Source organism: Heterodontus francisci, chromosome 3 (assembly GCF_036365525.1).
Source record: "Heterodontus francisci isolate sHetFra1 chromosome 3, sHetFra1.hap1, whole genome shotgun sequence".
Lineage (NCBI taxonomy): Eukaryota > Metazoa > Chordata > Chondrichthyes > Heterodontiformes > Heterodontidae > Heterodontus > Heterodontus francisci.
Window position 1 is genome coordinate 24,610,301 of NC_090373.1, and position 62,469 is coordinate 24,672,769.

Genomic DNA, 62,469 nt, shown 5'->3' on the forward strand with positions numbered 1-62,469 from the left:
AAACTTACTTTCAGAAATCCATTTTGGCTGTGTTGAATTATTTTCGTTTATCTAGATATTTAGTAATTCTATCTTTAATTAAAGATTCCAAAACATTTCTTACCAAAGATATTAACTGGTGTGTAATTTTTGTGTTAATTTTTGTCCGATTACGCTACTGTGAAGTACCTTGGACCTTTTACTATATCTAAGGTGCTATATAAATGCAAACTGCTATTGTAATTACCTAAATTAACTCTTTATCTGACATTTGTATTCCTTCACTTAAGTAACATCTCTAATACTTTGCTTTTATATTTATTACATCTCATCTCATTTTTAACTATTGTCACGAAAACCTACTTTATGTCAAATGATGATTTTTAATCCACTGGCTGGAAACCTGAATTGAATTAAAAAAGAATAGAGACTAAAGGTGATGTGAGCTCTCAGCTAAAGATGGTTACCCTAATTTGCATTACAGTACCTTCCACATTCCAATCCATTGAGATAGAGACACCATGTCTGCAAAGACCCATCAAGGATAATGACCTGGGGAAAGTGAGTGAACCACATGTCCTGTCCTGTTAGCAAGGCATCAAGGCAATCAAATGAGATATTCAACTGGCGGAGACGAACCACTAAACCTAATCACTTGAACAATGTGACCCTAGCTGTGAGAAGGAGATTCCCAGATATGACCTAATTAAGTTGCAAGGGGGAATATTCTAGTAACAACCATGTTAGAATCACTGGGTGGCTGTCATGTGACAAACACACGAAGGGTGGGCCTATGCTTCTGCTTTCTCTGCAGTAAAGACACAAGCAGCTGAGATGCTGATGAGAGTAGACCGGAGTGGGGTCCCTCCTTCCTCTCTCTCTCCAACCCACCTTGCAAGCTTCAAACCCTGTTTGCTGACTGTGACCACCCAGGGATGCCACTGCTGCAGACAGAGAATCCTTGAAGGAAATCAACCCCGTACTACTGTCTCTAGGAGGACAGACAAATCAGCTGTCTACATCTTTAAATTGGAAGCATTAGCACCACCGAGGGAAAGTCGCACGAACACCGAATTTAGCCTGAAGCCAGCCGAGTCACCAATCTCCACAGACTGTATACTCCTTTTATTTCTCTGGACTCTAATTTGACCATTCTATCCTTCCCACTCTGTAACCTATTTGTGTGTTAATTTTGAATGTGTAAGTCAGAGTGTATTTTATTATTTTACTTAGATCGGTTTAAGTATAATAAAGCTAATCTCTTTGTTTGTTAAACTCAAGAAGCCTTGTCTAATTGGTTCTTTTACGATCACAGCATGTAAATAGTTAAACACTCACAGAATTGACAAGTATGTCCTTTTCAAAAAAGAAGTAAACATATTGCAGTCAATAAGGAGAGGGACAGAGGGGAACCATTCAACCCCTCCTCACCTGATTGTAACACAATTTTAAAATTTACCTCCTTCACCAATATTCTTCTCTTAATTATGTCAAGAAAACACTATATCCCAAATGAGAGATATTAATTCATCAGTTGGAAACTTACATTAGACTTTTAATGAGGAAAATCCTACCATTAACTTTTTAAAAACTGGTAGCCAAGATGGCCACCGCAATTTGCATCTGAAACACCTTTGCACAGTCCAAGGCCCAACTGGAATCAAACATCTGAGAAGCCCTGGACCCAGAGCAATGGCTTTCTCTAAGTAATTGAATTACCTAAGATTGCTTCACTAGCACGGCAGTCAAGGCAATCCTGACACATTGACTTTGAAAGAGCAAACCCCTCTGAGTGTAAATATTGGCATCCTGGGGCCTGTGGAGCCTATTCTGAACCTTGTATCTCATTAGAAGGTTCCAAAGAATCCCCTGAGACAGTGTGACCATCTGCCCATCTCTGAAAAACTGGGAGTTTTGTTACACAGACAGGAGACAAGCAGTAACTGAGTGTGCAGCAGCAGAAGTCTGTGGGCTTCCCTTTCTCTCTCTCCAGAAAACACCAAGTATGAAAACCATCTGAGACTGTGGACCCTCCAAGCCTCCAGACTGCTACAGCCAGAGACCAGGGGAAGAGAGTCAACTACAATTCTGCCTCCACAAAAACCCTAAGCAAAGCGGGCCAGCACAAAGTGTACTTTGACCAGCCAAAGACTTCAAGAATGTAACTCCAGCTGGAAGACCACCGAATCCAACCTCCGACTGTGTATTTAACTTTTATTTATTCTAGACTTTAATCCAACTAAAAACCTACTTTCCACTCTGTAATCTATTTGTGTGTGTGTGATCCTCATGTAAATGTGTGCGTGAATGTGTAGCCTTTTTAAAATTATTTTAGATAGGATTTAGCTTGTTAAGTATAATAAACTTACCTCTTTCTTGTTTAAACTCAAGAAAATCTGTCTGATTGGTTCTTTCCCGATCACATTAAAGGTAAAAGTTAAAAACACTCACTGAGGTGGTCAGCACAACTATTATTTTTTAAAAGGAATAAACCCTGTTGCAGTCAAATAAGAGGAAGGACAAGAGGGGAGCCTGGGACCCCCTCCTCACCTGGCCATGACAATCAAAAATACTTGTTAAGTATCTCTGCCAGTTTCCATTTATCCACTATGAACTCACTATTTTTCTTAATGGTCCCATCTCAAACTTAACAATTCCATTATTATTGATGTATTTGTCGAATACCTTACTGTTCTTCTTAATACCTTTTGAGCTCTGACTCCTGCACTCTTTGTTTACAAGACTCTTCACTTCCCTATTTTTCCATTTTGCCAGTACATTAGCTCCCTCCCTGTTCAGATGTAGCCCATCCTTGCAAAATATCTGCCGTGTTTCCCAGAACCAATGTTAGCGTTATATTGTCTGCAAATGTAGCTATTGTGCTTGTGACTCCAGATCATTTATAATGACATTAAACAAAAGAGGTTCCAAATAGACCCCTGTGGGATCAGACTAGTAATATACCCCCAGACTTATGATAATCCTGTACCATCAGCCTCTGAGTTATATTAGTCAACTCACTATGTAGCCATTGTAAAATAATTTCATCTTTTTCCACTGATTCCCACTTGCTTTATTTTCAGTCCCAGCCTTTCCAGAGAAACTGTATCAAAAACCTTACTGAAATCCAAGCACATTCCATCTACTGCCTTACCCATATCAAGCTACTTTGTCACACCCTCAAAGAAAACCGGTAAGTTAAATTGACAATGCCTTCCCTTCATGTTATGGTTTTAATACTATCCTCATGCTCTTTGGTCTTATTTTTGACAAGGATTTCCATAATTTTATCCATAATTGCTTTCAAATTCACTGGTCTGTAGTTTCCTGTGTCCCTTTTTCTACCTTTTTTAAAATATAGAAGTAACATCTGGTAGTTCCCAGACACCTCTCCAGTATTCAGTGACTTCTGGAAGATTTATGCCACAGTTCCTGCAAATTGCTCCATCATTTTCTTAAAGATCCTTGGATGCACCTTGTGATTTATTTACCTTCAGGTTGCACAGCTGTTCAGCAATTTGTTCTTCCCTTTTCTGGTGTATGGGGTACATTTCTTAGTTCTCCTCTGCGAGATGTCCTTTCATACAGTGGCTCTTTCATTTGTTATTCACTTCTATTTGTAGCCATTCTGTCCCATCTGTTTGTTCCACTCATCTGGCTCCCATTGTTTCACAAGTCCACATGTAACCCCCCACTATTCAAGGTGCTACCTCAAAGTAGGAGAGCGTTCTTCACACTTTTAAAAGTTCAGCTTATTCAGCTTGTGTGTGGTATGTTTCCACTGAGTTCATTCTTCTGACAATAGCCAACTGATATTCAACGTCTTACCAGCATTAAAATTTATACAATCAGCTATTCCAAACATCAACATCTAATTTATACAATCAACAGTTTCAAGCAACCATTGTTTAAGTCTTGTATATTCAGCATTTCCATCATATGTATCATTTTATGAAAGTTAATGTATATGTTGTACTATTCCTATTTAAAGACGAAGAAAAAGAAAGACCAAAGGAGGGCTGGCTGTTATTGAATTGTTAGAACCAGAGCTGGTTTAAGTTCTTAATTGCCATGGCCTTTGCTATAGAGAAGTCTCAGTGAATAGTTTATCAGCTGTAATGCCTGGGGTAACTAGAGCCTGCTGCATGTTTAATACCTGAACAAGCTTGTTGTACCCAAGGTGTCATTTATTCCAACAATATCAGAACCATTACTGAATCACGTTTAAATGCAGAGATTTCTTTTTAAAACATTTTTGTAAAGCATGAAAGAACTTACATTTATAATAGTTCCTTTCACAACCTCAGGCTATCCAAGGTGCTTTACAGCAAATTAAATACTTTTGAAATGTAGCCACTGTTGTAATATAGGAAAACGCAATAGCCAATTTGTGCACAGACAGGTCTCACCAACAGCAATATGGTAATGCCCAAATATCTTCAAGTGATGTTGGTTGAGTGATAAATACTGGCCAAGGTGCTGGGGAGAAGTCCCCTGCTTATCTTTAAAATAGTGTCATTAAATGTTTTATGTCCACCTGAGAGGGCAGACAGGGCCACAGTTTACCTTTTCATCTGAAGGGAATTACCTCTGACAGTGCAGGACTCCCTCAGTACTGCAGTTTCAGCCTGAATTTTGTGCTCAAGTCTCTGGAGTGGGACTTCAACCTTCTGGACTCAGAGGTGAGAGTGCTCCCTACTGAGCCACAGCTGACACCTTGAATTACAACCATTGGTAGGTGTTCACTGTGCACCAAATAGTTATGTTGATGTATATGAAGTTATATAAGGAAGATCTTGCATAAATGAATTGGTAGGGTATGTTCAGAACAAATGGAAATTCTTGAAGGCACAACGTTGAATGTGCAGCATAAATAGATACTTAGGAAAAGCATGTGTAGACTAAGCAAGCATAAATCCAAATGGATTAATAAATTAATAAGAAATTAAAATGGGGTGATTAGTATGGAGGTGATACAACAAGAGTGCTGAAAGGGCCAATGAGTCTTACAGGGAAGAAAGGTAATAATACTGGGATGAATATAGGATCTGCAGACAACATATGAAAAGAGTTCTGAAAGGAGCAAAGAGGAAAGACCACAGCTACAGATACAGACCATAAAAGTAAGGATTTATTTCAGTACTATAATAGTAAGAGGGTCATCAGAGAAGTAATTATAAATTTCTACAAGGCAACTGTTAGAATACCGTGTGCAGTTTTGGGCACCTGATTATGGAAAGGATGTTGATTTGCTGAGTTTGCATTTGCGTGAGGTTTATTTCATTTATTCATAAACCCAATCGGAAATTTGTAGCCTGAGATATACGATCGGTCAGAACATCACTTTTCAGTCAATCTCAGAGAGAGCAGGATTTTGCAGTGGCATGTTTTCCAGTGAGTACCTCAGCAGTAAAATGGTTCAGTCATTTGATCAGCAATGATCATTTTGAATGGCGGAGCAGACTCAATGGGCCATATGGTCCTATTTCTTGTGTTCTTCTGTTCAGTTCTCACCCTGCATTCCATTATCCTAGATTACATGGCACAATTCATGTGTTAGTTCAGGGGGAGCCTTTGGAAGTGGTCCTTTGGTTGAGCACGAGAAAAAGTATGTGGAATGCACTCAAATTGTAACTGATACCATAGAATGATCAAGTTTGACATGATCTGGGGTTCAGCAACCAAGTATATGTAATTTCAATAAAGCTAACCTCAAGAAAGTAAGGGAACAGTTCAAGTAAATTATTTGGTGGGTTATGTTCAACATCACTTCAGTAGAAAATAAGTGGAAATCCTTAAAGGCATAATGTTGAGCATGCAGGATAAATACATACTAGGGATTAGCAAATCTAGACTAAACAAGCATAACCCCAAATGGATTACCAAATTAAAAAAACAACTGCTACGCAGTCCCACAGGGAGAAAGGGAAGCTGGTTCACTGGGATGAATTTGGAGATGTGAACAAACATACTGAAAGTGTGCTGAGAGTGGAAAACAGGAACCTGGGCAACAGCATAGCTACAGACACAGAAGATAACCGTAAGGATTTATTTCAGTACTATAACGAAACAGAGATATTAATTATTAGGAAAGACTGTACATGCTGGGGCTCTTTTCTCTAGAAAAGGGAAGGCTGAGGGATGACCTAATAGAGATCTTTAAAATTATGAAGGGGCTTGATAAGGCATATAGAGATGTTTTCACTTGTGGCGAGTCCACATCGACTTGCCAAAGATATAAGTTAGTCACTAATAAATCCAATAAGAAATTCAGGAGAAAATTCTTTATCCAGAGAGTGGTAAGATTGTGGAACTTGCTACCACAAGGAGGAGTTAAGGCGAATAGCATACATGTATTTAAGGGGAGGCTCAATAAGTACCTGAGGGAGAAAGGAATAGAAGGGTATGCAGACAGTTTTAGATAATGTAGGGGAGACTCATATAGAGCATAAACACCAGCACAAACCAGTTGGACTGAACTGCCTGTTTCTGTGCTGTAAATTCTATGTAATTCTATGTAACAGTAAGAGGGCAATCAGACAATGATGAAAAATTTATATAAGGAAATGGCTAAAGTACTGTTTTCCCATTGTAAAAAGGATATTGAAGCCACAGAAAGTGTACCATGTAGATTCACTAGGATGTTACCAGGGAGGAGAGGCTTTAGATACTAGGAGTATTTTCATTGGAGTTGAGAAAGCTAAGAGGTGATTTAACAAAGATTTTCTAAAATTATGAATTGTTTTGAAAGCATCAATATGGAAGAACTGTTTCCTTTGGTTGAGTAATCAGTGACCAGGGATTATCAAATTAAAATCCTTGCGGAGAATGAGGAGAGGTTAGGAAAAGTTTCCTTTGACACAGGCAATAGTTGTGTCATACACTACTGAATCCTTTAAGACAAGATCAGATAAATGTTTGAAGTAGAGGACTGTGAGGACTATGGAGAGAGAAAGAGAAAAAGAGACAGCTAAGCGCTAGAATGAGAGTTCTAGCAAAAGTCCAACACACACATGATGGGCTAAATGGCCTCCTTCTGCAGTGTAAATGTCTATGTTCCTAAAAGGTGATAATCCTAAAGATGCCACTGAGGCCAAAAAATGAGAATAATCGTAATATAGTTAATACAGTAACTGATGACTTTATCCAAATATTCATCAGTGAAAATCTGAGATGTGCCCAAATTGATATTTGTACTAGAGAATAGTAAGTTATTAGGTGGGGTCAGAGTAAGGGAGAAAGTAATAAAGTTTAAATCAGGGTTAATGTGCATGTATGTGAATACACAGAGTGTTGTGAATAAGACTGGTGAGGTACAGGCACAGATTGCCATGTGGAAATATGATGTTGTGGCTATAACAGAGACCTGGCTCAAAGAAGGGCAGAACTGAGTATTAAATATTGCTGGATACATGGTTTTCAGGGAAGATAGGAAAGGGAAAAAAGAGGGAGGGGTGGCGGTATTGATTCAGGAGAGCATTGCAATGCTGGAGAAAAATGGCGTCACAGAGGGGTCGAGGACAGAGTCGATTTGGCTAGAACTAAGGAATGAAAAAGATGCTGTTATTTTGCTCATTGTTGTCTATAGGCCACCAACTAGTGGGAAGGATGTAGAGGAACAAATGTGCAACGAAATTACAGTGAGGTGCAAAAATTATAGGGTGGTTATAATGGGGGACTTTAATTATCCAAACATAGACTGAGCTAGTAGTAGTATAAAGGGCAGAGAGGGGCAAGCGTTCCTAGAGTGTGTTCAGGAAAATTTTCTACAGCAGTGTATTTCTAGTCCAATGAGAAAGGAGGCACTGCTAGACCTGGTTCTTGGGAATGAGGTGGGCCAAGTGGATCAAGTGTCAGTAGGACAGCATTTAGGGGACAGTGATCATTGTATCATAAGTCTTAGGCTGACTATGGAAAAGGACAAAGAATCCAGAGTAAGAATAATTAACTGGGGGAAAGCCAACTTCAATGGGCGAAGAAATGATCTGGGACAAATAAATTAGAGTGAAAAGTTGGCAGGAAAAACGGTACCTGAACAATGGGCTACCCCCAGAGAAGAGATAGTTTGGGCACAGTCGAAGTACGTTCCCTCAAAGGGGAAAGGTAGGGTAAACAAATCCAGAGCTCCCTGGATGACCAAAGTGTTAGAGATTAAGATTAAGAAGAAAAAGTGTGCTTACGACAGATGCCAGGTAGAGAATACTATTGAGAACTGGACTGAATATAGGAGGTCCAGAGGGGAAGTGAAAAAGCAAATAAGAGAAGCAAAGAGAGAGCATGAAAAGAGACTGGCAGCTAACACAAAAGGGAATCTCAAAGTTTTCTATAGACAGATAAATAGTAAAAGGGTGGTCAAAGGAGGAGTGGGGCCTATTAGGGACCAATAAGGGGATTTGCACATGGAAGCAAAGGGCATAGCTGAGGTATTAAATGAAAACCTTGCATCGGTCTTTACCAAGGAAGAAGATGCAACCCAGACGATGGTGAAAGAGGAAATTCAGACACCAGAAGGGTTTAACATTGATAAGGAGGAGGTGTTGGATAAGCTGTCTGTACTTAAAGTGGATAAGGCACCAGGACCAGATGAATGCATCCAAAGATACTGAGAGAACTGAGAGTAGAAATTGAAGAGGCACTGGCCATAATTTTTCAGCCTTCCTGGGTTGTGCCAGAGGACTGGAGATTTGCAAACTTTACACCCTTGTTCAAAAATTGGTGTAATGATAAGCCCAGCAACTACAGGCCAGTCAGTTTAAATTCGGTGGTGGGAAAACTCTCCGCTGGTTGGAGTTGTACCTAGCGCAATGGAAGATGGTTGTAGTTGTTGGAGGTCAATCATCTCAGCTCCAGGACATCATTGCAGGAGTTCCTCAGGGTAGTGTCCTAGGCCGAACCATCTTCAGCTGCTTCATCAATAACCTTCCTTCAATCATAAGGTCTGAAGTTGAGATGTTTGCTGATGATTTTCAGAAGGCTTCAGATAAGGTTCCACATAAGAGGTTAGTGTGCAAAATTAAAGCACATGGGATTGGGGGTAATATACTGGCATGGATTGAGAATTGGTTGACAGACAGGAAACAGAGAGTAGGAATAAACGAGTCTTCTTCCAGGTGGCAGGTAGTGACTAGTGGGGTACCGCAGGGATCAGTGCTTGGGCCCCAGCTATTCACAATATATGTTAATGGTTTGGGTGAGGGAACTAAATGTAACATTTCCAAGTTTGCAGAAGACACAAAGCTGGGGAGAATGTGAGCTGTGAGGAGGATGCAAAGAGGCTCCAATGTGATTTGAACAGGTTGGGTGAGTGGGCAAATGCATGGCAGATGCAGTATAACGTGGATAAATGTGAAGTTATCCACTTTTGTTGTAAAAACAGAAAGGCAGATTATTATCTGAATGGTGATAGATTGGGAAAGGGGGAGGTGCAGTGAGACCAGGGTGTCATTGTACACCAGTCGCTGAAAGCAAACATTCGGGTGCAACAAGCAATTAGGAAGGTGAATAGTATGTTGGCCTTCATTGCAAGAGGATTTGAGTACAAGTGCAAGGATGTCGTACTGCAGTTATACAGGGCCTTGGTGAGACCACACCTGGAATATTGTGTGCAGTTTTGGGCTCCTTATCTGAGGAAGGATGTTCTTGCCATGGAGGGAGTGCAAAGAAAATTTACTAAACTGATTCCTGGGATGGCAGGATTGATGCATGAGGAGAGATTGGGTTGACTAAGCCTATATTCACTAGAGTTTAGAAGAATGAGAAGGGATCTCATAGAAACCTGTAAAATTCTAACAGGACTAGACAGGCTAGATGCAGGGAGGATGTTCCTGATTGCTGGGGAGTCCAGAGCCAGGGGTTAGAATCTCAGGATATGGGGTATGCCATTTAGAACCGAGATGAGGGGAAATTTCTTCACTCAGAGGGGGGTGAACCTGTGGAATTCTCTACCACAGAAGGCAGTGGAGGACAAGTCATTAAATATATTCAAGAAGGAGAAAGATATATTTCTTAATTCCAAAGTGATCAAGGGATATGGGGAGAAAGCAGGAACAGGGTACTGAATTAGACGATCAGCCATGATCTTTTTTGTGTTTCTATGTTTCTATGATTGCACAATGTTCAGCACCATTCGTGACTCCTCAGATACTGAAGCAGTCTGTGTAGAGATGCAGTAAGACCTGGACAATATCCAGACTTGGCTGATAAGTGGCAAGTAATATTCATGCCATACAAGTGCCAGGCAATGACCATCTCCAACAAAAGAGAATCCAACCATTTCCTCTTGACATTCAATGGCATTACACTCGCTGAATCCCCCACTATCAACATCCTGGGGGGTTACTATTGACCATAAACTGAACTGGAGTAGCCATATAAATACCGTGGCGACAAGAGCAGGTCAGAGGCTAGGAATCCCTGTGGCGAGTAACTCACCTCCTGACTCCCCAAAGCCTGTCCACCATCTACAAGGCACAAGTCAGGAGTGTGATGGAATACTCTACACTTGCCTGGATGGGTGCAGCTCCAACAACACTCAAGAAGCTCGACACCATCCAGGACAAAGCAGTCCGCTTGATTGGCACCCCATCCACAAACATTCACTCCCTTTACCACTGACGCACAGTGGCAGCAATGTGTACCATCTACAAGTTGCACTGCAGCAACTCACCAAGGCTCCTTAGACAGTACCTTCCAGACCCACGACCTCTACCAACTAGAAGGACAAGGGCAGCAGTTGCATGGGACCACCACCACCTGCAAGTTCCCCTCCAAGTCACACACCATCCTGACTCAGAACTAAATCGCTCTTCCTTCACTGTCACTTGGTCAAAATCCTGGAACTCCCTTCCTAACAGCACTGTGGGTGTACCTACCCCAAATGGACTGCAGCGGTTCAAGAAGGCAGCTCACCACCACCTTCTGAAGGGCAATTAGGGATGGGCAATAAATGCTGGCCTAGCCAGCAATGCCCACATCCCACAAATGAACATAAAACATTGTACAAAGATTTATTCGGGAAGAAAATTAATTGTCACATGTACAAATGTAGGTTAATTAAAGAAAGCCAGCATGGATTTCTTAAGGGAAAATCATGTTTAAATAACTTGCTGGAGCTTTTTGAAGAGGTAACAGAGAGGGTTGATAAGAGCAATGCTGTTGATGTGGTGAACATGGAGTTTCAAAAGGTGTTTGATACAGTGCCACACAACAGACCTGTGAGCAAAGTTATAGCTCATGGAATAAAAGGGAAAATAGCAACATGGTTATGGAATTGACTGAGTGACAGGAAACAGAGAGTAAGTGGTTAATGGATGTTCTTTGAACTGGAGGAAGGTTTGTAGTGCAGTTCCCCACGGGTCAGTGTTGGGACCCTTGCTCTGTTTGATATATATTAATGACCAAGACCTTGGTGTACAGGGCACAATTTCAAAGTTTGCGGATGATACAAAACTTGGAAGCATTGTGAACTGTGAGGAAGAGAGTGTAGAACTGCAAAAAGACAGACAAGTTGGTGGAATGGGTGGACAGGTGGCAGATGAAGTTCAATACAGAGAAATGTGAAGTGATTCATTTTGGTAGGAAGAACATGGAGAGACAGTATAGAATAAAGGGTACAATTCTAAAGGGGGTGCAGGAGCAGAGGGACCTTGGGGTATATGTGCATAAGTCATTGAAGGTGACAGGACAGGTTGAGAGAGCGGTTAATAAAGCATACATTATCCTGGGCTTTATTAATAGGGGCATAGAGTACAAGAGCAAGGAGGTTATGTTGAACTTGTAAAAGACACTAGTTCAGCCTCAGCTGGAGTATTGCATCCAGTTCTGGGCACCACACTTTAGGAAGGATGTGAAGGTGTCAGAGAGGGTGCAGAAAAGATTCACGAAAATGGTTCCAGGGATGAGGAAATTCATTTACAAAGATAGATTGGAGAAGTTGGGACTGTTTTCCTTGGAGAAGAGAAGACAGAGAGGAGATTTGATTGAGGTATTCAAAATCATGAGGGGTCTGGACAGAGTAGAAAGAAAGAAACTGTTCCCACTCATGAAAGGATCGAGAACGAGAGGGCACAGATTTAAAGCAATTGTGAAAAGAAGCAAAAGTGACATGAGGAAAAGCTTTTTCATGCAGCAAATGGATAAGGTCTGGAATGCACTGCTGCCTGAGTGTGGTGGAGGCAGGTTCAATTGAAGCAGTCAAAAGGGAATTAGACTGTTATATGAAAGGGAAGAATGTGCAGGGTTACAGGGAGAAGGCGCGGAATGGCATTAGGTGAATTGCTCTTTCGAAGAACTGGTGCAGACATGATGAGCCGAATGGTCTCCTTCTTCACTGTAACAATTCTGTGATTCTGTCTGTCTGCAACCCAACATGGTAGGGACTAAGCCAGTGACTATATGAATGCATGTTCTCAAATCTAGCATCTAGATAATGTCTTCAAGCAACTGTTGCTTCACATTTTCATCAGTTTTATTGGCAAGGTGGAAGAGATTATTCAGGGCAGCTTAATGTTCTGCGGGGCAGGGTGGGGGGAGGTGCATTCAGAACCATGGACCATAAACTTTTAGGGTTGCCAATTTTGGGTGGATTTTTAAAATTCTTTCACAGGATGTGGGCATCGCTGGCTAGGCCGGCATTTATTGCCCATCCCTAATTGCCCTTGAGAAGGTGGTGGTGAGCTGCCTTCTTGAACCGCTGCAGTCCATACAGTGTAGGTAACCCACAGTGCTGTTAGGAAGGGAGTTCCAGGATTTTGACTCAGCGACAGTGAAGGTACAGCAATGTAGCTCCAAGTCAGGATGGTGTGTGGCTTGGAGGGGGACTTGCACGTGGTGGCGTTCCCATGCAACTGCTGCCCTTGTCCTTCTAGGTGGTACAGGTCGTGGGTTTGGAAGGTGCTGTCTAAGGAGCCTTGGTGAGTTGCTGCAGTGCATCTTGTAGATGGTACACACTGGTGCCACTGTGTGTCGGTGATGGAGGGAGTGAATATTTGTGCATGGTGTGCCAATCAAGTGAGCTGCTTTGTTCTGGATGGTATCGAGCTTCTTGATTCTTGTTGGTGCTGCACCTATCCAGGCAAGTGGAGAGTATTCCATCACACTCCTGACTTGTGCCTTGTAGATGGTGAACAGGCTTTGGGGAGTCAGGAGGTGACTTACTTGCTGCAGAATTCCCAGCCTCTGACCTACTCTTGTAGCCACAGTACTTATATGGCCTAGCCCAGTTCAGTTTCTGGTTAATGGCAACCCCCAGAATGTTGATGGTGGGGGATTGCCGTTGAATGTCAAGGGGAGATGGTTGGATTCTTTTTTATTGGAGATGGTCATTGCCTGTCACTTGTGTGGTGCAAATGTAACTCACCACTTATCAGCCCAAGCCTGAATGTTGTTCAGCTCTTGCTGCATATGGACATGGACTGCTTCAGTATCTGAGGAGTGGTGAATGGTGCTGAATAATGTACTGTCATCAGCAAAAATCCCCACTTTTGACCTTATGATGATGGGAAGGTCTTCGATGAACCAGCTGAAGATTGTTGGGCCTAGGACACTATCCTGAGGAAGTCCTGCAGTGATGTCCTGGGTCTGTGATGATTGACCTCCAACAACCACAACAATCTTCCTTTGAGCTAGGTGTGACTCCAACCTGTGGAGAATTTCCCCCTGATTCCCATTGACTCCACTTTTGCTAGGGCTCTTTGATGCCAAACTTGGTCAAATGCTGCCTTGATGTCAAGAGCAGTCACTTTCACCTCACCACTTGGGTTCAGCTCTTTTTACCATTTTTGTACCAAGGCTGTAATGAGGTCAGGAGCTGAGTGGCCCTGGCGGAACCCAAAACTGAGCGCAGTAAGAAGGTTATTGCTGAGTAAGTACCACTTGATAGCACTGTCGGCAATACCTTCCATCACTTTGCTGATGGTCGAGAGTAGACTGATGAGACAGTAATTGGCCGGGTTGGATTTGTCCTGCTTTTTGTGGACAGGGCGTACCTGGGCAATTTTCCATTGTCGGGTAGATGCCAGTGTTGTAGCTGTACTGGAACAGCTTGTCTAGGGGCCCGGCCAGTTCTGGAGCACAAGCCTTCGGTACTATTGCTGGAATGTTGTCAGTGCCTGTAGCCTTTGTTGTATCCAGTGCCTTCAGCCGTTTCTTGGTATCAAGTGGAATGAATCGAATTGACTGAAGACTGACATCTTTGATGTTGGGGACCTCAGGAGGAGGCCGAGATGGATCATTCACTCGGCACTTCTGGCTGAAGAGAGTTGCAAATGCTTCAGCCTTGTCTTTCGCACTGATGTGCTGGGCTCCACCTTCATTGATGGGGATATTTGTGGCGCCTCCTCCTCCTATCAGTTGTTTAATTGTCCACCACCATTCACGACTGGATGTGGCAGGACTGCAGAGCTTAGATCTGATCCATTGGTGTGGGATCGCTTAGCTCTTTCTTTCGCATGCTGCTTCTGCTGTTTGGCCTGCATGTAGTCCTGTGTTGCAGGTTCACCATGTGGATACCTTATTTTTAGGTATGCCTGCTTCTGGCATGCCTTGCTGCACTCTTCATTGAACCAGGGTAGATCCCCCAGCTTGATGGTAATGTAGAGTGGGGGATATGAAGGCCATGAGGTTACAGATTGTGGTTGAATATAATTCTGCTGCTGCTGATGGCCCACAGCAAAGGCCTGCTACCCGACCCGAACCCGACGACATGTGTTGGGTTCAGGTCGGGTCAGTCCCCTCTTCCAGGTCTGGCTTTTGGGCTCGGGTCGGGTCGGGCTGAGTCCGGGTCGTGCTCGGTTCAGGTTGGGCCGGACACACACAGTAAGTACTCTGCCGGTATTAAAAATACAAAACTTAGCTGAGCTGGGAGTCCGGGACGAAACTGAGTCTGAGCAGTGAGCAAGTGACGTCACTATGAAGTCATCATGCATGCGCTGCAGCTTCGTGGAGCTTCCCAGTCAGAAGGTAAGTAAAGGCATGGTCGGGTCGGGTTGAGTGGGGTCGGGCTCGGGGCGAAATTGGAGGGACTCGGGCCAGGTTGGGCTCGGGTCCACTGTGGATCAGTCAGATTCGGGTCGCGTTCTTTTTCCTGACCTAAGCAGGCCTTTAGCCCACAGCGCCTCATGGATGCACAATTTTGAGTTGCTGGATCTGTTCTGAATCTATCCCATTTAGCATGTGTTACGAAAGTGCTTCTGATTTTTGTTAAAAATATTTTTTGAGGAATTCAGAGTCAAATTGAAGAAATGTTGGACCTTTTTTTTTCAAGAGGGTCTGAAGAGGACACTGAAAGAACTGGTTTGGCAACAATGTTTACTGGTTGTCACATGACTCACATTACAAATGCAACAGAAACCCTGGTAACTGGGGAAAATGTGTGCAGAGAAGTGACAGTCTGACATCCCTTGACAGGACAAGCCTGGGAACAGCAGCACACACCTGAGAGAGCAGCAAACTCACAAGGTTTTGATTGTCATGTCAGTGTTTACCTTCTGGAATGAGATAAAGTTAGCTCCAGCTGCTGAAGAAGTGTCATGGAGGAAGAGACCAGATTCTTGCTGAATATTTAAAGAGTCAAGCATGCAGAAAAAGAGATTCCTAAGGACAGAGTGAAAACTACAACCCAGCTCAGCTTCCCAACACCTCTCTAAAAGACCCTGAGAAGTCCACTGTGCCAACTCATCTCATTTCCTGTCTTTGAAGAAAAGCCTGCTAAATTAATTCTCAACGCTGCTGAACAGAACTGTACTAAAAGATCACCGTGACCCGTATATATATCTCATCTGCTGTTTTCTTCAAGAATGAGCAAGGATTCAGCCCGTGGTTTTTTTGTCTGCAACAGAGCTCTGAACAAAAATCCCTTTTATTTTTCCAGTTAACCAGTATATGTGTGTGTATGTTTAGGGTTGAGGGAACTTTAAAATTTCAATCTGTGTGTTTATGCTTTACTGCATTACTGGTTAAGACTTGTTTTAAAATGAACTGATAATTTTGTTGTTCATTAAAGAAACCTGGTTAGTGTGTTTTATTCTGGAAAAAATAGAGTATATGATTGACGATTTCAGTAAGTGGGAAAATTTAAATATACGTTGTAACCTATGGAGAAGTGGAACTAGAACAAACAGTGCACTCCTCCCACCTCCGTCGTAACAAACAGTGATGGAGTGTATCCTCAATGTGAAAATGGAACTTCGTCTCCATAAGGACTGTGCAGTGGCCACTCCTACCGACAGTGTCATAGAAACATAGAAAATAGGAGCAGGAGTAGGCTATTCGGCCCTTTGAGCCTGCTCCGCCATTCATTATGATCATGGCTGATCATCCAACTCAGTAACCTGTTCCCGCTTTCCCCCCATATCCTTTGATCCCTTTCGCCCCAAGAGCTATATCTAACTCCTTCTTACAATGTTTTGGCCTCAACTGCTTTCTGTGGTAGCAAATTCCACTGGCTCACCACTCTCTGGGTGAAGTAATTTCTCCTCATCTAAGTCCTGAAAGGTTTACCCCGTATCCTTAGACTATGACCCCTGGTTCTGGATTCCCCCACCATTGGGAACATCCTTCCTGCATCTACCCTGTCAAGTCCTGTTAGAATTTTATAGGTTTCTATGAGATCCCCCCTCACTCTTCTGAACTCCAGCGAATATAATCCTAACCGACTCAATCTCTCCTCATACGTCAGTCCCGCCATCCCAGTAATCAGTCTGGTAAACCTTCGCTGCACTCCCTCTATAGCAAAAACATCCTTTCTCAGATAAGGAGACCAAAACTGCACACAATATTCTAGGTGTGGCCTCACCTCATCAAGGTGATTGCAGCAAGACATCCCTGCTCCTGTATTCGAATCCTCTCGCTATGAAGGGCAACATATCATTTGCCTTTTTACCCGCCTGTTGCACCTGCATGCTTACCTTCAGCAACTTGTGTACGAGAACACCCAGGACTCAATGCATATTCCTCTTTCTGTTTATAGCTGTTCAGATAATAATCTGCCTTCCTGTTTTTGCTACCAGTGGATAATCTCACATTTATCCACATTATACTGCATCTGCCATGCATTTGCCCACTCACTCAACTTGTCCAAATCACCCTGAAGCCTCTTTGCATTCTCCTCACAACTCACCCTCCCACCCAGTTTTGTGTCATCATGGACCGATGCATCTGTGACAAGTAGATTGGTGAGGACGAGTAGGTTTTTCCCTCACCACCTGCCACAGAACCATTCTAGCAGCTATGTCCTTTAGGACTCAGGCAACTCAGTCAGTAGTGGTGTTACCGAGCCACTCTTGGTGATGGACACCCATGCAGAGTCATTCTGTGCCTTTGCCACCCTCAGTACTTCTTGTAAGTGGTGTTCAAAATGGAGGAGTACCTATTCATCAGCTGGGGGGGGGGGGGCAGCATAGTGTGGCAGTAGATGGTAGGCAGGGTGTTTCCTTGCCCATGTTTGACCTGATGCCATGAGACTTCATGGGATCCGGTGTCAATGTTGAGGACTCCCAGCAAAACTCTCTCCCGACTGTATACCACTGTGCCCCCACCACTGATGGATCTGTCCTGTCGGTGGGAAGGTTATGGTGGTGTCTGGGACATTGTCTATTGCTTGACTAGTCTGTGGGTCAGCTCTCCCAATTTTGGCACAAGTCCTCAGATGTTAGTAAGGAGGACTTTGGGTGTTTTCAGTGCCTAGGCCAATGCTGGGTAGTCCGTCTGGTTTCATTCCTTTTAGATTTTTATGTTGGTCTGGAGTCACATGTAGGCCAGGCCAGGTGTGGGCGGCAGATTTCCTTCTCTCAAGATGGGCTTTCATGACAATCAACAGTGGTTCATTATTGAGACTAGCTTTTTGTAAATTCCAGATTTATTAATTGAATTTAAAATTTACCAGCCTCTAGATTGCTCGTCAAGTGACATTACCACCATGCCACCGCCTCACCCCTACTCCTGGAGGTTTCATCCAATGCCTCCAACATAACCTCCTGCCTCTAAGTCCCCTGCCATTGATTGCCTAAAACACTCATCCTCGCTCTTACCACTTTGTCACACCAATTGGAAGGCAAAGAGACTCATTACCAAATTGGATGATTCTTCAGTATGGTCAGTCTTTTTTTATTCCTTTATGGGATGTGGCAAGGCCAACATTTGTTGCCCATGGCAACTGAGTGTTTCAGAGAGCAGTTGAGTCAACCAGACCAGGTAAGGATGGCAGATTTTCTTCCTTAAAGGAGATTACGAAAATTGATGATAGTTTCACGGCACCATTATTGAGACTAGCTTTTAATTCCAGATTTTTATTAATTAACAGAATTTACATTCCATCAGCTGTCTTGGTGGGAGTTGAACCCATGTCCCCAGGCCTTTAGATTACAAGTTCAGTATATTCACTAACAAATAAGTGTTCAAACAATACGAAAGCAGTCTGCTCTTACTGCCCGATGATTTTTCTCCCTTTCCAGGACAACCCTGGAGGGTTGGCAACCAAGCTTACTCATCGATCAAAAGCTGAATTACATTAAAACGAATAGATTTGCCGATCTGTTATGCAGCAAAAGGCACTGGGAACAGCTCGCTGGTGTTGCCTCCTCTGTGAAAAGTTTTCTTTCTCTCAAATCTCATCCCAAAACAAACACCTTCAGCTAAGAAACGGCGGTTGAGGACACGAATTCCCAACGTACATTCCCGCCTCGCTGCGGAGCCTCGGTCACGTGGTAGAGGCTGGGCCTGGCAGGCGCGCGCCCGGTCACGTGGTAGAGGCTGGGCCTGGCAGGCGCGCTCTCGGGCACGGTGTGGGGGGGGAATGCGCGCCCGGTCACGTGGTGGCGGCCGGGAATGGCTGGCGCGCGCTCTCAGGCACGAGCGCGCCGAAAGTGTCGGGGTTGCTGGGCGATCGAGCGCGCGAGCAGCAGCAGGGCCGCTCGGGCCCCGGTGAGTAGCTTCAGGAGGTGGAGCGGGTGGGCCCGGGCGGGTGTGCAGAGCTCTCCCCCCAGGCTCGGGTCAGCACCTGCCGCCGTTTGCCCCAGCTCGGGCCTGTCCTGGGCGCTACGTGCTTCACGGGGCTGCTAAAGGTTTGGTCAGGCTTGGCGTGGGGAACCCGTGCGGGTGGTTATGGTGCTCTCAAGAGAGCTGCTCGTAAACTGATGGAGATTTTATTGTCTTCCTTTCCCCCTTTCGGTCTTTCACTCCCAACATCGCCCCCCTCCCCCCCCAAATACCCCGCTCTCCTTACTACCTCCTCTACTCGGGGGCCTCCTTTTGGCCCACCCCCTCCATGTCGGCCCCCTCCACCCCCTCCATGTCAGCCCACCCCCTCCCCCTCCCATGTCAGCCCACCCCTCCCCCCACCCCCTCCCCCTCCGTCTCCCCCTCCCCACCGTCTCCCCCTCCCCACCCCCACCCCCTCCCCACCCCCTCCCCCCGTCCCCCCTCCTCCCCCCGTCCCCCCTCCTCCCCCCGTCCCCCCTCCTCCCCCCGTCCCCCCTCCTCCCCCCGTCCCCCCTCCTCCCCCCGTCCCCCCTCCTCCCCCCGTCCCCCCTCCCCCCCCATCCCCCCCCGTTCCCCCCCCATCCCCCCCCGTTCCCCCCCCATCCCCCCCCGTTCCCCTCCCCCCCCCCGTTCCCCTCCCCCCCCCGTTCCCCTCCCCCCCCCGTTCCCCTCCCCCCCCCCGTTCCCCTCCCCCCCCCGTTCCCCTCCCCCCCCCGTTCCCCTCCCCCCCCCGTCCCCCTCCCCCCCCCGTCCCCCTCCCCCCCCCGTCCCCCTCCCCCCCCCCGTCCCCCTCCCCCCCCGTCCCCCTCCCCCCCGTCCCCCTCCCCCCCCGTCCCCCCTCCCCCCCCGTCCCCCCTCCCCCCCCGTCCCCCCTCCCCCCCCGTCCCCCCTCCCCCCCCGTCCCCCCTCCCCCCTCCCCCCCCGTCCCCCTCCCCCCCCCCCCGTCCCCCTCCCCCCCGTCCCCCTCCCCCCTCCCCCCCTTCCCCCCTCCCCCCTTCCCCCCTCCCCCCTCCCCCCCTTCCCCCTCCCCCTCCCTCCCCCTCCCCCCCTTCCCCCTCCCCCCCCTTCCCCCTCCCCCCCCTTCCCCCTCCCCCCCTTCCCCCTCCCCCCCCCTTCCCCCTCCCCCCTCCCCCATGTCGGCCCCCCTCCATGTCTGCCCACTCTTTTCTCTTCCCCCCCCCCCCATTTGTCGGCCCACCCCCCTGCCATTTGTCGGCCCACCCCCCTGTCCCATGTCGGCCTGCCCTCACCCCTTCCCTCTCCTTGTCGGCCCAACCTCCTAAACCCCTGTCTGTGTGTCTCTTTTTTCTCATCTCCAATCTATTCTCAGATTGTGGATCCTCGGTGCACCTCTTTGATCGCAGCTGCTGGTTGACTGTGCAGAGCTCAGGGATGAGTTGCTGTTGAAGTTGCTTCAGAATTGTTGTCGTGCTTTTGAGGTGGACAAAGAACGTCAATCATCTTCCTCCAGTGGGGTATTAACAACACACCCCAGCCATGGATCAGTCAAACAATGGCCTGCCTCCTTATGCGCAAGGATTATCATCGCCACCGGTAAGTTCACTGCAACTTCTTGGCACCTTTCCTGCACTACAAAGTTAATAGTGAGTGAGTGATCCCAAGTAGAAAGTTGGAAGAAGTGCGTGGAATAAGTTTTAAGGAAAGAGATGTAGAAAGATCTTTAGGAGTATGACCAAAGGTCTGCCAATGATGAACAGGAGTGGGTGGATTTATGTAGTAAAGGGAGATAATATAGAGTCAGAAGTTGGTAGTACATTTTGTAAAGTAAGACTGGTGAAGATTACAGGACTATAGTAGAGGAATTTGAGGATGAGGACAAGAATTTTGAGCTTGGGAGGAGCCAGTGGAATATTGCGAGGACTGAGATGTTGGATATCTGGGATAAGGTGCAGGCTCCAAGGTGTCCGATAATTGAATTGTACTTTGTGTAGGCTGAAGCTGGAGCGACCAGTGGGTAGAGCATGGAGGATGTAAAATGTGAAAATGCAGTCAACATTACTGCTTTTTAACAGTGCATGTCGGTTTGAACCTTGCCTTCGGGTTAAGTAAAGTACCTAAATTACAGGTTACTCTGGTCAGTCTAAGCATGTTCACAGCTGGAGTAGTAAGATTGGTTCCCATCAGAAATGTTCCCCATCAAATATGATGCGTTCAACTTGCTGATGTTTTCTGTATTCTGGCAGTGAGGTAGAGTTAAGTCCCATTTTGTGCATTTATGGAAGCCTGACATCATATTGGTGCTTGATATCTCTGGGCGGGCAACCTAGACATGAAGAGTAGAAGCAGGTCAAGGATCGAGCCTTGGAATATACTGGAGTTGACCAGAAGAAGCCATTGATTGAGATGAATTGACTGTTGAGGTAAGTGGGAATGGAACAAGGAAAAGGCAAAGCTCTGGTGATTTTTTTTTATTCAGTCGTGGGATGTAGGCATCGCTGGCTGGGCCAGCATTTATTGCCCATCCCTAATTGCTCTTGAGAAGGTGGTGTTGAGCTGCCTTCTTGAACTGCAGTCCTTGGGGTGCAGCTACACCCACAGTACTGTTGGGAAGGGAGTTGCAGGATTTTGACCCACCAACAGTGAAGGAACAGTGATGTAGTTCCAAGTCAGGATGGTGTGTGGCTTGGAGTGGGACTTGCATCTGCTGCTCTTGTCCTTCTAGGTGATAGAGGTCGTGGGTTTGGAAGGTGTTGTCAAAGGAGCCTTGGTGAGTTGCTGCAGTGCATCTTGTAGATGGTACACACTGCTGCCACTGTGCATCGTTGGTGAAGGGAGTGAATGTTGAAGGTGGTGGATGGGGTGCCCAGCAAGTGGGCTGCTTTGTCCTGGATGGTGTTGAGCTTCTTGAGTGTAATTAGAGCTGCACTCATACAGGCAAGTGGAGACTTGTGCTTTGTAGATGGTGGACAGGCAATGGGGGACATAGGAGGCAAGTTACTCGCTGCAGGATTCCCAGACTTTCACCTACTGTTGTAGCCACAGCATTTTGCTGGTCCAGTTCAGTTTCTGGTCAATGGTAACACCCCAGGATGTTGATAGTGGGGGATTCAGCGATGGTAATGCCATTGAGCATCATGGGGAGATGGTTAGGTTCTCTCATGTTGGAGATGGTCATTGCCTGGCACATGTGTGGCATGAATATCAACTCCACTTTCCCACCTGCTCACCATATCCAATGATTCCCCAAGAGACCAAAAATCTGTCTATCCCAGCCTTAAATGTATTCAACAGTGGAGCATCCACAGCCCTCTGGGGTAGAGAATTCCAAAGATTCGCAACCTTTGAAGTAATTTTTCCTCAGCTCAGTCCTAAATGATTGGCCCCTTATCCTGAGACTGTGCCCCCATGTTTTAGATTCCTGACCAGGGGAAACAATGTTTCAGCGTCTACCGTATCCAGCCCCTTCAGAAACTTGTATGTTTCAATGAGATCGCCTCTAATTCTCTTAAACCCCAGAGAATGTAGTTCCAATTTAATCAGCCTCTCATCATAGAACAAACCCCTCATTCCAGGGACCAATTTAGTGAACCTTTGCTCTACTACCTCCAATGCAAGTATATCATTTCTTCAATGTGGAGACCAAAACTGCACACGGTAGTCCAAATATGGTCTGACCAAAACCCTGTACAATTGTAGCAAGACTTCTTGGCCAATGTGCTATTTGCCTTCCTAATTGCTTGCTGTACCTGCATGCTAACTTTTTACATTCCTTGGACAAGCACACCTAAGTCTCTTTGGACAGCAACATTTACAAGTTTCACACCTTTTAAAAAATATTCTCTTTTTCTATTTCTTACAACCAAAGTGAATAACTTTATACTCCAACTGCTATCTTTTTGTCCGCTCACTTAACTTGTCTATATCTCTTTGCAGCCTCTCTCTGTCCTCTCCACAGCTTACCTTTTCAGCTGGCTTTGTATCATCAGCAAACTTCCGTGCATTACTCTGTCTCTTCATCTAATTCATTAATATAGATTGTAAATAGCTGAGGCCCCAGCACTGATCCTTGTGGCACTCCACTATTCATTGCCTGTCAACTTCAAAATGTCCTGTTTATGCCCACTCTTTGCCTCATCTCTGTTAACTAATCCTCTATCCATGCAAATATATTACCCCCAACTCCATGACCCCTTATCTTGTCTATTCACCTTTTGTGTGACACCTTATTGAATGCCTTTTGGAAATCCAGGTATCCGACATTACTGGTTCCCCTTTATCTACCCTACTAGTAACCTCAAAAAAACTCTTAATAGATTTGTCAAACAGGAGCTCCCTTCAGTAAAACCGTGTTGAATTGTTCTAATGCTATACTTTTCTAAGTGTATTGTCAAGACTTGTTTAATAGTTTCCAGCATTTTCCCAATGTTAGGCTAACTACCCTGCAGTTCCCTGTTTTCTCTGTCCCTCCTTTCCTGAAAAGCGGTGTAATATTTGCCATTGTCCAATCTGATGGGACTGTTCCTGAGTCTAAGGAATTTTGGAAATTCATAGCACATCCACTATCTCTTTTAGCACCCTAGGGTGCTGGGGATTTGTCAGATTTTAGACTCTTCAGTTTGTCCAATGCTTTTTCTCTGCTGACGTTAATTTCCTCACTCTTTTGTCCCTAGGTTACCGTCTATTTCTGGTATGAAGCACATGTCTTCTACTGTGAAGACAAACACAAAATATTTGTTTAATCCCACTGCCATTTCCTCATTCCCCATGGTAATATCTCCTGTCTTGATTTGTAAGGGACCAATGTTTACTTTAGCTACTCTCTTCCTTTTTTATACTTACAAAAACTCGTATCTGTTTTTATATTTCTAGCTAGTTTACTCACTTTTCTTCCCTTTCTAATCAACTTTTTGGTGGCCCTTTGGTTTCTAAATCCCTCCCAATCCTCAGACTTGCTACTTGCTTCTTCCTTTAATCTAATACTTCCCGAGTGAGCCACGGATGGGTCTTCCTTGCTGAATTTTTGTTGTTCGATTTAATGTATTTTTGTTGAAACATTTTGAATTTTAAAAAATATTTCCCACTGTTCATTTATCGCCATACCATTTAGTCTATTTACCCAATTCACCTTAGCCAGTTCCACCTTCATATCTATGTAATTGGCTTTGTTTTTGATTCTTATTTGTGATTCAGTACTGAAATGTGCAAGTGTACAACATAAGTATAGCTTCTCATTCTTATCTTATTCCCTTCCAGGGTGCCATGACACCAGGATTGCCCATGTTCAGTCCCATGATGCCATACGGCACTGGCTTGACTCCACAGCCCATTCAAAGCTCCAATAGCATTTCTCTCTTGGAAGAGCAGCAAAGGCAGCAACAGCAGGCAGCACAGCAATCTACAACATCTCAACTGTCAACGCAAGTTTCTTCCAGCCAGCCGCCCCAGCTGTTTCATTCACAGACAATGACCACAACTACTTTACCAGGCATCACGTCTCATTATGCCTCACCCATGACTCCCATGACACCCATAACCCCTGCTACCCCTGCTTCTGAAAGTTCAGGAATTGTACCACAGCTACAGTAAGTGCACCTTTTAGAGGTTTTTTTCATGGAGGTGCTTAAAATTTGTTTGCTATGGTGTTAGCAGACAGCGTTTGTACACTTGCTGGGTCCGTTGTTATCATTAAGCAGTCCCGGATCAAATATGGTGCAAATTATTGGAATGTATGCTGGGTAAACCACCACTTGCACAGCAAGATGGATGTGCTGTAATCACAGTCTCTGAAGAGTACTCCAATGGCTCTGCAGTGATCTCACCTGTACAAGCATAAGATGACCAGTTTAGCACCGGTATGCACTGAATTTACTGAACTGTGATTACTCTGGGCCCATTGTAGGTTGTACACAGAACAGCCAAAACTGCTCTTGCTTCTGTTTAGTAATGTAAGCACTAGAAATTTGAAGTACAGTGCATTACTTTAATGGATTTTGCTTGCTCTGAATTTTCTAAATGGAGAGCCTGCCAGTGCAGAGGCTTGGACATAGCTCCTTTGGCATGGTTATAAAGTAAATTTTAAAATGGTGATTTTGCACAAATTGTTAGCTTTTTGTTCTTTATTTCATGATGAAAACAGGTTAGTAGTAAATTGCAAAAAGGATTTGGATATATACTGGAAAAGAAAAAAAAATTGCAGGGCTACAGGAAAAGAATAGGTAAGTAGGACTAATTGAATAGCTCTTTCAAAGAGCTGGGACAGACATAATGAACTGAATGGCTCTCTTCTATGCTGTAAGATTCTATTGTCATTGTGGGGAACCACAGATGAGATATATCTCATCAAAATTGGTCTTTTGGACATCACTTAATGACTAAATGTGCAGCGACGCATTCTGTTCCTTTAAAGCATGGAAATTGCAGATCTTTGATTGAAAGGATGACAGTACTGGGGTAAGTGATGCACAGAAGTTGCGATTTGATTGCTGCTCCCCAAGGAATTCTTACAGCAGATTTTTTTTAAAAGCTCGCGGTGATGTTGGCATTACTGTTCAACAGTGATCAACCTGGAGAGTACAGAAGATGTAATTGTGGCTGCACACTACATTTTGTTTTGTGTTTTCAAAAGAAATGTTGTTGTTAGAAATGACCCTTTTTTGAGTGACTAACATTTTTCCTGATTTTATGAAGTGAGGTTTATGAAAATATAGTGGGAAAATTTTGTTAGAAAACACTAGAAATCAGTTTTGTTGAACCAGGACAATTTATTGGAGAAAGTGCATTGATTCTGTCCTCAAAACTTCATTCGTAGTGAGGATTTACTTTGCCCTGCTTTGTGTTATATTTAAAGTTTTTTTTGTGACCGCTTGGCAAAGTCATGACTATGAAAGGGAGTTTGGTGAACTTAGAGAATTGTTTTGTGGCATTGTTCAAATGCAAAAATCTTTCCCTGCAACTACATTTCTACTTGTCCCTTAGCATCTTTTCATATTGCTCTAGTGTGCTCTTTCGCTCACATGGGTTCTTTTCCTTTCCCCATACTTGATGGTTTTGATACCTGTCTATCAATTTTTTTAAACTGTTGGTAAGTCTGGATTAAGGAATGATGCCAGGAACCTTCTGAATGGTCATACAGCTTAAGTAACTCAAAGAAGAGGGACATGATTGATGTCCTTGTGAGGTGCCTTCGTCTCAGCATGAATTCCACTGTTTACTATCGGCCACCACCTTATTGGCGGGTGGAAACCTGTGTTCTTAGTGTGCTTAAGGCTGTACGTTATAAGTGGAAGTGATACTCTTGTTCCTTCTGGGTGCTGCATCAGCTAATATCTTTGTGCCTTCCATATCACACCTTCATAGAAGCGTAAGGAGTCCCCTCAAAATAGCTGATCTTTTGTGATCTAGAATACTCCTTAGGTGCTAAGTGGCCCGAGGCCATATTTTTCCTTTCCCAGTAATGAATTTGCATAAAAACAGAAAGCTGGAAATACTCAGCAGATCTGGTAGCGTCTGTGGAGAGAGAAACAGAGTTAACGTTTTAGATTGATGACCTTTCATTGGAGCTCAGCAAAGCAAGTTTGTATTGTTGCCTTGCGGGGAATGTGTGAAATTATCAATAAGGGAGCCAGGCCTTGGTTTATGGAATGTGTGTACATTGTTTCTTACGGATGATTGGAATGTGTTAATGCTGGAACTTCAAACATTGTGAAAATCATTCTGGCAGTAGGACTCTGATTCCCATCTGAGATTCACCAATTACGTGGCATTGTTAATCAGAGCAGCACAGCAATTTGCTGTTTAGTTTGCCGTCTCTGTTTCCTTTTCACTTGTATTCAACATTATTGGAGAAACTGGGCTGTTGGCTCAGCCGTTGTCTGTCTTGGGCAAGATGCTGGCCTTGTGACAAAGCTGTTAGTCTCTGGGGTAAGTGTGATTGAGTCAAGGTGCTCAGCCGCACGTTAGATATTGCTGACTCAAGTCTGAGACTGGATCTTTGTGATTGCCAATAGGATAGATGACGTCTACTCAAGGTCGCTAGTTTCTGCCATAGGTCTTCAGGTGACAGAACAGGCCGATTCTCAACCCACAGATCTTTGGGCACATGGGGTAAGACGTCCCATGAGGTAGTGGGATCCGGAGTGCAGGATTTGCTTCATTTTCTTTCCTTCGCTGCTGCCGCTCTGCCTCATCATTAAGGCGTTTGGACTCAAAGCATGATGCCGCTTGATGGGCAAGTCGCCATTTTGAACAATTGATAGCCAGCCATAAATGCCAATGTTGCTGCACTTCAGTGTGTCTTTGAAGCGTTTTCTTTATCCTCCCCTGGAACGCTGGCCATTTTGGAGTTGAGGAAACGGGACCTGGCGGATAAACGGTTTTCGGCCATCCGGTCACAGTGTCTAGTCCATCAAAGTTGGTTTTGCAGGAGTTTTACCTGAATGCTTGTGGAGCTGGCATCAATAAGGACACTAGCATTTGTTCAACGATCCTCCTGTTGAATCCGGAGGATGTGACAGAGGCATTACTGCTGGAATTTCTCCAGCACTCTTATGTGTTGCTGATACACAGTTCAGGTCTCGCTGCAGTACAGGAGTGTGGTGACGACAACTGCTCTGTACATTAGGACTTTTGTTGACTTACAGTCTTTGTTGTCAAACACTAGCTGCCGTAGTTTGGTAGAAGGCTGAGCTGACGCAGCTGATCCGGTGTTGGATCTCATCAAGGTGACCTTTTAAGAGAGGTGGCTGCCAAGGTATGGGAAGTGCTTAACATATTCCAAAGTCTCTCTTTCAACATATATGGGAGGTGGGGTATTTGGCTGACCAGGCTTGGGTTGATATGAGATTTGTTTCGGCAGTGTTCAAGGACAGGCTGAGTTTCTCATACGCAAAATTGAAGAGATTGCGAGTGGCTTGAAAATCTGGTGCAGAGTGGACAACACCGCAGTCGTCTGCGAACTGTAGGTCATGTATGTATATGGTGGTCAGTTTAGTTTTGGCACGGAGGCAACTGAGGTTAACAAGAGTTTTCCATCTAGGTATTTAATACTCACGCCAGAGGGCAGCTTATCTTTCATAAGGTGAATAGCCACTGTCAGGTAGATTGTAAATAGTATGGTGGCTATCACGCAGCCTTACTTGACCTCGGTCTGGATTTTGAAAGCGTCTGTTTCAGATCTCCCGCTCAAGGCAGTTGTCATATCATCATGGAGCAATTGTAGGATTGTGATGAAGTTTCTTGGACATCCAAATCTTTGGGGCACAATCCACAGAGCCTTGAGGTTTACTGAATCAAATGCTTTGGTCAGGTCAATGAATACAATGAAGAGTTCCTGGTGGTGTTCTCAACATTTTTCCTGGATTTGTTGAGCAACAAAGACTATTTTGGAGGTTCCTCTGGAAGGTCTAAAGCCAGACTATGTCTCTGGGAGGATTTTCTCAGCACAGGTAGTAGGCGATTCAGGAGAATAGGTGTCAGGATTTTCTCTATTATGGACAGTATGATTTATCTCCCTTCTTGAAGATAGATGCTGCAGCAAATTATAAAGCTAATGATTTCCTTATCTCTACAGCTCATAAGCCTTAACTAAAGCCTGTGAACGACTTGCCCACTAAGCGGCACAGTGTTGCAATAGCAGAGAGAATCTGGACTATTAAGTGAAAGTAAAAGACCACTACAATTCTTTAATATTGTTCAGTGCGGTCAAGAGCTGCTGCAAAGGTGTGTTATGATATAGTACATGGTGAGAGCAGCATCAATGGATTGTATTCACTTGTAAGGACAGAATCATGATTGAGTCTGGTGCTGTACAAACCTGAGGGTATCCTTGCGGTCTAGGGAGAACACTTGAGTTAACTTCTGGCCCAGCTGGCCATAGTGCAGACCATCCTCATGGGGATTGCAGAAGTTGGTTGTGCGAGTTACATATATGTATGATGTTGGGATGAGGGAGGGGCATGGAAGGATAAAGTGGATTATGCACTGAATTGTTCAGCTAATGCCTGTGCTCGCTGCACCACATTATTCATGTGGCTCTGACAAGCTGGTTTAGATGAGAGGGGTGGCAGTGCTCTTTGAGCAGTGTCTGAAATCAACTTTCCTTGGAGCCACTTTCTGCATAGGATTCTGTTTGAGGTTTGCACACTGGGTGTTCCAGAGTACAGGTGTAGTTTCGAATCAAAAGCAGGAAGATCCTAGTGAGCTTGAAAACTACTAAAGAAGCTTTCTGAAATCACTGGTTCTGGATGTACTGAAGCAATCTGAAGAACTACATGTCTCTCATGCTCGTGAGGAATGTGCAGGTTCACATTTACAATGACCCACTTACAATGCTCTCATTAATTTTCAACGCAGTGTTGCAGCACTGTTCAACTCCCCACCTGACCACAGCAACTGTATTTGTATTCGAGTTTAGCCCCTTGGTGTTTTATTTTTCAAATAAACAGAAAGTGACAAGTTGTCAGTTTAAAAAAAAAATGAAAATCAATTGTTTATTGATCAATACACCTTATCCTGAAATTATCGCAACCGCATCCACTCGCGCATTCGCGCACGCACACACACAAGAAGAAACAGATAGAGAGGGGGAAAAGAAAGGTTGTGATAAACCTGTTGAATTCTCTTGGAAATCAAGGTGGAGATGGATGCAGGCCTGATATCAATGCGGATCTCTCTTGATTTCAAGGTTCAGTTGAAGACGATGGGCTACTTCTCGCTGCTGTATACTGTAGATGTTGAATTTTTGCAGCAGGGCATGTGCTTCCTGGCTTGGCTGGAATGCAAGCTGTTCTGATGTTGCTTCTTGCTCCTGGGTGGCTCTCGCATGTTCTCTCTCTTTTTCCCCCCCCCCACCTCGCTCTCTCACACTCTCATTTTTTTAAGGTAAAATTGTCACACCTCACTTCTTGGTAGGGGACATTCTCCTCTCTTCCCCATGGTGATTGCACAATGGCCCAGGGCGTGGCTGCATCATACCTCCTTTGTTTCAGAGGAAGACATTCAATTCTGGAATGTTTTTAGGATGGGTTCCATTGACACCTTTTAACTTTGAAAATTTGTCCTTTGTCTTTGTCAGGCAGTTTGAATATGCAAAAAACCAATCCCCTTTTTCTTAATTTGGACTATTGTTCACTTTTCAAAATAAAGGTTCATTTTTTAAAGACAATGTCTATTTTTCATAACTCTTCAGAGTTAGTCCAGTGCTTTGTGGAATTATCATGAAGTTGGAAGCAATGAGGGTACATGGCCACATCTTGGATTTTATCTGGATTGTATACTCTCCAGTTCCGTGTAAGGGTGGATAAAGTAACTCTGAACTTTTCTCTCTTGAAAGAGGAGTACAACAAGGTTGTACACTGCCCCCATCCTATTTAACATGGTTACAAGTAACCAGTTGGATGGAAAAGAGCTAGCATCTGTTCTGGAAGGATCATGGTATTCCTTTTTGCAAATCATAATGTGTTGGTAACCTCACCTGGAGATCTAATGTGCTCTTTGCATTATATTAGACAATGAGCTAGCCGATGGGGTATAGTGGTGGGTACCTTAAAAGTATGATATTATGGATTTGCGTAGCTGGTGTAGATCTCCAAGGTGTTACTTGAATGGTGGGAGGGCATTTGGTCTAATCACTGATTCAAATTGCAAACACTATGCAGTCCTAAACTTGGAAATACAAATATTAAGATTTGATATTTATTGTGTCACCTGAAACCTTCCACAGGGGTTTCTCTAATCTTCAGCCAAAACTTGGGTGGAAACCTCAGGGAAATCCTAGAGATCAGAAAACCCTGGGGAATTTCTAACTGTTTTGCAATACAAACCCTACAATGCACTAACATTTTGTAAGCCTAAATGTCAGACAATAAACATTACAGTGCACAGCGGTGGAAAGAAAGGCCTTGGTATTGATGCAGGAGGCTGATAGAGATAACAGTCACTTCATAACTTCAATTTGATATTTGTTGTTGAAAGATGTACATTGATGAGCGTGCAGAGCATGCCACGGTGAACTGTTATATGGCAGCTCATGCTGTCCTGGAGGCACTCCAAAAAGTTAGCTTTCAATTCAGCAATGTGTTTTTCCACCTGTGTGCCCCCCCCCCCCCCCCCCCCAAAGAGTGGTAGTGCCACATTAGAGGTGTTGTACATGTCAGGTATGTTGAGCGCTTGATAATGAATCGGCTCTTTTCATTGAAGTGTGTCTACAGGCAATCTCTTTAAAACATGAAAAGGGAACACTACATTTCTGCATAACATGGGGGTACAGAAGGAACATACTGTCAGAAACTGGCATTTATTGGCAAAATCCTACTGTTGTCATAGCACAAATACAGCTCGTATTGTGAAAGAGCAAAATCCCTTGCAGTCTCCACATATACAATCTGGAATTCTTGAATCACTGACAAGCAAAACTGATAGTTGTGACAAGAAGACTGATGAGTACATCCCTGATCTTTGAAGCAACATGAAAGATACAATAAAAAACCAACTGGGAAGATGCTTGTTGAAGCCCTGGAAGGGAATGCATCTGTATTTCTGAAGAGCTGCTCCATACTGTGCACGTTTAACCTTCTAAAGATGATCAAGGGCTTGGAGTTGTATACCATCAGTATTCCACTTCCACTGCACACAGTGGGGCTTTTCTCAAAGTTTGGAAAATTTGTTTTGGGGAGGATGTACCAGAGATAGATGGGCTCCAGTGATCTCAACTGGTGAGATTGGTGACACCAATCCACGTACAAACTAGCAAAAACTGCCCTTTGGGCCATGTGGATACCTGTTTCCACTGCAGCTTTGAACTTGTCAGTTTTGCCAAAAGGAGATAATACAAAAAAAACACATTTGACTGGGCAACCTGGAATTTATTTCTATGTTGCTGTTCAATATTCAGGTTTTCAACATGCAGTGTTTCCTACTTTATGATGTAATGAGCAGAACAAGGTTTACTGCTGCAATTTGTGAATCATTCAGTCTTATTATAAACATTTGTGGTTTATGATTTATCCTTTCTCTCTTTCTCAGCTCACTCGTGATCTCGCACATTTTTTTTCTTTTTACATCTGTTGGGTGGAACACTTGGCAGTTGGTTTGCTTGAAGTCAGAACAGTATACAGGCATGTTATATGAACAATACTTTATTTTCTGTTTTCTTTCAATTATTTTTGCTGATGAATTTTCATGCAGGTCAAAGTAAACATGGTGGCCCGAACTAATTTGATGAAACTACCTGATTGCTACTTGCCAATTGAACAAAAACTGACTATTCAAATCATTCGCATTTTTGTTGAGCAGAAATCCCATTCACTGCATCAAACTGCTTTTTCTTCATTGGCAGATATTGGATAGGCTGAAATGCGGACTGATAATATTTTTAAATGAATCTTGCCCTGTAGACATGCAATGTCCTAAGCTGTGAAGTTGAAGACTTAATTCTGTGAGATGTGGCATTTCACTTCTGTAGAAACTGCACTTAAAGTTGAAACTTAAAAGTGAAGAGGATGGATTGGTCATATGATGGCATCTTGCTATAACACTCCTGATCATTAGTTCTTTCATAACCATTGAATAAAATGTAAATGTCAATTATAATTGGTGCAAGTGACTATCACTAATTTACATAACCTTAATATAGAGGCATAATCCTTAGTGAATTGTTTAGCCCTGCTTTGTAACGGCTTATGACTGATTTCTAATTATCAAAACATTCAGTACGAGGGCCATGTGTTTCATTGTAAGCATGTAAGTATCTGTTACTGTTGTAGATGGTGCTGAAGTTAGTATTTCAACATTAAAAGTGTCGCTGTGTATGACGCACAATTGCTATTTTTTGTTGGAGTATATTATGCTGAAATCGAGTAATCTGGCCACTGAGTGCCATAAATTAATCAATATACTTGTTGAAAACCCCTTTCAACAACTAAAATTTATGATTTTCAAAATAAGTGTTTAAACAGGATCAAAACACTAAATATAGCTGAAAATAGAGACATGTTGTCGAAGCTTTTCATCTTGCACTCATCAGGACAATCTGCAAGGATAACCAATGTAAGGGAAAACAACAACTTATACTGCATGAGAAGAGAGTGCTGATTGGTTGGCAAGTGAACTATGATTGGTAGAGGTGTTGCCATGGAGAATGCACCAGTTTATGGTGACTGACAGTTAACTGCTAAGCTTGTTTGAAATTTAAACTAGGCAGCTTGACTCTGGTCAAGACATTGTCCTGAGGAATGAGCCAGCGAATGGCTGTCACTTACTTTGTTTTGCTGAAACAGGCGTAATGTTTGTACATATTCTTTCTGTCTGCAAAGAACAGGACCCTGTGTATTAATATATGTAGCTTCCAGTACGCACAAATGAGCCACACTGTGAGTCCTACTGACAATTTTAAATTGGTTGTCAGCGTAATTCTAAGCAGACACAGATGCATAGTCCAGTATTGAAGATTCATTCTTTTGTTACAAGAATCTGTCTTTTATAAGTTTTAGAGGACCTCTTACTTCATGTCCGTAAACCAATTTGAGAGGACTAAAGCTTGTAGACTCATTTGGTGAGTCTCTGGTGGCAAATAAAAGAAAGTCTAGTCCTTTTATCCCAGTCATGTGGATATTCGTGACAGTATGTTCTAATCATTGTTTTGAGAGTTTGGTGAAATCTCTCTAAAGCTCCCTGTGACTGTGGGTGATTTACTGAATATTTCAACTGTCTAATCCCCAAATTGTCCATGACTTCTTGAAATATCTTAGACATGAAATTAGAATCTTGATCTGGTTGAACTTCAAGTGACAACCCATATCTTGTAAAGAATTGGGTTAACTTTTCTACTACTATTCTAGCAGTAACTGTCCTCAAAGGAATGACCTCTGGGAATCGAGTAGCCATATCCATGATAATAAGTCTGTATTGATGTCCTGCTTTTGTTTTTGGCAAGGGTCCTACATAGTCTACTAATACCCTGCTAAATTGTTCCTCATTCGCTGGTATGGAAACTAGTGGTGCCAGATTTATGGTAGGTTATGGTTTTCCCACCATTTGACATGTATGGCATGTCCTACAAAATTGTGTCTCATCCTATGAAAGACCTGGCCCGTAATAATGTTGGCTTATGTGTGATTTGGTCTTCTGAATTCCCCTATGTCCTGCAAAACGAATGTCGTGTGCTAACCTTAATAATCCTTGGCGATATTTTGGTGGTACCACTATCTGTTCAACCATTATGCAGTCTTTGTCTGCAGGTCTATGAGGCGGTCGCCATTTCCTCCTCAAAATCCCATTTGCCATATAATAGCCTTCCGGAACTCCTTTCGCCTCAGCTTCAGTCAGAGCTGTCTGTGGTATTCAGTGTATCTCTGGATCAGCTTGTTGTGCTGCAATGATAGAAGATCTGTTAAACATCTTATTTGGATTATCTAAATCCCCAAATGAGGTTTCAGATACTTGGCTATCTGCTTGTGGTGCCCTTTTACCTCCGACAATGGATCCTGTTTAGCCATTGCTCGGGTAACAACACACACAGGAAATATTCCTGGAACTTGTTCCTGTAATTTCTCCGTTTCCTTAACTTCACTTGGTTCCTCTGTAATTATAGGGGAAACTGATATTTTTGATCCAGCCAAATCATTTCCCAGGATTTGATCAATTCCCTTTACTGACAAACTGTGGACAACTCCTACAGTTACTATCCCAGATATTAAGTCACTAGGTGTAATTTATGTAAAGATATGGGTTTATACTCGCTGCAAATTCCATTAACTAAAACTTTAGCGTTCAAGGCGCTCTCGGTTGGAAACCTTGTATCTTTCCCCAGCAAGAGCGTTTGGGTTGCTCCTGTATCCCTGAGTATAATAGATTTTCCTGCCTCACTTACAAGATATGGAGTTACTCTCCCCTTTGACAAAACTTCATTATAATTTTTGGGTATTTTCTTCTTAACCTCTACACTCCTTTTAGTTTTCGTATCTGGTTTTACAGCTGTCGTTAAAGCTATAGCCTGGTCTGCTATACTCTGTCAGATTCTTTTCCTCTAAACTAGCTTTGCGTGTCCCAACAAGTCCTATGGGCTTACCTCGCAATTTCCGGCACTCTGAAGGAAGATGACCTGTTTTGTGGCAATGATAACACTTTGGCTTGCGAACTTCACTTCTACCCTCAGCATCTTCCTTTTTGATGTGCGGAGGGCTCCTGAGGCATTCCCAGCTGTTCTTGTCTCCGGCTACTTGCCTTCCTTTCACTCTCCCACTTTCTGTCCTTCTCGGGTTTATGGGAGTGACGGTGTGGCAAATGGAATTTAATCTAATCCTGAGAAGTGTGAGGTGATGCATTTTGGGAGGATTAACAAGGCAAGGGAATATACAATGGATGGTAGGACCCTAGCACCAGAGGGTCAGAGAGACCTTGGTGTACTTGTCCATAGATACTGAAGGCAGCGGCACAGGTAGATAAGGTTAGGAAGGCATATAGGATACTTGCCTTTATTAGCCGAGGCATAGAATATAAGAGCAGGGAAGTTATGATGGAGCTGTATAAAACGCTAGTTAGGCCACAGCTGGAGTACTGTGTGCAGTTCTGGGCACCACACCATAGGGAGAAAGTGATTGCAGTGGAGAGGGCGCAGAGGAGATTCACCACGATGTTGCCTGGGCTGGAGCATTTCAGCTATGAAGAGAGACTGAAAAGGCTAGGGTTGTTTTCCTTAGAGCAGAGAAGGCTGAGGGGAGATATGATTGAGGTAAACAAAATTGTGAGGGGCATTGATAGGTTAGATAGGAAGAAACTTTTTCCCTTAGCAGAGGGATCACTAACCAGGGGGCATAGATTTAACAAGAAATGCTGGAACTACTCAGCAGGTCTGGCAGCATCGGAACCGAAGAAGGGTCACTGACCCGAAACGTTAACTCTGCTTCTCTTTCCACAGATGCTGCCAGACCTGCTGAGTGGTTCCAGCATTTCTTGTTTTTATTTCAGATTTCCAGCATCTGCAGTATTTTGCTTTTATTATTATGGCATAGATTTAACGTAAGGGGCAGGAAGTTTAGAGGGGATTTGAGGGAAAAAAAATTCACAGAGGGTGGTTAGAATCTGGAACGCACTGCCTGAAGGGGTGGTTGAGGCAGGAACCCTCACAACATTTAAGAAATATTTAGATGAGCACTTGAAATGCCATAGCATACAAGGCTACGGGCCAGGTGCTGGAAAATGGGATTAGAATAGATGGGTGCTTGGTGGCCGGCACAGACATGATGGGCCGAAGGGCCTGTTTCTGTGCTGTATGACTGACAACAGAGGTTGTCATATTCACACGCTAAAATCATCAGCAATTTCCACTGCTTGCCTAGCTTTGCAAACTTTCAGGTTATCTACGAGTTTTTAAACTGTTTTTAGAGAATCAACTCCCGAAGGTTCTCTTGTGGTTTCCATCTTTAATGCCTGTATCCAACAGTCAAAATTAATTCGCTTCACTCTCAAATTCTACATATGTCTGCCCAGCCAATCTCCATAAGTTCCGAAATTTCTAACAAGCTTCAGGGGCTAACTCATACGCAGTGAGAATAGCCTTTTTTGTCATCTCATTTTCTGCAGAAGCCTCTTCAGGCAGCATGGCATGAACTTCATGAGCTCTGCTAAATTCAGATTTTCCTGACCCGAATTTCCCTGGATTCATGACTTTATCTTAGTTCCATCTCTTTTAGCCTAAATTCCCTCTCTTTTTCACTTTCTCTCTGAAGTTCAAGTTTTCTTATTACTATTGCTTTTTCTTTCCTCTTTTTCCAATTCATGTTTTTCATTTCTTTTTCAGCCTCAAGTTTTTTTGTTTCTGACTGAATCCTAGCCAATACCACTGCATCACTCTGACCTACTACTTCCTTGTTCCTCGTATTCCTCCTCTTCTAATTCCAGATGTTGGGCTATTATGTCTGCTTTTTTGGCGCTTGATTTAAATTCTAACCCCAATTTTACCGCCAATTCTTTTAATTTGTTCTTCGTTAAAGTTATCAAGTCACTGAGAGAAACACTCTGCTTTCCTAAAAACTCTGCTGCCTCCGCTAATGCCATTACTATGGTACAGACTATACCTTATAACAAGAAACCTGGGTCCTTTTATCTCTTCGTAATTGGTGTTGGATTTAGATCCCAACAATCAAGTTTGCAATTGATATGATTCCATACGCGAGAGCAGTTAATATGATTCTAAAAACAAGCCCTCCAAATTTGTCTGATTCTGATCCCAGTTGCGAGCCGCCTAATTAAAATATGATTCGATCCTGGATGAGCCCCAATTAAAATATGTTACGACCGCTCAGGACAAAACCCCCAATCAAAATATGATTCTGATCGGAGGGAGCAACGCACTGTCAATTCAGTCCTGTCGCTCTACAGGTCGCATCGTATATCTCGAAGCTTTCCAAATCGAAGAAAGCAGCAGCCGAATTGAAACAACCTAGTAACCTCCAAATGAGGTGAAATAAAACCAGGTATCTTTAGATATCAACAAATTAACTATTCAAAAAAAAAACTAAAAATCTTAAACACTACTTAGATAAATCAATATCTAAAGACGTTATAACTTATTTTTTAAAAACTAACTCCCGCATTCGCATACATATACTCAAACAAATAGTAGTTTGGTTTTTAATTAGCTGGCCGAAAAAATAGAAAAAAATAGTCTTTGCAGGTTACACTTCCAATGAATGGTCTTCTGATACAACACAGTCAAAGTTCACTTGCAGTCTTCCAAGGTCCAATGAATCCAAAGATCCTTACAGAGATAGGAATTCAGCAGTTTCGTTCAGCAGTTCAGTATTAAACTCTCTTTTTTCAGCGATGAACACAGTAGACCAATAATTTGTTATTTCTTTAAGGAATTAATCTGGCTTGAAGCTTTTTAGAATTTTGAGCGAAAAAACTACCTGGGTCTAAATTGACTTAGAGTGCTGCTATTTCCTTCACATGTTGGATCTTCTTGTCAACTGTGTGTATCTGCAAGCCAGTTTCAAAGTTAAAATGGATACATTGAAACCCTGTTCTCCTTTTCTGTATGGTTGTTGCTGGGCAACCAGAATGCACTTTGGCTTACAGTCTCTGGAGCTTGCTGCCTTAAAGTAGTACTGATCTATTACAGCCTTAAAGGCACACCGCAATATTTCCTGAGAAGAAAAAAAATGTGCTAAGAATCTTAACCAATTAAAGATTGTCAGTAAGGCTTGCAGTGTGGTCATTTGCACGTACTGGCAGCTACATATATTAATGCACCAGGCCCTGTTCTTTGCAGACAGAGTATGTACAAACATCACACCTGTTTCAGCTGAACAAAATAGCTGACAGCCATTCGCTGCTTCATTCCTTAGGGCAATGCCTTGACCAATCAGAGTCAAGCTGCCTAGTTTAAATTTCAAGTAAGCTTGGCAGTTGACTGTCAGTCACTGTAAACTAATGCATTCTCCATGGCAACGTTTCTACCAATAAGAATTCACTTGCCAACCAATCAGCGCACTCTTTTCATGCAGTGCAGCAGCTTATCCGGGAGCAGAGAGTGCGAGCGAGTGAGCAGCTGGGAAGGTCAGTTTCAGCTTAAACTTAATTCCCTTTTGTTTTCGGCGGACCAAGGGGCTGCTGGGTAAGTAAAACCCTGTATATTTGGGCCGTTTAAAATAACTTACCTTTCATTGCAGCAGCTTATTCGGGAGCAGAGAGTGCGAGTGAGTGAGCAGCTGGGAAGGTCAGTTTCAGCTTAAACTTAATTCCCTTTTGTTTTCGGCGGACCAAGGGGCTGCTGGGTAAGTAAAACCCTATATATTTGGGCCTTTTCTGAACCCGAGAAACTACACGGGTTGTGTCTCCCACCCGCCCTCCTCCTCTAACCAAAAAAAAAGGACTTGGTGGTGTGTAGATAAGGTAAGGCTTTTTCTACTTTTTTTTTATCGTGTGATTGGTAAAAACTTTTCGTTCCTTTTTCATTTTTTCTAAGTTTCAGACTAAGTTAAGCTTAAGATTAAAAATGGCAGGAGATCTCAGACCCGTGTTATGCTCCTCTTGCTCAATGTGGGAGCTCAGGGACACGGCTGATGTCCCTGACTCCTTCACGTGCAGGAAGTGTGTCCAGCTGCAGCTCTTGTTAGACCGCATGACGGCTCTGGAGCTGCGGATGGACTCACTTTGGAGCATCCGCGATGCTGAGGAGGTCGTGGATAGCACGTTTAGCGAATTGGTCACACCGCAGATTAGGATTGCTGAGGGAGAAAGGGAATGGGTGACCAAAAGGCAGAGAAAGAGCAGGAAGGCAGTGCAGGTGTCCCCTGCGGTCATCTCCCTCCACAACAGGTATACCGTTTTGGATACTATTGAGGGAGATGGCTCACCAGGGGAAGGCAGCATTAGCCAGGTTCATGGCACCGTGGCTGGCTCTGCTGTTCAGAAGGGCGGCAAAAAGAGTGGAAGGGCTATCGTCATAGGGGATTCGATTGTAAGGGGAGTAGATAGGCGGTTGTGTGGTCGAAAACGAGACTCCCGAATGGTATGTTGCCTCCCAGGTGCACGGGTCAGGGATGTCTCAGATCGGCTGCAGAACATTCTGAAGGGGGAGGGTGAACAGCCAGTTGTTGTTGTGCACATAGGCACCAATGATTTAGGTAAAAAACGGGATGAGGTCCTACAAGCAGAATTTAGGGAGTTAGGAGCCAAGTTAAAAAGTAGGACCTCAGAGGTAGTAATCTCAGGATTGCTACCAGTGCCACGTGATAGTCAGAGTAGAAATGAAAGAATAGTCAGGATGAATGCATGGCTTGAGAGATGGTGCAGGAGGGAGGGGTTCAGATTTTTGGGACATTGGGACCGGTTCTGGGGGAGGTGGGACGATTACAAATTGGACGGTCTACACCTGGGCTGGACTGGAACCAATGTCCTTGGGGGTGCTTTTGCTAACGCTGTTGGGGAGGGTTTAAACTAATGTGGCAGGGGGTTGGGAACCAAATGAGGAGACTTGGTTAAGGGAAGGGCATGATTGGCAACTAAATATCCCAGGATATCGATGCTTCAGGCGGGATAGAGAGGGAGGTAAAAGGGGTGGAGGAGTTGCATTACTGGTCAAAGAGGATATCACAGCTGTGCTGAAGGAAGGCACTATGGAGGACTCGAGCTGTGAGGCAATATGGGCAGAACTGAGAAATAGGAAGGGTGCGGTAACAATGTTGGGGCTGTACTACAGGCCTCCCAACAGCAAGCGTAAGATAGAGGTACAAATATGTAAACAGATTATGGAAAGGTGTAGGAGCAACAGGGTGGTGGTGATAGGAGATTTTAATTTTCCCAACATTGACTGGGATTCACTTAGTGTTAGAGGTCTAGATGGAGCAGAATTTGTAAGGAGCATCCAGGAGGGTTTTCTAGAGCAGTATGTAAATAGTCCAACTCGGGAAGGGGCCATACTGGACCTGGTGTTGGGGAATGAGCCCAGCCAGGTGGTTGAAGTTTCAGTAGGGGACTACTTTGGGAATAATGATCACAATTCCGTACGTTTTAGAATACTCATGGACAAAGACGAGAGTGGTCCTAAAGGAAGAGTGCTAAATTGGGGGAAGGCCAACTATACCAAAATTCGGCAGGAGCTGGGGAATGTAGATTGGCAGCAGCTGTTTGAAGGTAAATCCACATTTGATATGTGGGAGGCTTTTAAAGAGAGGTTGATTAGCGTGCAGGAGAGACATGTTCCTGTGAAAATGAGGGATAGAAATGGCAAGATTAGGGAACCATGGATGACAGGTGAAATTGTGAGACTAGCTAAGAGGAAAAAGGAAGCATACATAAGGTCTAGGCGGCTGAAGAAAGATGAAGCTTTGGAAGAATATCGGGAATGTAGGACCAATCTGAAACGAGGAATTAAGAGGGCTAAAAGGGGTCATGAAATATCTTTAGCAAACGGGGTTAAGGAAAACCCCAAAGCCTTTTATTCATATATAAGGATCAAGAGGGTAACTAGAGAAAGGATTGGCCCACTCAAGGACAAAGGAGGAAAGTTATGCGTGGAGTCAGAGAAAATGGGTGAGATTCTAAACGAGTACTTTGCATCGGTATTCACCGAGGAGAGGGACATGACGGATGTTGAGGTTAGGGACAGATGTTTGATTACTCTAGGTCAAGTCGGCATAAGGAGGGAGGAAGTGTTGGGTATTCTAAAAGGCATTAAGGTGGACAAGTCCCCAGGTCCGGATGGGATCTATCCCAGGTTACTGAGGGAAGCGAGAGAGGAAATAGCTGGGGCCTTAACAGATATCTTTGCAGCATACTTTAACACGGGTGAGGTCCCGGAGGACTGGAGAATTGCTAATGTTGTCCCTTTGTTTAAGAAGGGTAGCAGGGATAATCCAGGTAATTATAGACCGGTGAGCCTGACGTCAGTGGTAGGGAAGCTGCTGGAGAAGATACTGAGGGATAGGATCTATTCCCATTTGGAAGAAAATGGGCTTATCAGTGATAGGCAACATGGTTTTGTGCAGGGAAGGTCATGTCTTACCAACTTAATAGAATTCTTTGAGGAAGTGACAAAGTTGATTGATCAGGGAAGGGCTGTAGATGTCATATACATGGACTTCAGTAAGGCGTTTGATAAGGTTCCCCCATGGTAGGCTGATGGAGAAAGTGAAGTCGCATGGGATCCAGAGTGTACTAGCTAGATGGATAAAGAACTGGCTGGGCAACAGGAGACAGACAGTAGCAGTGGAAGGGAGTTTCTCAAAATGGAGGCGTGTGACCAGTGGTGTTACACAGGGATCCGTGCTGGGACCACTGTTGTTTGTGATGTACATAAATGATTTGGAGGAAAGTATAGGTGGACTGATTAGCAAGTTTGCAGACGACACTAAGATTGGTGGAGTAGCAGATAGTGAAGGGGACTGTCAGAGAATACAGCAGAATATAGATAGACTGGAGAGTTGGGCAGAGAAATGGCAGATGGAGTTAAATCAGGGCAAATGCGAGGTGATGCATTTTGGAAGATCCAATTCAAGAGTGAACTATACAGTAAATGGAAAAGTCCTGGGGAAAATTGATGTACAGAGAGATTTGGGTGTTCAGGTCCATTGTTCCCTGAAGGTGGCAACGCAGGTCAATAGAGTGGTCAAGAAGGCATACGGCATGCTTTCCTTCATCGGACGGGGTATTGAGTACAAGAGTTGGCAGGTCATGTTACAGTTGTATAGGACTTTGGTTCGGCCACATTTGGAATACTGCGTGTAGTTCTGGTCGCCACATTACCAAAAGGATGTAGATGCTTTGGAGAGGGTGCAGAGGAGGTTCACCAGGATGTTGCCTGGTATGGAGGGCGCTAGCTATGAAGAGAGGTTGAGTAGATTGGGATTATTTTCATTAGAAAGGCGGAGGTTGAGGGGGGACCTGATTGAGGTGTACAAAATCATGAGAGGTATAGACAGGGTGGATAGCAAGAAGCTTTTTCCCAGAGTGGGGGATTCAAATACTAGGGGTCACGAGTTCAAAGTGAGAGGGGAAAAGTTTAGGGGGGAATATGCGTGGAAAGTTCTTTACGCAGAGGGTGGTGGGTGCCTGGAACGCGTTGCCAGCGGAGGTGGTAGATGCGAACACGATAGCGTCTTTTAAGATGTATCTAGACAGATACATGAATGGGCAGGAAGCAAAGAGATACAGACCCTTAGAAAATAGGCGACATGTTTAGGTAGAGGATCTGGATCGGCGCAGGCTTGGAGGGCCGAAGGGCCTGTTCCTGTGCTGTAATTTTCTTTGTTCTTCTTTGTTCAGTATAAGTTGTTGTTTTCTCTTGCATTGGTTATTCTTGCAGATTGTCCTGATTGCAAGACGAAAAGCTTCGACAGCACATCTCTATTTTCAGCAATACTCAAGTTCTGGACTACTAAACGACATTAAATATATCTGAACTGTATCTTGTGCCTTTTTAATGCTTTCATTGAAGTTGAAACTTCTGCCTCTGCAACACCCTGGTTTTGAACTTGGTATTTTTTCCCAGAGCTGTGCTTGAACTGAAGTTGGATTGCACAGTCTGAGCATGTGCAGTCTACTTAATTTCCCAAGATGCATTGTATCCAGTCAGTCAGCTGTAGTGATGGGATATTTTTCTTTCCCTCTTAGCACTTTGTACAGTAGCTTTGTTCAAGTGATTTTCAAAAACTAGAGGTCAAATTTCAAAAGCTTTACGGAGGTCAAATTTAGTCTTTTTTTCCTAAAAACAGGCTGCGTGTATTGAAAAACTGAGTTCTGATCACATGCCTGTTGTAGTTTTTGTTGATTTATAAATTTTGAGCAATATATTAAAGGAGATACATGCGCACATGTAGGTACGATGCTTTTCTCATTTAGTGCTACTTCAATTTTTAAGTTGAATTTTGAAGCTAACTATCCTTCCCTCTGACATGAAAGAGTTAATGATTGCATACATGTGGGATTCTAATTCTTATGAAACAGATGGAAATGAGTTAACAAGCAGTCTATTTTTCATTCTAATTTGATTTTATTTCTTATGAGGAGGGATGCAGAGCTCTGCCATGGAAAAGGGATCCCACAAATCATAACATAAAGCACAGAACAAGGAAAGGTCATCAAACCTATTCCATCCAAGCATGATCTGTTGTCCTAATCAATGTTTATCCCTCAACCAACATCACTAAAGCAGATTGGTCATTCTCTCATTATGGGAACTCGCTGTGTGCAAATTGGCTGCTGCATTTCCTGCATTACAACGGTGACTACACTTAAAAACAAAAGGACTTCACTGGGTATAAAGCACTTTAGGATGTCCTGAGGCCATGAACGGTGCTATATAAATGCAAGTCTTTCTTATCATGCACACCTCCCATTACCATCTGTTGATTTAAAAACAGAAAATGCTGGAAATACTCAACAGGTCTGGCAGCATGTCTGAAGAGAGAAAGTTAACGTTTCAGGCCGATGACCTGCATCAGAACATCGAGGACGTTGACCTGAAACGTTAACTCTGTTCCTTTCTCCACAGATACTGCCAGACCGGCTCAGTATTTCCAACATTTTCTGTTTGTTTTTATTTCATGTTTTCAGCATCTGCAGTGTTTTGCTTCTTTTACCATCTATTGATTTTCCTTTTTTAAGGAACAGTATGCTCCTTCCCCTAACACAAAAGTTATGGATATTTCTGTAGCCTTCATCTCACTGTTAAATTTTGGGTCTTTTTTCTAACCTAGATCATTTCACCTGTTTTGGACCTAAACGCATTAAACTGACATCTCTTCTATGCACCCCCTCCCTCCGCCCCCCAAAAAAAGAGTTCAGACTGCCTACTCATGAGATTTTCCAACTGTGCCTCATTTACATAGAACAAGAATTACTGGGACCTCCTACACTTTGAATATATTAACACTCAGATTTGAAAAGACACTGTCACACTGAGCCAAATTGTTTGAATTATTCTTCTGTCCAGTTTGTAACCATTAAAACTTGCATTGTTAAAATAAGCTTGGTGCAGGAATATGAACTGCCCTCGTGTTTAACTGCTAATGTACTGTGACTGAATTTAATGTGAGAGCCACCAGCTAAAATTAGGCAACCTGACTTTAAAATGCCACTTGACTGAATTAGTTACTTTCTTTGAGAGTCTGTTGGGCATGTGCACTATGTTGTGGTTTAACAGCAAATATACGTTTAATTATTTTAAAGGCTGTACCTCCTGTGTTGCTCTTCCTTATCCATTTCAACAGTTTGTTAAATGTGTCCTGGCTATCCTCAAACTTAAGCTAGTGCAAAGATCTGTGGCTCAGGTCACAGATCCCACATGAAGCCCCAGGCATCCATTAGCAATGATCATTAAATTTGACTTTTAGCAATTTTCATTACAAATTCACAAATTTGTCAGGTGGGAGGTGGGATTGCTTAAAAATTTATTCTTTACCAATTTCTGTGTGGGGACAGGGGGAGGCCCCAGATTCGGTCATTCACCCTCAAAATCAGGTCTTACAATGCCCATATGTTGTATTTGTGACTCCTATCACAGAACTGTGCACTACATACCAAGCATGACGGATCAGGTAATAATCATCGAACTTTTTTCAGCTTGTTGCTCATTTTCATGAGTTTTAGCAAACTGCTTTATTTTTGAACAATCTTTTTCTCTGAATTTACTCAGTTTTTGGGGAGGGGGGTTTCAATTTTCTTAACACTCCCCCCCCCCCCCCCCCCCAGCCTGCCAACAAACCTTTCCTGTTTATGATCAGAAAAAACAGGGAGAAAAGAAGAGGATTTTAAATTAGCAATACAAAGCAGCTTTTTATATTTTTAGCAACAGAGTAGGCAGGCAGCATTTCAGAGGTGGGAGAAGACAGACTCTGCAGCATGCTGCTGGTAGAAAGCTTGGCACAGGCTCAAAGGAATGCAGAGATTCTGCTGCACAAGCTTGGCTTTTGCAAGGAGCCAGAGAGACTGTCTCCAGTATGGTGGTCTTCCAATAGCATTCATGTCACAAGCTTACATCCTGCTCGTGTTTCCTTAACTTGTGATATTTGTACATTAAACTGAGATTTTTCACGGTATAGAACTGTTTATCTTCTGGCTGATGAGAACTGGGGAGTAACCCAGAAGATCAATTATTAACATAGGATAGAGGATGTCAAGTGATATATTTTAATCTAAATCATACCAAGTTAATGACCTAATAAAAGTAGATGCAGATATCAATGGCACAGATGCGTGAATTCCTTGAAACTTATCTTCTGGGGAGCAGACCTAGAGGTGGGAGGAGGAGGCCTTGAGTCTGCAAGGATTAATCTAGTTTCAGTAGCATTTTGATTTCATATGTAATTTATTTTCTTGCAAATTTTATGTTGAATGTGTATTAACCATTTCAATTATTCAAACTTATATGTTGTAGAGCATGACAATTAATCTTCTCTCCCCTGCCACTTTCTCTGCTCCATCCCTACATGAGTGCATTAATTATGTATTTTGCTTATAAACAGTATCAATAAAATCCTAATCTTAAATTCCCCAGTACTTGCTGCCCTAAAAACACATCGTGCCCTGATCAGAGAACTCCTCTATGCTGATTATGCTGCGCTAGTCGTTCTCACGGAAACCCAGCTACAAAGGATCATGGACTGTCTCTCCCGTGCCTGTAACTTGTTCTGCTTGACTATAAGCATCAAGAAAACCATGATCGTGAGACTAAGTGTTGCATCTCTGCCCCTGATCACACTAAATAACACCCCATTGGAAGTGGTTAGCATATTTTGCTACCTTGGGTCCACGGTGACAGACAATCTGTCCCTTGATGCAGAGCTCGATACATGTATAGGGAAAGCAGCTACCATCTTTGACCAACTTGCAAAATGTGGATGGAATAACACCAAGCTGACCAGGAAAAGAAGCTCAGTCATTTCCATCTTCGCTGTCTGCGGCGCTTTATGGGTATATCCCAGCAGGACAAAATCACAAATGCGGTACAGTGGCGCAGTGGTTAGCACCGCAGCCTCACAGCTCCAGGGACCCGGGTTCGATTCTGGGTACTGCCTGTGCGGAGTTTGCAAGTTCTCCCTGTGTTTGCGTGGGTTTTCGCTGGGTGCTCCGGTTTCCTCCCACATCCAAAGACTTGCAGGTGATAGGTAAATTGGCCATTGTAAATTGCCCCTAGTGTAGAGAGGTGATAGGGAATATGGGATTGCTGTAGGATTAGTATAAATGGGTGGTTGTTGGTCGGCACAGACTCGGTGGGCCGAAGGTCCTGTTTCAGTGCTGTATCTCTAAAATCTAAAAAAGGTAGAGCTCCCAAGTGTGTTGGCACTAATCAAACACAGACGGCTTCAGTGGATCGGACACGTCCGCAGGATGGAAGACAGTTGCATACCCAAGGACCTTCTGTATGGTGAGATAGCCTAGGCCAGATGACCAGTGGGGAGCCCAAAGCTCCACTTCAAGGATGCTTGTAAGCGTGACATGAAGGCCCTAAATATCGACTACAGCACTTGGGAGTCACTAGCTAGTGAAAGAGGGAAATGATGACGCATCCTGTGGACTGGTATGCATTACCTTGATGACCAGTGCTACAACAGGTGCCAGTGTCACTTGGCAGCTTCATGTGCAGCACTTGTGGCAGAACCTGCTCCTCAAGGATTGGCCTTCACAGCCTTCGACAAAGGTGCACCATGAGAAGACACCACATGTAAATGGATTGTTTTCTGCCTGTCTGTCATCTTTCATAAATGAAAGGATGCCAACCACATTGACTCTTTGTCAACAAAACCTTGATAAAATTTTTCATCCTTGCACTCACTCAAATCCCTCCACTGTCTCTGGAACCTCCTCCGTCCCTACAACCCTCCGAGAAATCTGCACTCCTTCAATTCTATGTCTTGTGTATCCCCAGTTCCTAATGCTCCACTATTGGTGGCCGTGACTTCAGCTGCATAGGGTCTAAGCTCTGGAATTCCCTCCCTAAATCTGTCCATCTTTCTCTCCTCCTTTAGGACACTCATTAAAACCTAGCTCAGACCAAGTTTTTGGTTGCCTCTCCTAATCTCTATTTGGCTCGGTGTCAGATTTTGTCGTCTGACACTCCTGAGAAGCTGGAATGTTTTTATTCTGATTTTGCTATATAAGTGCACGTTGTTAGATAACTAAGGAATTGTTACTTTTAATAAGTTGGTAGTGTGCCAGGGCATTAAATGGCTAATTCCATGATTTCATATTTGAAGAATCAGGCCTCACTGTCTGTCTATAATCAGCTTCCCTTCAAGCTGATTTCCTCAGAGTATGGGATTGAGGAATTAGCAATTCCTTTTAGTACTAATTTGGCCAAGCAACTGGGAACATGTCAAATGTCCAGAAGAATGTTGAATATTAAATCAGTGTTGGAATGAAAGAATAATTTTCAAAAGGGCACAATGTTTTAATAAATTAAAATGGTTTCTGTAAAGGAAAAAATTAAATACTTACTTTTTATACCTAGAAATATAGTGTCCACAGTCAATCTGGGTTGTAAACTGGACCTGAAGACAATAGCTCTTCGAGCAAGAAATGCTGAGTATAATCCAAAGGTAGGTGTTCATGTATGTGTGATGTATGTATGTGTGCATGATTTAGTGAAAATAACATCAAAGGCTTTTTGTTGAAGTATTGAAGTGAAGAGATGAATTCATTTTCTGTTTAAACTTTTCTTTTAGTGGTGTGATATGTGTAACTTTTAAAAGCATGCTGTCAGTATTTTCGGAGGGAGGGGGTGATGGGGAAGAAAGAGGAGGGAAGACATGAGAATGGGACCAGGTGAGATGTTTTGACGTGATTTTCCCATTTTTTGGTGTTAAAAAGTGTTGCACAATTTTTCCCTCTCTTTCAATACAAGGAAAGTTCGCAGTGTCCATGTTTATGTGACTGATCCCAGGTACATCAACTATACCTGCCAGCTTGAGAACATCAAACGCAATTCTTGAAGATGAAACTGGGTGGTTGATAGCTGAAGAAAGTAGAATTTCAACAAAGAAAAGCTTGCACTTGTGTAGGACCTTGACCACCACCCCCCAAACATTTTTTAAAAAGTTGTGTACGTGTCAAGATGAGGGTGAATAGAACCATTTATATTTCAGTAACTCATTGAAACGTATAAAATTATTAGAGAACTTGGCAGCATAGATGCTGAGTGGCTGCTTGCCCTGACTGGAGAGTTTTGAACTAGGGGTCATGGTCTCGGGATAAGGGGTTGGCCATTTAGGACAGAGATGAGGAACTTCTTTACTCAAGGGGTTATGAATCTTTGAACTTCTCTGCCCAAAGAGATGTGGGTGCTCATCAAGTCTGAGATTGCTAGATTTTTGGGAACGAGGAAATCCAGGGATCTGGGGATAGAGCAGGAAAGTGGAGTTGATGTAGAAGTTCAGCGATGATTTTATTGATTGGCAGAACAGGCTTGAGGGGTTGACTGGCCTATTGTACTCCAGTTTCTTATGCTTTTATGTTCTTCGTGTTAGCATCAAGCACTCCCAAGTCAAGTATAGTACAACCAAATGCAAAGTAAAGCTACCCTGCCCATCCCCAATCTCGAAAAAGCACCCCCTAACCGCATCGAGTGACATCAAACCCTCGATCTGCTTCCCTTAGTGCTGCATAGATCCTGGGATTCCCAGTATTACCAGAGCATGCAGGTAGGTTACAGTGCTGACAGCAGTCTAACCCAGTACTGGTCTCTTTTGCAGCGTTTTGCTGCTGTCATCATGAGAATCCGGGAACCTCGTACAACTGCACTTATTTTCAGCTCTGGGAAAATGGTGTGTACTGGAGCAAAGAGGTATGGACATTTATTTTAATCAAAGTTCTGATAACCTCATACTCTTTTTAACCAGATTTAAAGTTCACACTTTTTGATGATGAAAAATAATCCCCTAGTGGATGCTTTAAGTAACTTTTAATCTCCATTTTTCTATTCACTCATCAGTTGGCAGCAACTGTCCAGGAACACTAGCATTAAATTTTAATAAACATCAGTCTCTCAATGTGTGTTCTTCCTCCTGCATAATCTAACAAGAGCCAGCAACCCTCTAATGCTGTATCAAAGTGACCACTATTCATGTATGAGGTTAGGCAAGTGTTGCCAGGCTGTTGTCCTTGATGGAAAGGGAAGACCTTTTCTCCCATATGACTGATTTCTTGCAGGCATTGATTATGCGCTAAACATTTAATATTGAGAACAAGCTTGGTTGGTTGTTTCAATATTATCATTATGACAGGAAGTTAAGAAACTGGGTATTTCAACTTTTCTTGAAAAGGTTCCTTAACATGAAACTTTTGTTTCTATTAACTTTCTATTGCAAATTTAATAATCAACTGTAGGATTTCGTTATAAATACACTTGTGAATACAAAAGTACAGTGTGATTGTGTAGAGTCATAGAAATGTCAGCACAACAAAGGGCCATTTGGCCCATTGTGCTCTTTGCCTGTACTCTTCTTTGTTTTTCTTAATTTCTTTTAAAATTGACTCTTCAATAGTCACTTGCTCTAATGCATTTTCTATTCTAATAGCCTCTTGAATGAAAATATGGCCCTTATGCTTCTACTTATACTTCATGTTGACCATTCATATTGAAATGTAATTATTTAGCTTTGTATGGTTTTCATTTTTTGTGCAGCAAATGCAAGTGAGACAACATGTCATTGGTGTTGATGGGTTGTCCTAACTTTTTGCATTTGGTAAATACTGTAAAAACCTGGACACTATATGACATTGCCCCCTACACAAAAATGTTACTGGCATCTATTAAAAGTTGCTGTCCTCTAGGGGGATCTATGTGACCACTCCACTGTTTAGCTGTTAACCTCCAAGTGAGTAGTAAGGTTTAGACTAAAATCCTACAGCTTGGAAGCTTGAGAAGTTTTAAAGTAACTTGTGCACAGATTGTTAAGCAGTATGTCTGCACTTAAGAACAGTGGATGACCTCAGAGGTACCTCTCTCCAGAATTTGGCTGGAATATTTTGATTGCACGGTTTACGGAATTGGGAATTTAATCATTAAAAATCATATTTTCGTTTTCCAATTTATAATTGCCAAAAATAGTGTACTTGAAATGATTGCTGCTACTGACTTTTCAGAGCATTACTTATAATTATTTGAGAAGGTAAAACTTAAAACAAAGAACTAAGTTGTGCATTATAGCCAGTACATCACTTTATATTAGTTATTAAAAACACAATGCCAAAAATACTGAGCAGGTCAGGCAGCATCTTTGGAGAGAAACAGAGTTAGTTTCAGGTTGAAGAAATGTTTTAATGAAAGGTCATTAGCCTGAAACGTTAAGTCTGTTTCTGTCTACTGATGCTCCCTGACCTGAGTGTTTTTCAACATTTTCTGTTTTTATTTCAAATTAACAGTATCCGAGGTATTTTTATTTTGACTTGATATTCGTGGTTTTGATTAGCAGATGAGACTGTCTAAATGTCACTTTGTCAAGTTGTACCTGATTGATATTTTCAGTGCCAGTAGCTAGGATTATTTGCTCAATAAATACTAGCCCTTGTCTCCTGTTGCAGTGAAGAACAGTCACGACTGGCTGCGAGGAAATATGCCAGAGTTGTACAGAAATTGGGATTCCCAGCTAAGTTTCTGGATTTTAAGATTCAGAACATGGTGGGCAGCTGTGATGTGAAATTTCCCATTCGACTAGAAGGCTTGGTGCTCACTCATCAGCAATTCAGCAGGTAAAGAATGTGGGAAGAGGCTCCAGGAATTAAACTTATAATCAGGGGGCAAAGTTTTAAACTGTTATGTATGCATTTACTGATTACTGTAGAGAAAGGAAGCTGATGTCTGTTTCTTAAATGCAAAGATAGTATAATGAAAATTGAAGTTGTTGAGCCTTTATTCAGTGGGTTGCATTCTCCTCTCAAGCCAGAGTGGGTTCAAGCCCCACTCCAGAGACTTGAGCACATATTCTAGGCTGGCACTTGATGCCGTAGGCAGCACTCCCTCAGTATCGATGTGTATTGTTTTCATGGGTTTTTTCCTTCTCAACTTGATTTTTTTCATATTTCCTTAACCATACCCTGAGGCTAAATTAGATATTTAAGAAAAAAGGAAAACACAGCAGTGACTGGGAATAAAAGTGGCTAGTTTTTGCTTGCAGCATGCCCAGTGAGGCAACAAGAGGAAGTTTATTGGATTCTTCTGATGAATTCTGCTCCATCTGTACTGGAATTAAATGTGTGCTCTAAATCGCCGCATAGTGCTTCCTTTGAACTGAGAAGTGCGCTTATACCTAGCAACCCTTTCAGTCAGCTTTGGTGAAGATGCATTAACATGTTATATTTGCAGTGTTTAACTAGTACAGACTTAAATTATATCAGGAATCATGTATAGAATTTAAAGCATCGTATTTTTTTTTTAGAGATGCAGCACTGAAACAGGCCCTTCGGCCCACCGAGTCTGTGCCGACCATCAACCACCCATTTATACTAATCCTACACTAATCCCATATTCCTACCACATCCCCACCTGTCCCTATATTTCCCTACCACCTACCTATACTAGGGGCAATTTATAATGGCCAATTAACCTATCAACCTGCAAGTCTTTTGGCATGTGGGAGGAAACGGGAGCACCCGGAGGAAACCCACGCAGACACAGGGAGAACTTGCAAACTCCACACAGGCAGTACCCAGAATTGAACCCGGGTCGCTGGAGCTGTGAGGCTGCGGTGCTAACCACTGCGCCGCCCTATTGTGGTGTTAGACAGCCTAGAATGAGGACAGCATATGATTAGACTAGGGAACCTTGTGCATGCTCTTTTGGTCCCTTCTGTTGTTGTGCTTGTGATATATTTGGGATTAAAATAATATCTAGAATGAAGTCATTACTTACTGGATGTGAATGGTAAAAACAATGTGTTCTGTAACCTTTTATATAACTGTAGCTATCAGGGTATGGTAGCATAGTGGCTATATTACAGGACTAATCCAGAGGCCAGGATCATCCAGGCAATGTAAGTTTAAATCTCTGACATTTTTGAAATAAGAAAAAAGTTCTGGAAGAAGTTTCTCAATAATAGTGTTAGATTGATGTCAACATCCACTGGTTCACTAACATCCTTTAGGGAAGGAAACCAGAGATCCATACCCGATATATGTCTCTAGCCCCACACTAACTGCCTAACAAACCACTCAGTTGTATCAAGCTACCATACTTCAGAGGCTCAAAAAGAAGGCTGACCACCATCTTCTCAGGGATAGATTATAAATACCAGCTTTGCCAACAACATTCATGTCCTGAGGATGAATTTTAAAATGTAAAATATTGTAGCAAGTGGCAGAGATCTTTTAACACAGTCATGTCAGTTCAGTGATAAAAGAAATCAAACTAAGCAGAAATGCATCGCACAGACAGTACTGGGAATTATCAAAGTTAAATAAAAGAAATCTGATTAACTTCATAAATCCACTACAAGGAGTGTTTTTACCTAATTCAGGTAAGGAGACAGGTATATTTGATGATTCGCAGTTTTAAAACAGTCACGTGGCACTTTAATTGGGTTTTTCTCATCATTGAGCTACATAGTGGCTGTTAACCAAAGTTGTTCTTTTTTAGGAAGCATATTCCCCCTTCTTGATTATCAGATTGGGGCTGCAGCTGGTAAACTGGTGCAGACGCTTGACTCAGTGGCCAATCCATGTTTCGTAGCTTGCTTTACACCCTGTGACTTTGTTATGCCTTCCTATACCTCGGCTTGGAAGTTGCAGCATCAATTCAGCAAATGTATTTTGGTGGCCAGTGGAAGCTTTGCTGGAAGCTTCTAAACCCAATCTCCAAAAGGTTAAGGATATGGGGATATTGGGTAAGGAAGTTGAGGGAAGCAGTTCAATTTCATCCATGTTCGGAACTTTGGTAAAGCATGGGTTTTTTGCACCCTATCTGAAGTGGACCTCAACGGATTATGTTGGGAGTCTCTTCAAGGGGCTTGCATATGTGTTTGTTAGAGAATCTGGCTTCTCTACAAAAAGGCCATTTTTGGTTTTATGGATCTTCAACCTCCTTTGATCAAACTTTTTCAATGGCATGGGGACAATTGGTTTTAATTTGAGGGCCGTACGACAGGCAACCAGAATGTTGCTCCTTTTCTTTTGGATGTAATGCTCTCAGATCATTATCAGTATCCCTTCAAGATTGAGACATTAGCATTCTAAATAAGTAATGTTTTAAATTTAGGGGCTGATCCAGCAGGTCCCTGAGTAACAGAAACAGGGTTTTCCTCCTGTTGACTGCTGTGAAGTAATAGACAGGCCTTTACTCCATTTTTGGATCTCAGGAAATTGAATCATAGCACCATCTACTGGTTCATCCTTTGGCCTGTGTAAGATTATTTATCTTTCTTCAACTATGGTCAGTATTGTCCTGTACCCATTTGGATTGAGGCAGCCAAACATATGTCACTTACAGCCTTACATCAATCAGATGTAACTTTCACACCATCACTCTGGGATGGAAAGGAACTAAGATCTGAGAGATGAATATAATTCAAGTTATAATTTTAAAAATCCAACCACATATATTGCGTTAATCTTTTTGACCAGTAATGTGCTACAATAAATTATAACTGTAGCATATAGCCAGTTATCAAACTTTTTATGTTTTGTAGTTATGAGCCCGAGCTGTTTCCTGGATTAATCTACCGAATGATAAAACCGAGAATTGTACTGCTAATATTTGTGTCCGGAAAAGTTGTATTGACTGGTAAGTTGCATCTCTTGTTTGCCAAATTAGATTGGTTTTCGTGCGATTTATTTTTCAATGCATAAATCCACTCCAGTTTGCTAAATGTTCTAATTGGTGTATAATTTGTATTTTGAAGGTGCAAAAGTCCGTGCGGAAATCTATGAAGCATTTGAAAACATCTATCCAATTTTGAAAGGTTTCCGGAAGACGACATAACTTTGTTCTCAAAGACTTCCTACTCTGAAGGACCATTTCCCTTGCCTGCTACCTTGTATAGCCTGTATAGTTTGAACGCTGTTTTCTGCTGGTGTTCTGATGCAACATTACATGGGGTGATTCAGATTTATTATATGCAATGGTTTAGGAGTAAAACCAGTACTTTTTAACTGTAGTACTATTCTGGTCACCCTATGACAGCAGTTTTTGCAAAATCATTGTCAGGAACTTGAGTTGTCTTTTACGTGGAATTTTATCAACCAATGAAACAATTTGTTTTGCATGTTATTTATATTGAATTTTTTATAAAATGTAAGCCATGTAAATGTGTCTGTTAATGTATTTTCAAGCCCTTTTTTTAAAATTCAATCTTACTTGAAAATATCTTGCTTTTTAAAGCACTATCAAAGACTGTTCTCTGAATTGGCAGCCGATCTACAACAGATTTTTGCATTAAATTTTTTTTCCATTCAATACATTGGTCATGGTTGTTTAGTGGCAAGGTTGTGCTGGTGGCTGAATATTTAAAATGTTGAGGCTGGTTTCTTTGTAGTAGACAGGGTCTCGGTTTAATGTTTCATTCGAAAGGTTGCACCTGCAACACTTCAGCACTTCCTCAGTACTGCATGGAGGAGTAGCGGCCTGGATTTTGAGCTCAGGTGCACGAAGTGGGACTTGAACCCACAACCTTTGGGCTCAGAAATGAGTGCTACCACTGAGCCAGAGTTGTAATAATTAATTACATTTTGCTGTAAGACCTATGTGTCTTGGTAAACCGTTGCTAAGTTCGTCCAGGTGATGGAAATAACTTGGATCAATCTCTGGCTGACAATCTCTTACACAGCTCCTAACAGTCTTTGCAGCTGTCACGTAAGGTCCTAAAGGTAAGACCATCAGTTTTGTTATCTCCTGGGCATATGTGGTGGATTGCTTGGCTTAAAGAGTGGCAAAAATCGCAGCTCAACATCCCTGGATATAGAGTTTTCAGGCAGGATAGAGAAGGGGATAAAAAAGGAGGGGATGTAGCTTTATTAGTTAAAGAATCAATTACAGCTGTGTGGAGGGATGATATGCTAAATGAATCATCAAATGAGGCCATATGGATTGAGCTCAGAAATTAAAAAAGGGGCCGCCACACTACCAGGAGTGTACTAAAGACCCCCAAATAGTGAGAGGGAGATAGAGGAACAAATATGTAGGCAAATTTCTGACTGCAAAAACAATAGGGCAATAATAGTTGGGGATTTCAACATGGATACAAACAGTGTGAAGGGCTCAGACGGCACAAAATTCTTGAACTGCATTCAAGAGAACTTTTTAGTAACAAGCCCAACGAGAGGGCACAATTATCGATTTAGTCTTAAATAAAGCTGGGCAAGTGGATGAAGTAGCAGTGGGTGACCATTTTGGAGATAGTGACCATAATACAGTTAGATGTAGCATTATTATGGAAAAGGGCAAGGATAGCGCAGGAATAAAAGTTCTAAATTGGGGGAAAACAAGTTTTACGAAGCTGAGAGGTGATCTGGCAAAAGTGGACTGGATAGAGCTACTTGAAGGAAAATCAGTGGCAAACCTGTGGGAGGCATTCAAAAGTGAGATTCTACAGGCACAGTGTAGACATGTCCCCACAAAGAAAAAGGGTGGTACTGCCAAATCTTGAGCCTCCTGGTTATCTAGAAGCATATAGAAAAAGAAAGTGAATGACAGTCACAAAAAGCTTAATACTTTAGAAGTTATAGAGGAGTATAGAAAGTGTAGGGGGTGAAGTAAAAAAGGAAATTAGGAAAGCAAAAAGAGGACATGAAAAAATATTGGCAGTAAAATCAAGGGAAAGCCAAAGATGTTTTATCGGTACGTTAAGAGCAAGAGGATAACTAAGGAAAGGATAGGGCCTATCAGGGATGTACAAGATAACCTGTGCGTGTGTGCAGAAAATGTGGGCAGGGTTCTTGAGTACTTTGTCTCTGTCTTCACAAAGGAGAGGGATGATGAATGCATTGTAGTAAAAGAGGAGGAATGTGAAATATTTGATACGATAAGCATAATGAGAGGAAGTATTAGAGGGTCTGACATCCTTGAAAGTGGATAAATCACCAGGCCAGATGGATTGTATCCCAGACTGTTAATGGAAGTCAGGGAGGAAATAGCAGATGCTCTGAGGATCAGCTTCAAATCGTCACTAGATACAGACGAGGTACCAGAGGATTGGAAGTCTGCAAACATTGTACCATTGTCTAAAAATAATTATAGGCCAGTCAGTCTGACCTCGATGGTGGGCGAATTATTAGAATCAATTCTGAGATATAGGATAAACTGTCACTTAGAAAGGCATGGATTAATCAAGGATAGTTAGCATGGATTTGTTAAGGGGAGGTTGTGTCTTACTAATTTAATTGAATTTTTTGAGGAAGTAGAGGAGGATTGATGAGGGCAGTGCAGTGGATGTTGTCTACATGGATTTTAGTAAGGTATTTGACAAGACATGGGCGGCACAGTGGTGCAGCGGTTAGCACCGCAGCCTCACAGCTCCAGCGACCCGGGTTCAATTCTGGGTACTGCCTGTGTGGAGTTTGCAAGTTCTCCCTGTGTCTGCGTGGGTTTTCGCCGGGTGCTCCGGTTTCCTCCCACCACCAAAGACTTGCAGTTGATAGGTAAATTGGCCATTATAAATTGCCCCTAGTAGAGGTAGGTGGTAGAGGAATATGGGGACAGATGGGGATGTTGTAGGAATATGGGATTAGTGCAGGATTAGTATAAATGGGTGGTTGATGGTCAGCACAGACTCGGGCCGAAGGGCCTGTTTCAGTGCTGTATCTCTTTTTTAAAAAAAAAAGATCCCACATGGCAGACTGGTCAGAAAAAGTAAAAGCTCATGGGATACAGGGGTATGTGGCGAGTTGGATCCAAAATTGGCTCAATGGCAGGAAACAAAAGGTAATGGTCGACGAATGTTTTTGCGAATGGTCGGTCGTTTCCAGTGGTGTTGCACAGGGCTCAGTATTGGGTCCCTTGTTGTTTGTGGTATATATTGATTTGGATTTAAATGTGGGAGGCATGATTGGGAAATTTGCATGACACAAAAATTGGACGTGTAGTTGATAGTGAAGAGGATAGCTGTAGACCCCAGAATGATATGAATGGTTTGGTTGAGTGGGCGGAAAAGTGACAAATGGAATTCAGTCCGGAGAAGTATGAGGTAATGCATTTGGGGAGGGCAAACAAAGCAAGGGAATACACAACATGAGGGTATCGAGAGGGGTAGAGGAAGTGAGATACCTTGGAGTGCATGTCCTCAGGTCCCTGAAAGTGGCAGGACAGGTAGATAGAGTGGTGAAGACGGCATATGGAATGCTTTCCTTTATTGGCCGAGGTATAGGGTACAAAAGCTGGGATGTAATGCTGGAACTGTATAAAACACTGGTTAGGTCACAGCTGAAATATTGTGCACAGTTCTGATGATCATATTACAGGAAGGATATAATTGCTCTGGAGCGAGTACAGAGGAGATTTACAAGAATGTTGCCAGGGCTTGAAAGTTGCAGCAATGAGGAAAGATTGGATCGGCTAGGGTTGTTTTCCTTAAAACGGAGGAGGCTGAGAGGTGACTTAATTGAGGTGTACAAAATTATGAAGGGCCTAGATAGAGTAGACAGGAAGGACCTGTTTCCCTTGGCGGAGAGGTCAATTACCAGGAGGCTCAGATTTAAAGTGATTGGTCGAAGGATTAGAGGAGACATGAGGAAAAGCTTTTTCTCCCAGAGGGTGGCGGGTGGCCAGAATTCGCTGCCTGGATCGGTGGTGGAGGCAGAAACCCTCAACTCATTTAAAAGGTACCTGGACATGCACCTGAAGTGCTGTAACCTACAAGGCTACAGACCAGGTGCTGGAAGGTGGAATTAGATTGGGCGGCTAGTTTTTACAGTCGGCGCAGACACAATGGGCTGTATGGCCTCTTTCTGTGCCATAAAGTTTCTATGGTTGCCTGCTATTGTGCAGACACAGTGCCTTTGAAACCTATTTATGATAATTTTATCATGCAAGAAAGCTTTTTGATCTTTTCCCTTGATGCAAATTTAAAAGTGATGGTTATAAATGTGACTGCATGCAATTATTCTTTAATACATTTCTTCTTTGGTGAATGACTAATGAGTTGAGGCCTGTAGAATGCTGTATTAGGACAAAATGTACTCCATGAATGATGTTGAAATAACTAAGGAGGAGATTGAAAGATCTAAAGGTCATAGGCTCAATGTTTGACATCTCCAACCAGTACAGAACAACAAATAGCCCACAGAATATTGAACTACATGTTAGCCTTGACTCAGTGGTGTTGAGCCAGAAGGTTATGGCTTCAAACCCCACTTAGATTTTGAGCTCATAATCTAGGCTGACACTATACAAATGCAAGTTAGTTTCTTTTTCCACAATCAAAATGGTAAAATACAAGTTAGTGCAAGTCATAATCAAACTGTACAGCACTCTAGTCAACAACACCTTGAATATTGTGTTTATTTTTGGTCATGGGACATTCAAAAATTGGAGTTGGTGCAGAGACCAATCACAATCCTGATCTGTCAGCATTGAGAACAGACTGGAGAAACTTGGGTTTTTCAGCCTGAAGCTTCCAAGAGGGAAACTTCTCAAGATACACTAGATTGTATGGAAAGGGAGAAGCTGGAAAATTATTTCAAAATAAATTCCCAGCCTCCAGAAATAGTGACTGTCAAGGTTTTATCTTGGGTAACCTTGCCCTGCACTAAGTGAGCACTCTTCATTGTTTGACTGTGGGAAGCAATCAGATGTGAGCAGGGTCCTATCCATGCACGTGTAGTTCCATGGAGGAGTGGAGGGGGTTGTGCCAATGGGTTACAATCAGGAGCATGGAGCAATGCGCGATTTTTTTCATGCTTGTTATACCGCACCAAATACTGGTCTAGTTAACACCAATTAACTTGATGTTAACTAGGGATGGAGCCTGGTACTTTCCAGATCTAGATGACGAAATATAGCTTGGCCTGATAGAATTCCTCAAAAGGCTGAATGGGAGGTACATGGAGCAATAATTGCTGCACTTTAATTGTTGTGGAAAGTAGCACCGAGTAGAGCAATAGATCTCTTCACATTCACTCTTATCAAGATTAGGCGATTTGAATTAGTAAGGTCATGGAGAATGCAGAGGACATGAGCATCAGAGACATAAGCACTTGCTAGGCTAGATGTCAGGAGGTTTCTCTTTTCACGGAGGTGGGGACGAGGGGGTCACTGACATTAAACAAGTTGTCGGCCTGTGTAGTGTGTGGATTTGCAGCAACTGATCAGGGAGTTGCACAAGCTCCTGATTGAGGTTGGTATCACTGAGTACAAATGGTAGATGAGTTGTTGGGTAATGAGCCTCACGATCACTCTGGTCTTCTGAACTTGTTTCAATTGTATTTAGGGGTCATAATTAGAACTTGCTGTTTTTTGACTGCCAGGAGATCACCTGGCTGCTGGTGGATGGAAAAACTGAGGGGTAGGTGAGTTGGGGTGAGTCACGATTGCAACATGTCTGCAAGGATAGGCTCAATGAGCCACCTGTGTATCATTTCATAGGTATGTATAATATTTCTGGTTAATCGGGAGTTCTGTAATGTAATTGACTTTGTTTTGGCAAACTTGAGCTCATCCAGAACTCTACTGCCCATATCCCAGCTTGCACCAATTGCCCCAGTGCTTGCTGACCTAGACTAGGCCCCAGTCTGGCAAAGCTTCAAAATTTAAAATTCTCTTCCTTGCTTTCAAATTGATCTATGGCTTTGCCACCCATTTGGTTCCGTAACCCATTTGGTTCACTAATGTCTTTTAGGGAAGGAAATCTGCCGTCCTTACCTGGTCTGGCCTACATGTGACTCCAGACCCACAGCAATGTGGTTGACTCTTACATGCCCTCTGAAATGACCTAGCAAGCCACTCAGTTGTATCTAACTGCTACAAAGTCAATAAAAAAAGAATGAAACCGGAAGGACCACCCAGCATCGACCTAGGCACCGGAAATGACAACGGCAAACCCAGCCCTGTTGACCCTGCAAAGTCCTCCTTACTAACCTCTGGGGGCTTGTGCCAAAGTTGGGAGAGCTGTCCCACAGACTAGTTAAGCAACAGCCTGACAGTCATACTCACGGAATCATACCTGACAATGTCCCAGACACTGCCATCACCACCCCAGGGTATGTCCTATCCCACTGGCAGGACAGACCCGTCGGAGGGAATTTCCTTCAGAGTCCTCAACATCGACTCCAGACCCCATGAAGTCTACTGGCACCAAATCAAACATGGGCAAGGAAACCTGCTGATTACCACCTACTGCCCTCCCTCAGCTGATGAGTCATTACTCCTCCAATTTGAACACCACTTGGAGGAAGCACTGAAAGTGGCAAGGGCACAGAATGTACTCTGGGTGGGGGACTTAAATGTCGGCCTCCTCTTGAAATCCCCAGCATCACAGATGCCAGACTTCAGCCAATTCGATTCACTCTGCGTGATATCAAAGAACGACTGAAGGCAATGGATATTGCAAAGGCTATGGGCCCTGACTATTCCGGCAATAGTACTAAGGTCTGTGCTCCAGAACTTGTGGCACCCCTAGCCAAGGTGTTCCAGTACAGCTACAACACTGGCATCTACAATGCAATGTGGAAAATTGCTACAGGTATGTCCTGTGCACAAAAAGCAACCCGGCTACTAACCGCCCTATCAGCAATCATCAGTAAAGTGATGGAAGGTGTCATCAACAGTGCCATCGAGCAACACTTGCTCAGCAATAACCTGTTCAATGATGCTCAGTTTGGGTTCTGCCAGGGCTACTCAGCTCCTGGCCTCATTACAGCCTTGGTTCAAATGTGGACAAAAGAGCTGAACTCGAGGTGAGGTGAGAGGACTGCCCTTGACATCAAGGCAGCAGTTGACTGAGTATGGCATCAAGGATCTAGCAAAACTGAAGTCAATGGGAATTGGGGGAAAACTCTCCGCTGGTTGGAGTCATACCTAGTGCAAAGGAAGATGGTTGTGCTTGTTAGAGGTCAATTATCTGAGCTCCAGGACATCACTGCAGGAGTTCCTCAGGGTAGTGTCCTCGGCCCAACCATCTTCAGCTGCTTCATCAATGACCTTCAATCATAAGGTCAGAAGTGGGGATGTTCACTGATGATTGCACAATGTTCACCATTCGTGACAACTCAGATACTGAAGCAGTCCGTGTAGAAATGCAGCAAGACCTGGACAATATCCAGGCTTGGGCTGATAAGTGGCAAGTAACATTTGCGCCACACAAGTGCCAGGCAATGACCATCTCCAACAAGAGAGAATCTAGCCATCTCCCCTTGACATTCAATGGCATTACCATCGCTGAATCCCCCACTATCAACATCCTAGGGGCTACCATTGACCAGAAACTGAACTGAAGTAGCCATATAAATACCTTGGCTACAAGAGCAGGTCAGAGGCTAGGAATCCTGCTGCGAGTAACTCACCTCCTGACTCCCCAAAGCCTGTCCACCATCTACAAGGCACAAATCAGGAGTGTGATGGAATACTCTCCACTTACCTGGATGGGTGCAGCTCCGACAACACTCAAGAAGCTCGACACCATCCAGGACAAAGCAGTCCGCTTGATTGGCACCCCATCCACAAACATTCACTCCCTCCACCACCGACGCACAGTGGCAGCAGTGTGTACCATCTACAAGATGCACTGCAGCAACGCACCAAGGCTCCTTAGACAGCACCTTCCAAACCCGCGACCTCTACCAACTAGAAGGACAAGGGCAGCAAATGCATGGGAACACCACCAACCTGCAAGTTCCCCTGCAAGTCACACACCATCCTGACTTGGAACTATATCACCGTTCCTTCACTGTCACTGTGTCAAAATCCTGGAACTCCCTAACAGCACTGTGGGTGTACCTACCTCCCATGGACTGCAGCGGTTCAAGAAGGTAGCTCACCACCACTTTGTCAAGGGCAATAAGGGATGGGCAATAAATGCTGGTCTAGCCAGCGATGCCCACATCCCATGACTGAATTAAAAAACCTCCTCCAGTCCTGCAATCCTGAGGTCTCTATGCTCCTCCAATTCTACCATTGGCGCCTGGGCCCTATACTCT

General features: G+C 43.3%; 1 protein-coding gene across 2 annotated transcripts; it reads left to right on the forward strand.

Annotated features, from left to right (window-relative positions):
• The first annotated feature begins 18,766 nt into the window (after positions 1-18,766).
• Positions 18,767-54,799, forward strand: tbp (TATA box binding protein). Of its 2 annotated transcripts, XM_068020201.1 has the most exons (8): positions 18,770-18,897; positions 20,285-20,508; positions 24,169-24,497; positions 47,864-47,951; positions 49,104-49,195; positions 50,935-51,102; positions 54,033-54,127; positions 54,246-54,799. In XM_068020201.1, the coding sequence occupies exons 2-8, from the start codon at positions 20,452-20,454 to the stop codon at positions 54,323-54,325; spliced, it is 909 nt and encodes a 302-aa protein (XP_067876302.1). In that variant the 5' UTR covers positions 18,770-18,897; positions 20,285-20,451; the 3' UTR covers positions 54,326-54,799. The 2 variants fall into 2 exon arrangements, with proteins under 2 accessions (XP_067876304.1, XP_067876302.1); XM_068020203.1 differs by lacking the exons at positions 47,864-47,951; positions 49,104-49,195 and having other exon boundaries at positions 18,767-18,897.
• The last annotated feature ends 7,670 nt before the right edge of the window (positions 54,800-62,469 follow it).

Excerpts from the sequence above, each read along its gene's own strand:
- tbp (XM_068020201.1), top strand. The coding sequence starts at position 20,452 with ATGGATCAGTCAAACAATGGCCTGCCTCCTTATGCGCAAGGATTATCA. Across the intron at positions 24,498-47,863 it reads GGAATTGTACCACAGCTACA|AAATATAGTGTCCACAGTCA; the intron begins GTAAGTGCACCT and ends TTTTATACCTAG. Across the intron at positions 51,103-54,032 it reads ACTCATCAGCAATTCAGCAG|TTATGAGCCCGAGCTGTTTC; the intron begins GTAAAGAATGTG and ends TATGTTTTGTAG.